The sequence below is a fragment of the Cricetulus griseus genome, chromosome 9 (assembly GCF_003668045.3).
Source record: "Cricetulus griseus strain 17A/GY chromosome 9, alternate assembly CriGri-PICRH-1.0, whole genome shotgun sequence".
NCBI lineage: Eukaryota > Metazoa > Chordata > Mammalia > Rodentia > Cricetidae > Cricetulus > Cricetulus griseus.
In genome coordinates this window covers 22,491,214-22,563,302 of record NC_048602.1, presented here as the reverse complement: position 1 = coordinate 22,563,302, position 72,089 = coordinate 22,491,214, and the positions used below count along the sequence as shown (strand labels likewise).

The following is a 72,089-nucleotide window of genomic DNA, read 5'->3' as shown; positions in this document are numbered from 1 at the left end:
ATGCCTGATGCCATCATCAAACTGATCTTCCTTAACAGGGATTTCCCAGGCCAGAGACAGATGCCATCCACCTAGGCTAGTGGCCCCTCAGGCTTATAATATTGACCACACCAAGAAACACAAGGAGAGCAAGAAGCATTCTACACACTTGACTGCTACAGTTTTAGAGGAAACCAGGTTGTCTTCCTGGACAATAAGAGACTGAAGTGTGCACTTAGAAGTACTTCACTTTCTGATTCTTACAGCTGTGGATGTTGGAAGGAGACAGTCCCTCCCTGAGCCTGGCTCTGATTTGCCCAATTGATGTTTCAAGAGGACCTGAGTAGAGACGGACATCTTAGATTAGATATGCATTCTCTCCTAATGTGAAAATCCTTCCTGCCAAGATCTACTCCCTCTACCTAGGGCACTACCCAAGATCCTCTCTGAGTCAACCTACCAGCAGGCTCTTACCACGGGTCCTATTTTCTAATGAGCTACACTAAACAATTTAAAATTACTATTTCTGCTCTTTCCGCCATCTTTCCGCGCTGTCACCATGATGCGCATGAATGTCCTGGCCGATGCAATGAAGAGCATCAACATTGCTGAGAAGAGAGGCAAACGCCAGGTCCTCATCAGGCCCTGCTCCAAAGTCATAGTTCAGTTCCTAACTGTGATGATGAAGCACGGTTACATTGGTGAATTTGAAATCATCGATGACCACAGGGCTGGGGAAATGGTCGTGAATCTCACAGGCAGGGTGAACAGGTGTGGAGTGATCAGCCCTAGATTTGATGTGCGGCTCAAAGACCTAGAAAAGTGGCAAACAATCTGCTCCGGTCCTGTCAGTTTGGCTTCACTGTACTGACAGCCTCAGCTGGCATCATGGACCATGAAGAAGCAAGATGAAAACACACAGGAGGGAAAATCCTGGGATTCTTTTTCTAGAGATGTAAAACATAAATAAAAAGCCTCCATAGACAAAAATAATTATTATTTCCAAGGTTAGAAATATATATTTACTATTTGGTTTGTCACAAACTCTAACAATGCACTATGATCTAGACAGCCTCCCTCCTTTAAATCTCAAAACAAGTTCAGCATGTAGACATCATGTCACCCATTTTGCAGTGATTCCCATGATGGCAGAAGCATGTTCTAGAGAAAACAGCTCTCTTTTTCAGTTGTTCCCCTTTCTACTATGACACTGACTGATAGAGGGCCAAGAAGACGTTTTTCCCCGTATGCTCAGAATACTTTTCCTATACTAGTGGGTTACTATGCTGGAGACATGTGGACATTCAAAGAAACTACTACATTGGGATTCTTTACAGCCTTTTTAAAAACCATATCTGTCATAGTTTTTCCAGGTCTTGACCATTATCTCAGTTTTCTCAGTGTTACCCCAAAAATGCTGTCTCCCACAGACAACAGGAAGTACTCAAGAAAACATAACACCCACAGTCCCAAGAGGTGGTCTGGGTGGTTTCTGGTCATTTAGTGGGTTATTGATGTTTGTCATCATTTAGGATGCTTGGTTAAAATTGTTCTTTCTCATGGTTAAGGAGGAAACTAAGCAGGCCACAAAAGAAGACAACTGCCAAACTTTGCCAAGACAAGGTAGGACAGTCTTTCAAAATTTATGCTTCACAGAAGAGTTTATCAGATATTTTAGGCTTTCATGCCAAAGATGGATGTCTCAGCATTGAAGAGAAACTTTGGATGACTGTCCAAGGAGACAGCTGTTTATATCATTTCTATAGTTTTGGAAGTTGTGTACTCTGCACTTCCCTGTTTATTCGGATACTATTATATCTTTTTTGGGTCTCTGATGGAGTTGAAGACTAGAAAGTTATAATTACACTTTTCCTTGTTACCAAATCCAAAAAACCATCTCAGAAAAATTGGTAAAGTATATAAGGTTGAGAGACATAAAACCTTAAACTGTTGAACAAAATGGTTTGAGGTATAAAGAAAGCATAGTGTTAGGCTGGTAATCCAAGTTAGGATAGACAGTGAACTAGGTAGAAAACTTGGGACTCACTATGATAGGATAGATAATGGAGTATTTTCTCTGAATTTGGCAAACACAAATAGACTGGGCATTGTGAATGTCATATTTACCTGATAAATGTATATAGTTTTACTAAGTTAGAGTTAAAACCATCCCTTTTTTAGGAAACACTTGACAGCTGTTCTTATTGTATATAGTTTTACTGTGTTGGAGTTAAAACTTATTTATTTAGACAAAAGGGGGAAATGTTGTAGAATAATGTTTTTGTTTACTGTGAATATGTTTCTTTGCCAAGAGGCCTTCTGGTTGATTTAATACAGAGCTGAATGGTGAATAGCTAGGTAGGAAGAAATTATGCAGGAATTCTAGGAAGAGAGAGAGGGGAGAAGAGGGGTAAATCTAGGTGCAAGAGAGATTCCAGAGGACACAGAGAGGAAACAGGAGGTATAAGATGGAAGAGAGGTAAAAAGGCCTGAGGCAAATTGTACATTGATATTTATGGGTTAATTTAAGTTGGAAGAGCTAGTGCGACTAGCGTAACCTATAGGCTGAGTTTTCATAATTAATAAAAATAGCATGCCTGTTATCTCCTACTTATGTTATGCTTCGTCATAACCTAGAGCTATAGATAATTATTACAAATGAAATTCTGCCCAAACAGGAGGAGCTGGCCTGTACAGCACATAGGGGTCTTTCTCTTTCTGTCTTGCCTTCAGTCAAAAAGTTGATTTTAAATTGGATGTTCTGTGCATATTGCATGGGCGGACATTCCCACAATTCACCAGATCTCCTGCTCCAGGCCTTACAATCTTTTGAGGTCACAGTGATGCTAAGAAGCTGAGGAGAATAGCTTCTAACATTCACAAAAGCTTAGAAGACCACATGAGAACAGGGTGCAGAATGTCTGGGGACAAATGTTCTTCTCATTCCTACTTGTAGAAGCATCCCTGAGGCCTATCATTGCTGATAGAATCCACATCAGAAAGGTCAGGCCAGGCAGTGGTCAACCTGGACAATACTTCTGACCATCTGTGTGAGGAACTTTTGATTTGGAGACAAGCGTGGGAGTGGACAAGGGGTTGAAGTCACCATTATCACAAAAAGTACCTGATGAGGAAGTAAGCTTGAAGGACAGAAAGTTCATTTGGACTCATGGTACAGAGGACACCTATACCATGGGCCAGGCTGTTGTTCTAAGGTTGCAGGAAGGATCATATGTTAGGATGCCTGGAAGTAGTAGAGAGAACTACTCAGGCTGGAAGTGAAGCAAACAAACAGTTGAGTAGTTCAAACAAATGCCCCTTTCAATGGCACTCTGTAGCATGGTACCTAAAAGTAACAGAGACTGATGTTGGGGTTCAAGCTTCAAGCTGAATATCAGAAAAGCAACATAACCAGCCACTAGCTCTTACTGCTCTTCCTGGGGCCGGGGGAGGTCTGATCCTGCTGCCTCTCCTCAGCATAGCTGGAGAATCCTGAGACAGAATGTCTTCCCATCTACCCTATGGCTGGAAAATGAATGCCTCCTATCCTCAACGTGCCTGGAGAATGCATGCCTGATACACTGACCTTGCTTCTGTCTTGTAAACCTCCTTATTGCTGGATTTAAAGGCAAGAGATCCCAGGTGCTGAGCTTTTTCTTGAGAGGACTGGATCAATCTTCTGTAGATCTGGGTGGCCTTGGACTCACAGAGATCTGTCTATTTCTTGATCCTGAATCCTAGGATTAAAGGTGTATACCACCACAAGCTAGCTTCTGGCTGCTGGGATTAAAGGTGTTTTCCAGGTTTCTATGGCTTGTGGCTGACTTTGCTTTTTGAATCCTCGGGCAAGCTTTAATACATCATAAATAATGTATCACCACATTAGAACACTAGCACCCCCTAGTGTTCTGACTTTCATTATGTGCCTGTACTCACCAAAGGAAAGAATAGATGTTAAAAGTCTATAATCTATGGTACAAAATGAACATTTAAATTCAGTTGGTCCTCATTAGGGAGACTGCATGGGACACACCTAGGCCCTCTGCATGTGTGTGACACTTTTGTGGCTTACTCTGTTTGTGGGGTCCCTAGGACATGTTTCTGGTGCTTGAGCTGGCGTTTGGGAACCTACTCCCCAGGCTGGGTTGCCTAGCCCAGACTAGATTTAGGGGGAAGATCAAGTCCTGCCTCAACTGGATGCGACATGATTTGCTAATGACAACGGGACTCTTGCATCTTTCTGAATGGATTAGGAGGAGGAGTGGATGGCGGTTAGCGTTAAGGCAGGAACAGGGAAAGGTGGAGAATAGGGAGAGGAAACTGCTGTTGGGATGTAAAATAAATGAAAATTTTTACTTACTACAAAATAAACTAAATTCACTCAGTCTTCTTTGTGATGAGTGCTACTGAGTAGTGTGTGTGTGTGTGTGTGTGTGTGTGTGTGTGTGTGTGTGTGTGCTGAATCAGAGAGTGCTTTAGTTCACCATGGCCATGAACTGTGCATCAGTAACATAAATTTACACGCCATTGATTAGAACCACCAGATACAGTAGCAGAGATGTTCCTAGACCACAAAGTCATTTCACTATTATGACGCGGCAACTATGCTGAAATAGAAGAGTCGTCATCATCTCCCTGGCCTACTTTGGTGTGCATCTGGAAAGTCCCATATTTCCCATGTGTCAGATCCTTGATTTTCAGCATGGCTTAATTGGAAGTTTTTGAAACTCTTTGTGGTTGTCCAAAGGGTTGTTTGAGTTCACAAAGGGGAAGTAATAGGATGATGGTCTCCCACTCTCTGTCTTGCTTTCCAGCTGTTGAAGCTTTCTTTCACAGGTACCGTGATGAAGTTTCTCTTCACAGTTCCAAATGATTGGGCCCAAAAGACCATAGAATGATAGCTTTCCAACTATGATCCTAAAAGCCTTCTTTCTCATGAGGTTTTATTGTTTTCTCTTTCTTTGTCTTGGTTTTTTTTCTCACTGATAGACTATTGCCTAATGCTGGCTCCAGGGTCATGAGATCGGGAGAACTAGCCCTGCCTCACTGACTGCAGCATAGAAGAAAGCAGGCTCTGCACCCCATCTGGGCAGCACACTAGGGCTAGCACTATTGTTGGAGTCAAAGGTGAGCTGGCCCTGAGGACCAGAGAACATCAGAGCTAATTCCCCCATCAGAATGTGCAAGATTAAGGGAAAGATGGCCTCCCTGGTCTGTCCCTTGCTGCCTGCACTAGGCAAGAGAGCTAGCCCCAGGATCATGAGAGTGAGAGAAGTAACCCTAGCCCTCAGCAACCCAGCTACACCACACAGAACAGACTCTGCTCCCAGCCTGGACTTCCCAATAGAGCTGGCACTGTTGCTAGGGATTCATTTCAACGAGTCTTGAGGGTGTAAGAACAGAGGGCCAACCCTGCTTCCCTTCTCATATGTCCCATATAGAAATTAAGAGAGTCCTTAACCCCAGTGGTATGAGTGTTGGTGAGCCAGGTGTGAGGACCTGAGAACAAGATAATTGGCCCTGGCCCTGGCCCTGGCCCTAGCCTTGGCCAAAGGCTGAATTGCCTGAGCTAACCTAGAAAATGCTAAAGAGCTCGTTCATGTAGGGCCTCCCTGATAGGGAAGAAATGAGTAGACAGAGATATCAAATGGCTCTGAGTTGGAAGAAGACAGATGGAGTTAAATTGAATAATTCTGGGCAGGAAGTATCCCCATCAGTGATCACATCTAATTCGGGGGAATATACAAAGGCCACAGGATAGGATGGCAGGGACATGGGTAATGGATACACAGCAGAGCAGATTTGAAATTGAAATGAACCTTTTCAGGAGTTAACAAAATGGCTCAGTGATCACATGTACTGACTTCTCCTGCCAAGTAACCAAGTTCAAGTCCCAGCACCCACTTGGAAATTCACAGCTGTCTGTAGGTCAAGAACCAGGGTACTCAAGTTTCTCTTCTGATTTCATTGTGCACTGTAGGTATTGGTATACAGATGCAGGTAAAATATCTATACACACAAAATAAAATAGGTTGGAATGGACCTTCGCAAAGTAAAACGTCTAGGCACATTTTTCATCTAGTCTTTACACAGAAATTTCTCTTTGGGAAAAGGAATGGAGACAAATAGTCTCATTCAGACAAATGAAAATATTTATTTCTCCAAAGAGACACTGAGCTTTACGAATGAATGAAGGTGAGTCACTGACAGTGCGTTTTGGGGCATAAGCCCATTTTCTATTCTTCCTCTGCCTCTTGACTGTGGATGCAATGTGACCACAAGCTTGCTTACCTAGCCAAATGGATTGTTTCATCCCCTTTAGTAGCTGTAAATCAAAATAAATTCTTCCTTGGTTTGCTTTCTGATAGTATGTCATAGATAATTATAGAACAGCACCATCCTAGTCCATTTAAAAGAAACAGAAACAGCCAACACCACCTCCCATTTTAGAAACAAGGAAATATAGCCCATCTGCACCCATTCTCATTATTTTCTCTGACACTCTAAAATTTGTCTCTTGCAGCTTCAGATCTTACACTAAGTTGCTGGATGGATATTGGATTTATGTATATTCAATGTGACAGGCGGGGACCTGTTTCTACTCATTGGCCTGTATCCCCAGTATTATCTGGTAAATAGATTAGTTTGTATTCTGCAAAAATACATTTGATATCTTGGCCAAAATTTACATGTATATAAGGGGATGAAGTTATTTATCATTGATCTATACAATTCTCTGATCTCTCTGATTGTAAAATGTTGGCTATAGATTCTTATATATCTACCATTTATCATTGAAAAAATTGATATCTGAAGTGCCCCAGGCCCTAAAAGCTCTAAAACCCAGGGCACGTCCTGTTCCACTCCCCCTCCCAACTCAGCCTGAGCAAGGCTACTGGTTCCTGCCTAAAAAATCTACTCCACTCTACTCAATGGTACTTCACCATCTCTACATCCCCTTCTGTGGTTCAGTCCCCAGAAGATGAAAAACCTGCAGGCAGGACATACCACTATTGTCACCACTCACTGGGCTCTGTTCCCTGAGACCCAATCAGTTGCCCAACTCCAACTACCCCAGCACCCTCCCCATAAACATCTCTCCCATGCAGCATCACCAGACAATATTGGCACAAGTTCCACCTACACCAATTGGAAGATAAAGTGCAAGAACAGGCACAGGCACAGGCACAGTCCATACCAGTTGAAAGAACAGACTCCATAGGAAAAAGTAAAGCCCACCCTAGCCAGAAGAACTGAAGGATTCACTGGATTTGGGCACCCAAACCCTCACAGATCTCTGCTGAGACAATAATATTGGACTTGAGGACCAGCCAATCACCAGAATTGTTGGACATTCAGGCCTAAGGTCATTGACAGCAACAAATAATAAAGGAACAAATTACCCATCCATAAAGACAACACAAAAAAACAGCACACTTACCCATAATGATCCCAAACCCAGATGGGTAAATTCAAGTGTAAGAAGGCATTCAACAGCATAAAGGGCATTATGACAGCACCAAAAGCCAGTGGTCCTACAGCAGTAAGAACTGAACACACCAAGGTAGATGAAACAGAAAAGTAGCCTTAAAAGGAATTTATGAAGAAAATAGGGCTCTTAAAGGAAACATTGATAATTCCCTTAAATAAATTGAGGAAAAGAAAAACAAAAAGAGAAGAAATCAATAGATACCTTGAAGATAAATAACTTCATCCCCTTATATACATGTAAATTTTGGCCAAGATATCAAATGTATTTTTGCAGAATACAAACTAATCTATTTACCAGATAATACTGGGGATACAGGCCAATGAGTAGAAACAGGTCCCCGCCTGTCACATTGAATATACATAAATCCAATATCCATCCAGCAACTTAGTGTAAGATCTGAAGGAACAGCCAAGAAGGAACAGTCAAGACTTAACTGAAACACAAGCAATAAAGAAATCACAAACCAAATGAAATCTGGAAGTGAAGAATCTGACTAAGCAAACAGGAACTACAGGTCTACAAGAGCTAGTTCCAGGACAGCCTCCAAAGCCACAGGGAAAACCTGTCCCAAAAAAACAAAAAAAAAATCATCAACATAATAAAAGAGATGGGAATGAGATCTCAGGTGTTGAAGAAATGATAAAGGAAATAGATTCACCAATCAAAGAAAATGTTTAATAGAAAAGATTCATAACACAAGACATCCAGGAAATCTGGGACACCATGAGGAGACCTAAACCTCGAGAAACAGGGAAACAAGAGGGAGAATTTTAACTCAAAGGCACAAAAAGTATATTCAACAAAATCTAGAAGAAAACTTATATAACCTAAAGAATGGCATGCCTATGAAGGTACAAGAACCTTACAGAAAACTAAATAGACTAAATAAAAATTGGAAGCCCCATCAACTTCATATGGAAAATCAAAAAAAAAAAAAAAAACAGAATAGCCAAGTTACTTTACAATCAAGTAACTTCTGGAGGAATCACCATCCCTGGTTTCAAGTTCTGTTACAGAGATATAGTAATAAAAACAGCTTGGATTTGGCATAAAAAATAGACAGGTAGACCAATGGAATCAAATTGAAAGCCCTGATATTAACCCACATACCAAAGAACACCACATTTTTGACAAGCTAAAATTATACAATGGAAAAAGCTAAGCAACTTCAACAAAGGGTGCTGGCATAACTGGATTCTGACATGTAGAAGACTGTAGATAAATCCATATCTGTCACCATGCCCAAAACTTAAGTCCAAAGGGATCAAATAGCTCAACATAAACCCACCTGCACTGAACTTCATAGAAAACAAACACCCATGAATGAATTGGTACAGGAGACTGCCCCCTGAACATATAACATCAGCAGCACAGACACAGAGATTGACAATTAATAAATGGAACCTCCTGAAACTGAGAAGCTTCTGTAAAGCAAAGGACACAGTCAAAAAGACAAAATGGCAGCCCACATAATGGGAAAAGATCTTCACCAACCCCACATCTGACACAGGGCTGACTTCCAAAATACACAAAGAACTCAAGAAGCTAGTCACCAAAACAACAAACGATACAATTAAAAAGTGGGGTACAGAATTAAATAGAGAATTCTCAATAGAGGAATCTAAAATGGCTGAAAGACACATAAGAAAGGGCTCACCACTCTTAGCCATCAGGGAAATGCAAATCAAAACATCTCTGAGATACCATCTCCCTCCTGTCAGATGGGCTAAAATCAAGAACACCAATTACAGTTTATGCTAAATAGGATGTGGAGAAAGAGCAACACTCCAATGCTGGTCAAGGTGCAAACATATACAGCCACTTTAGAAATCAGTATGGTGGTTGCTGGGGAAAATGGGAATCAGTCTACCTCAAGATTCAGCAATTCCACCGTTAGGCATATACCCAAAGGATGCACATTCATACAGCAAGGACATCTGTTCACCTATTTTCATAGAAGCATTATTTCTAACAGCCAGAAACTGGAAGCAACCTAGATACCCCTCAACAGAAAATGGATAAAGAAAAGGCAATGTGTTTACACAATGGAGTACTACTGAGTGGAAAAAACAATGAAATCTTTATTTGCGATGCCTTATATGGCATCCTAGAACCTTTATCCAGTAGCTGATGGAAGCAGAAGCAGACACCCAGCTAAACTCTGAACTGAACTCCTGGAATCCAGTTGCAGAGTGATGAGTAAAAGGGTCAAGACCAGTCTGGTGAAACTCACAGAAACAGCTGACCTGAACAAGGGGACGCTCATAAAACCCAGAGTGATAGCTGGGAAACCAGCATAGGACTGATCCACACCTCTGAATGTTGGTGTCATTTGGGAGGCCTTGGAAATCTATGGGGCCTCTGGTAGTAGATCTGTATTTATCCCTACCATGAAAATTGACTGGGAGCTCATTCCACATAGAGGGATACTCTCTCAGCCTAGACACACAAATGATATGATAGATTTTGAAGATACGGCATGGAAGGCCTCACCCTCCCTGGGGAGCAGAAAGGGAATGGGAAAGGGGTTTAGTTGGGAAGGGAGTAGGGTAAGAGGGGAGGGAGTGGGAACTGGGATTGTCATGTAAAACAAGCTTGTATCTAAATTGAAAAACAACAAAGTAAAAAAAAAAAACGAATCACAGAAACAAAAGCAATATACAGCAAGACAACAGCCAACATCAACTAAATGGGGAGAAACTCAGAATGATGCCACTACAATCAAGAACAAGACAAGGTGGTCCACCCTCCATATCTATTCTTTATAGTACTTGAAGTTCTAGCTAGAGCCATAAGACAACAAAAGGAGATGAAAAGGAAACAAACTGGAAAGGAAGAAGTCAATATTTTACTGCTTGCAGATGATATGACAGTATACAGAGTGGCCCAAATATTCTACCAGGGAACTCCTACAGCTCATAATCACCTTCATAATATAGCAAGTTATAATATTAACTCAAAAGTGTCAGTAGTACTCCTATAATCAAACAATAAAAGGGCATAGAAAGAAATCAAGGAAATATCACCCTTTACAATAGCCACAAATAACATGATATATCTTTGGGTAACACTACAAAACTAGACCTGCATGACAAGAACTTTACAACTTTGAAGGAAGAAATTGAAGAAGACATCAGATACTGGGAAGATCTCACAGGCTCTTGGATAGGTAGGATCAACTTAGCAAAAATGGAAACCTTACCAAAAGCAATCTACAGATTCAAAGCAATAGCCATCAAAATCCTAACACAATTCTTCACAACCTTGAAAGAACAATATTCAACTTCAAATGGAAAAACCAAAAACCCAAGATAGCCCAAACCATGCTTTAAAAATATGGGAGATTCTGGAGGCATCACCATCCCTGACTTCAAGCCCTGCTATATAGAGCTACTGTAATAAAAAACAGCTTGGTATTGGCATAAAAGCACATGTGTGTATCAATGGAATTGAATTGAAGACACCGATACTCTTTCATACACCTGTGAACACCTAATATATTAAGGAAGCCAAAATTGTACAATGGGAAAAAAAAAGAAAGCATCTTCGACAAATGGTACTGGCATAACTGGATGCCAACATGTGGAAGAATGCCAATAAATCCCTATCTATCACCATGCACAAAACTCAAGTCCAAGTGGATTCAAGAACTCAATACAAATCCAGATACATTGAACTTGATAGAAGAGCAGGTGGGAATTAGCCTTGAATTCCTTGTGCAGGGAACCACTTCCTGAATCTAACAACACAGACAATGAGAGCAACTTTCAATAACTACGACCTCCTGTAACTGAGAAGCATCTGTAAGGCAAAGGATAAGGTCAATAAGACAAAATGCCCACCTGCAGAATGGGAAAAGATCGTCATCAACCTCCAATCTGACAGAGGACTGATATCCGACCTATACAAAGAACTCAAGAGACCAGACACCAATATACTAAACAATCCAATTTAAACATTGGGTGTAGATATAAGCAGAGAATTCTCAACAGAAGAAACTAAAATGGCCAAAAGACATTTAAGAAATTGTTCAACACCCCTAGCTATAGGGGAGATGCAACTCAAAATGACTCTGAGATACTTTCTTACACCTATCAGAATGGTTAAGATCAAAAACCGTGATGCCAACGGGAGGGAATGTGGAATTCTGATGCCAGCTTCTGCTGCAGAGGATGTGGAGTAAGGAAAACACTCGACAATTGCTGGTGGGAGTGCAAATTTGTACAACCTCTTTGGAAATCAGTATGGTGGCTTCTCCGAATAATTGCAATCAATCTACTCAAGACCCAGAAACGCCACTCCTGTGAATGTAGCCAAAGCAGGCACAATCACACCATAATGTCATGTGTTCAACTATGTTCATAGCATCATTATTTGTAATAGCCAAAACCTGGAAACAACCTAGATTCCCATCAGCCAAAGAACAGATAAAGAAAATGCGGTATATTTGCACAATAAAGTATTACTCAGAGGTAACAGACAAGGATATCTTGAAGCTTATAGGCAAATGGATGGAACTAAATAAAAATCCTTAGTGAGGTAACTGAGACCCAGAAAGAAAAACATTGTTTGTTCTCACTCATGGGTGGATATTAGATGTAAAGCAAAAGATAACCAGGCTGCAATATACAACCACAGAGAAGACAGGTAAAAGGGGGACCATAAGAGGGACACACATAGGAGACCCCAGGAATGAAAAATAGTTAAGAACTCCTGGGTAAACTAGGAGGGGTAAAAATGGAGGGGATGCTTGATGGGAGCAGGAAAGATCAAGGATTCAGAGTGGGTGAGGGACAGACAGGAGAAGCAATGAAAGAAATGTCTGAATAGAGGGAGCCATTTACAGTTAGACAGAAACCTGGTACTAGAGAAATGCTAAGCAATCCACAAGGATGACCCTTTCTAAGACTACAAGCAACGGTGGAGAGGGTATTAGAGTGGGCCTTACCCTTTAATCAGATCAGTGACTACCCTAATTGTCATCATGGAATCTATGTCCAGTAACTGATGGAAGCAGATGCAGTGAGCCACAGCCAGGCACTGTGCTGAGCTTCTGGAGTTCAAGTGAAGAGAAGGAAGACAGATCCCATGAAGAAGGACTGTCAAGAACATCATGGGGAAAACCACAGAGACAGCTGACCCAAGCTAGAGGGAGCTCACAGACTATGGACTCACAGCTGGAGAACCTGCATGGGACCGAACTAAAACCTCTGAAAGTGGGTGACAGATGTGTGACAGGATCTGTTGGGGGGGGCTGGCAGTGGCACTAGAACCTATGCAAGAGGAATGAGCTGGTATTTTAGAGAACACTCCCTACAGAGGGATACATCGCTCAACCTTGATACAGGGGGGAGGGGCTTGGTCCTGCCTCAACTTGGTATACCAGACGTTGTTGACTCCCCCAGTGAAGGCCTTACACTCTCTGAGGAGTGGGTGGGTGTAGGAAGGGTGGGGGTGGGGAAAGGTGAGTGAGGGGAACTGGGTTGGTAAGTAAAATGAAAAATAATTGTTTAAACAAAAAACACCATGAAAATTGCAGGCAAGTGAATCGGACTAGAAAAACGATGGTGGGAAATAGATTTCATGTGTAAAGTCTAGGAAAACATAACAACCAAAGACTTTCTTGAAGGCCCCGATAAAAGGACAAAGGGGGCTTCAGTTCTATGTCCTTGCCCCAAATCGGACATGAAGCCAGTCTGATGCAGGAACCAGTGTCTCACAGGAGTCTAGGTTGAAGCTTCTGTGGACAAAACACTGCCTCCTGAATTGTAGTCATCTTTTTTTCCTGTTTTCGTTTTGTTTTTTGAGACAGGGTTTCTCTGTGTCTTTGGAGGCTGTCTTGGAACTCACTCTGTAGACCAGGCTGGCCTGGAACTCACAGAGCTCTACATGCCTCTGCCTCCCGAGTACTTAGATTAAAGGTGTGCGCCACCCCTCTCAGTTGGACTGTGGTTATCACTGTAAGGAGTCTGTCTCATATTTCCCATGTACTGTTTCTTAACATTGCCTCACTTTTTTCTCTGCTTAACCTTGTCCCTAACCCACCCACCCGAAACAGTATATAAGATACTGCACTTCTTAATAAGTTTGCTTGGTATAAGCCATCGTCTTATGCAATACTCCTCACCAAGCTATTGCTTTCATCTTCTTTACTTCTTATCCCAGGCCCTCCATTCAACCCATGATGCTCAGGATCTGTATTCAGAACGGTTCCAAATATTCCAGTTTCATGTTACAAATATTACTTACTTCATTATTACTTTTCAGGTTTATTGGGATGTAATTGACACAAAGATACACATATGTGCATATATATACATATATATATATATATATATATATATATTAAGAGTGAAAATCTTTAAAACATTTAGTATGCATCTTCATACATATATATGATAACAATGAATGAAAAAGAGGTCATGAATTTGAAAGAAATGACTAAAGGGAGGAAAGGGAAGAGGAAATGTGGTTATATTAATCTCAAACATAATGAAATACAATAAAGAAAAACACAAAAGTACCATTTTCACTCCTATCGTCTGTCCTCATTTTATCCATTGGTTATTGACAAAGTGTTTGCCTCATTTAAAAATTGAGGGACAATCCTTATCTCTGACTGCAGAATCCAGTGTGTCCCCAAAGTTCTCAGAATCACCTAGAGACTGGTAATGTTTGCACAATGACCTGGGCACCTCAGACAGATCTAGTTTTCTGAAACTCCTGAGTCCTCCCTCCCACACAGAAGGCAGAAATTGGATCTCCATGGACTGGTAGATACCAGAGTAGGTTCTCAGGTGGGACGTTTCTTCCTGGAAGATGGGAGGTCCACCTGGCCCTGTTTTGGTGTCATGATGCACAGCTGGGCATAGGTCACATCATCGAGCCCATCGGATCTAGCAGCCTGGAGTGTGAAAATGTAGAAGATTGATCTTGGGCATTGGGAGCATGGGGGACTAGAGAAGTCAGGACCCACCTGCTCATCAACGGCTTTGACCCCTTTTGTCTTTCTCTCATGTGAGGCCTGTGATTTTTTTGGCTGCAGGGGAGAAGAGGTCATCTCTGCCCTTCTGCGTCTGGAGGGTTTCACCTGGGCATACAGGTCTTTGGAGGGGTCTTCCTCACATGGGCTCTGCAGCAAAGAGACAATGAAACAAAGGGAGTCATCCAGGTTCCAAAAATGCTATCAGCCCTTAGTTCTAAGGTGTGTAAGAATGTTATTTCAATATTTACATCAAACTAAACCATTGCTCAAGGGGTCCTCTAGTATTTCATTGAGTGCCTGTCAGTTTCCTTTCAGCTCTTCTGACACATTATAAGGACACACTGACATTCTCTCCAGTGCTTCCATCTTTTAGAAAGAGAATATCACTGTCACTGAACACTTGGATCCCCCATGTACCATACGAAGATATGCTCATTCATTACAGGCTTGTGTGAGCCTCTCTACTCAGGCTTCACCTCAGAAGGCTTTCTTCTTTTTTCATTTTTATTATCTAAGTAATTTTTAAAATTTATTTTACATAGAGAACTCAGTTTCCCCTCCCTACTCTCCTCATTTCCCCTTACTCCAGACCCCCATCCACCCCTTCCCCGTCCACTCCCCCGCCATATCCATTCAGAAATGGGAAGGCCTCCCAAGGGCTTGAACAAAGCATGTCACACCAAGTTGAGATAGGACCTGGTTATTCCAACTGCATTAAGGCTGGGTAGTTAATCCATCATGGGGAACAGGTTCTTAAAAGCCAAGGACATATCCCCTCTCTCACTACTGGGAGCTTTACAAACCAAGCTACACAACTGCCACATTCATGCAGAGGGCCTAGGTCTGTCCAGTGCAGGTTCTCTAACTACTTGTCAGAGTCTATGAGTTCCCAGGAGATCAGTTCCACTATCTCTGTGGGTTCAACCATCATGGCTTTGGCCCACATGGACTGTACAAGGCCTCCTCCCTTTCTTCAAGAGGAGCCCTGGAGCAGGGCCCAATCAGAAGGCTTCTTTCAAGTTCCCTTAAATTCACACTGACCATCATCTTTGCCTCAATAACCTCAACCCACATCCTCTAATTCACTTCCTTCATACACTTTGCATTGGTCACTCTTAGAGTTTATCTCCATTTAGTCTCCCATTTTGCTTGTCACACTGGGTAAGGAGTACTGTCCCTTGCTATAAATACAGCCTGTACAGAAGAAGCAGGGTTAACAGGGAGATACAGGAGATCGGGAGATGAGTCAAGTAGCAGAGGGTTTGCTATACAAATATGAGCGCCTGAGTTTGATCCCCAGTGCCCACATATAAAAAGGCAAAGCAAGAGTGCACATGCCTAAGTGATGGTGAAGTAGAGAGAGGCACCCAGGACTCAGTGGCAAGAATCCACACAAATAAATAGCACCATGGACACTGAGAGAGCCTTCTTAACTCATCAGAAAAGATGAGTTGGAGAAAAATAGAAAAAGACATGGGATATTGACCCCTGTCTCCTTCCTAAACTTACACAAATGTGCACAAATATTATCAGTACATGGTTCTCTTTTACTTGTGTTTCCTGTTAAGGTACTTGTTAGTTTTATACTTAGAGCTTAAACCCCAAGGCCTCATACTGCTAAAGTAATCACTTTGCCACTGAGATACACTTTCTGACACTCATGTTGTTTTCTGAGCCCCAAGAGGCAATCTAGAGAGCAGAAGAATCTGAAATGTCCAAAAGACACTTAAGGAATTGGTCTACAGCTTTAGCCATCCAAGAAATGCAAATCAAAATAACTGTGAGATACCATTTAACACCTAACGGAATGGCTAAGAACAAAAACACTGATGACAGCTTATTCTGGAGAAAATATGGAAAAAGGGGAGCATGCCCCCATTGGTGGTGGGAATGCAAACATGTACACCTGCTTTGGAAATCAATATTGAGGTTTCTCAGAAAATTGCAAATCCATCTATCTCAAGACCCAGCAATGCTGGGTGGTGGTGGCATACATCTTTAATCCCAGCACTTGGGAGGTAGAGGCAGTCGGATTTCTGTGAGTTCGAGGCCACCCTGGTCTAATGTGGGAGTGCAAGGATAGGCTCCAAAGCTACACAGAAAAACCCTGTTTTGAAAAACCAAAACAAAACAAAAATGACCCAGAAATATCATTAGCAGCATTATTCACAAAAACCAGAATGTGGAAACACCTAGATGTCCCTCAGCCAAAGAATAGATAAAGAAAATGTGGTGCATTTGCACAATGTATTACTGCTCAGAAGTAAAAAACAATGATATCATGAAATTTGCAGGCAAATGAATAGAACTAGTAAAAAAACATCCTGAGTGATGTAATCCAGACCCAAAAGCACAAACATGGCACGTACTCCCTCGTAAGTTGATAATACATGCAAAGCAATGGATAAACAGCCTATAGTCCTCGACACCAGAGAAGCAAGGGATAAAGAAGAACCCTAAGAGAGAAATACATGGATTCCCCCGGGAAAGGGAAATAGACAAGATCTCCTGAGAAAATCGGGAGTGTAGTTGGAAGGAAAAGGGAAGGCAGAAATGGAGGGGGGATGGGAGAGGAGAACATGGGGGATTGGATGATTGGGTTTAAGGAAGGACAGAGAGGGAGAACAAGGAAAGACTTATCTTGGTAGAGGGAGTCATTATGGGACTAACGGAAAACCTGGTACTAGAAATTCCCAGGAATTCAAAAACATGACCCCCCAACAAAGATGCTAAGCATTAGTGGTAGGGGACCTGAACTGGACTTCCCTGGTGTCAGGTTGATGATTTCCTAAATATCCTCATAGAACCTCCATTCAGAAACTGATGGAAGCAGATGCAGAGACCCACAGCTAATCACTAGGCTAAGCTCCCAGAGTCCAGTCAAACAGGGGGCGGGTGATAACCTGAGCAAAGGGGTCAAGTCCACCTTGCAGATAGCCACAGACACAGATAACCTGAGCTAGTGGGAGATCACTGACTCTCCACTGACAACTAGGGAACCACTGAGGACCAGACTGGGCCCTCTGAATGTGGGTGAAAGTTGTGGGGCTTGAGCAATTTGTGAGGCCACTGGCAATGGGATCAGAATTTATCCTTGATACTTGCACTGGCTTTTTGGAGCCCATTCTCTTTGGAAGGATACCTTGCTCAGCCTAAATAGTTACAGGGCAAGAGCCTTGGTCCTGACTCAAAGAGACGTGCCAGACTTCATTAACTTCCCATGGGAAGCCTTAACCTCTCCAAGAATTGGGATGGGGTGTGATGAGGAGGCGGGGAGAGCAGGAGGGGAAAGGCTGTGAGAAGTGGGATTGATATATACGATGAGAAACTATTAAATAAAAAAGAAAAGAAGGAAGCCAAAAGAAAGAGGCATTAGAGAAACAAAAGAAAAGGAATCAGAAAGAAAGGGCTAGGTTCACAAAAGTAACCGAGAAAAAATGAGGGCATAGCATATGGAATATACATGCTTCGAGAAACACTCAGCTGTGAATGATAGAACAGAGAACAGAGATTGTTCCTGCGCTATACTGGATCGTAAGTGCTTAGCACTGTGGATGAACAAGAGTCTCACCAGAACGTCCAGCTCCACGCGGTCTGCAGGCTGTTTGATCTTCACAGCAGCATCTGTCATAACAGAACGTGCAGGTCTTCCCCTGACCACAATGCCAGCCCATCTCACTTCCCCAGACCCCTGCTCCATCCCAAATAAAGAAAGAGAAGGTGTAGGGGACAGGGGGACATAGAGGGGGCTCAGTGTCCCAGATATTTCACCACCCCGTGATGCTGTGACCTCAGGCATATCCCTCCCGGGCCCTCTTCTTCTCACACAAGACTTCTTCCTGGATGGCAGGAGCCGGGTTGGAGCTGGGGAAACAATAAGATGTCAAGTGGCGGTGATGGAAGTCAGACGGCTGTGGTCTATGTTTCCGAGTAGGAGTTACCTATTCTGAAGGCTTTTGTCCCTGGTCACCGAATCTGCAAGGGGTTGCTTGTCAGTCTTTGTCTGGGCTGCAAGAGAGGAAGGAGACTCAGCCAGGAGGGTGGAACCCCCTTCCTAGCACTTTTGGGGAAAGAAAAGACATAAGCAACTCATTGAATATGTGTTAAAATCATCCAGGAGATGGAAAAGTCCGTACAATGCAGGATATCGCACACATTTCCAGACCACATTTTTGTTAAGGTTCTGCAAGCTTTTCTAAACTGAGGAGTCCCAGCTTCGGCTGTCCCTGGCGCTAATGATCTGAGCCCCTGCTTGGATAGCCCACAGTGGGACCCACTGCACCCTGAGACCCAGGCCTTCCATTCCCTACTCACCTCCCTTCCTGTCTTTGGTCTGGTGCCTGCATCTGAGGAGAAGAAAGAGGATGAGGAGAAAGAGCAGTAAGAAGAGCACCACAGAGACCCCGACCACAGCCTTTTGGTGACTTGCGGGTCCTAGAAGAGAGGTGACATCATGAATAAGGAACATTGAACAGAACCTATTGTGTGAGACTGAGGAGATGATCATAGAGACTGGGAGGGTTTGCACTGGGTCTTCTGCATGTGTTATGGTTCTTGTTTGGAGTTTTCTGGGACTTCTGAAAGTGGTAGTGAGGGTGTACCTGACACTTTTGTCGGCTTGCTAGACATTATTTTTCCTAGGGGGTAGCCTCAAGCTGACTCGATATGAGGGCTTCTGCTTCATCTTCCATTATCCTGCTGTGGCATGTCTGATCTTTTGGGGGAGATGGTACAGGGGTCATGGCTCTGGAGGAGATCAAATATGATGGGGGGGCTTAAATGAGTGAGGGATGGGTAAGCAGCAATCTGGATGCATTGTATAAGAGAATAAATAAATAAATAAATAAATAAATAAATAAATAAATAAATAAAAGGCCTACTGTGTCAGTGCCCCATGTTGGGTCTTTGCATTTACAGCCTATGATTCCATGGCTTTGTAGCATGGGACCATCTCTGAACCCTTCCAGTCATAGTCCCAAACCTAAAGCAACCAGAAGAAAGGTGATTGGCTGAGGATTTATCCCAGGATGTCTTTCCTCCTCCATGTTCCCTACACTAGAGCTAACCCTCATGAACTGGAAGGAAAGATCCTTAATGTCCTACCCTATCCCTGTGACATGCCCCTACATAATGCCACCAACACAGTGACAGATGGAGCAGAACCATTGCAGAACAGGATTCTAGAGTCTTCCTCTGTAAGTAGATGAAACACATAAGATCATGATTGAAAGGAACTTAATGTCTGTGTCATGGCTCTCCCATTTATGTTGCAGAAACTGAGAACCACACAAAAGAGGGGCTAGTTATGTCAACTACTCCTGACAAGAATGTGCCAACCACATAACTACCTTATCACCCCTGAGCCCATTCTGCACAAGAGTTCTTGCTTAGACCTCTGTAGTAAAACAACCGACATGCAGAGGTGTTTTTCATGGCTTGACACATTAGATGGGGAAAATCTGTGGAATTGACACATGCTATCATTTTATCTACTTTACCATAGGGACACATCAACAAGATCACACTTTATCAAGGTGTTTCCTTGCAGCCTAGCTTCTGAACTTCAGGGTTTCTGGAGAACATATTGGAAACTCTGCATGACATCCAGTAGCTTGATGACCATCCAAGCTGATCAAGGAATGAAGACTCATGGGGACAGAATGTCTGCATACACTCAGGAACAAACAACCTCCATGGACAGAAAAAACTAAAGTATCTATAGGAATGGATTTTTGGACCCCAGGAAACTGTGGGAAATTTGTTGGAAGAATGATGAGGAGAAAGATGCACAAATTTTCTCAACTCTTCTCAGTCTCCTCGCTGCACTGCAGCCTCTCCAGAACCTCCCAGCTTCCTACCCGGAATCCTCTAGATCCCCTTGAAGAAGGTGAGATGGTTGTTAATTGAGAAATCTCAGCTCCCTTCCTAATCTCTACATAGGTCAATTCCTAGGTCAATTTCCAGGGTTACCCTCTGAGCTTGCAAATGTCTGGGTCACCTCACCTGACACTATGATATCCACTGGGACACTGGAATGTGACAACAGGAAAGGGGATTCTCTTTTAGAACCAAAGCAGATATAGGAGCCTCCAAGGGCCGAGGTCACAGCACTCATGGAGAATTTTGCCTCATGTTGCGGATCTTGAGACTGTGAACTTTGCTGCATGTAGGGATGGGCTTCACCTTCCTTAAACAGAAAGAAAGTGTCCACTGGGCCTGATGACCAACAGAGTAGAGTCACATTCTCTCCTGAGGAAACAGTAGGTCCTGGATGCACTGAGAGATTAAGTGCAACAAGGGGATGTCCTAAAGACAAGAAAATGGGTAAATGAAAGGCTACAGTCATTGCCTTGAGTCCCCCATTCAAAAAATAGTCTCTATACTTTAACAGACTGTCCGTTGTCCCCTCTCGTCTCCCTAGACATATTCCTCCCTGGAGATGCTTATCATCATCTTGATGATAAATCCCAGCTCATATCCCAAATGAACCTCTGCCAAGATGGGTGCCAACTGAATACACTATTTCCTCACCTGTGATCAGGATGTCCAGAGGGTCACTGGGGGCTGACCACTCAGAGGAGTTGCTGTGTGCACCAAGACATCTATAGCGACCACCAATGAAGTAATTCCCAGAGCCTACTGTGAAGTTAGCATGAAAATGTTGATCCTGAGACTGACAGGCAGAGACCTGTGTGAGGTCATGTTCTCCCTCCTTGTACAGAGCAAATCTGTCATAATTTGTCTCAGAGAAACACTTGAGGGTTAAGTTCTCTCCAGGGGCCAGGACAGTTCCTTGTTGGGTCACCAGGTCGGGCTTCCTTGACAACCCTGGAAGGAAGATAGGCATGGAGTCATACAGCTGGTTCTTGCAATCTATTCCATATGCCATCCTAATCTGATAGGGACATGGCCTTTTCCCACTCTGGGCCTTAGAAGTCAAGAGTTCCCTTCATCCATCATGCCCTGTAGCCCTCTGTGAGGCAGAATGACTTATAACAAAGGGTTTCTGGTGTCAAACAGTTGAATGAAAGAGGACACTTCCTCACCTGAGACATGTATCTCCAGGGGGTTACTGGCCTCTGACCACACATATGAGGTATTTGTATAGTATCCATAACATCTGAAGGGCCCATTCATGCTGTATGTCAGAGAGATCATAGGAAACAGAGCTTGGAACTGTCCATTGTTTGTGAACTGTGCCTTTTGGGACCTGGGAAATTTCAGATCTGCCCCAGTCAAAGTGAACCCATCGTATCCTTTGGACGAATTACACTGAAGGCTCACATTCCCACCTGACGTCACCACAGGCCTGGGCAAAGCTGACAGAGTAGGTTTGCCATCATGGACACCTAGGAGAAGAGGAGGCAGCCTTTGAAATAAAACACAGCCCACAATGTCTTCAGCAGATAAGCTGTGGAAACATACCTATGGGGTATTATTTCCCAAGATCAGAGGCAAAAAACTATGAAACAGTGTAATCTCACCTGTCACCACCAGCTCCAGGGTGTCACTGCGCTCCGTCCACCCAGTAGAGCTGTAAGAGTAACAGTTATATCTCCCTGCATTCAGGCTAGACACAGATGGGATAGAGAAATTTGCCTTGTTATTGTGGTCTACTTGGGTCTCTGTGTGGCTGGGTCCTGGGCTTCCCTCTTTATGGATCACATATGTAAGGGCTTGTAGGGTACCCGCACACCAGATGGTAACAGAACTCCCTGAAGAGACCACAGAGCCTGGTTGAGCCCAGATGCTGGGTTTCTGAAGGTTCCCTGGAAGGTTGCAGAAGAAAAACAAGTGCATCTCTTAGGACAGTTGCACATTAAAGGTCACATTTGCAATGACACTTAAGCTGATCTGCAACAGCAGAAGGTTATATAAAGACCTGACTTTTCCCTGACTCATTAGGTCCACTGTGATTATCCACACAGATTTTTGCACCTCTAGACTAGTTATATCACACATTTGGTGAAACTGGTGTCAATAGCACTGTCTCTTGATCACCCTAACACATCAGGTCCTTCCCTGGGATCCTGTGTCTGTTGTAATATCATTCAAAGACAAGGCTGGAGTTTCCTTACCTGAGACCAGGAGCTGTAGGTCATTACTGCTCACTGACCACACCTGGAGGTTCTTCAGGTAATATCCATAGCATGTGAACCTCCACCTCTGGTCAGGGGTCACAGGACCCACTTTGAAATGAGCTCCTGAGAGCCCATGGTTTATGTTCGGTGAGGACGCAGCACTGGAGAATATCTGATCTTCCTTCAGTAGAATGAATCCGTTATACGCCTGTTGTGACACACACTGAAGAGTGACAATCTGTCCTGAGGTCACCAAAGGACTGGTAAGGGTTGACAGTGTGACTTTCCCGGAGTAAACACCTAGAAGAGAAGAGGAAGTCTGTCAAGTGGAAACATGAAGTAAACATTGACAAACTCATCAAGAACACAGGAGGAAATTCCTAGGAACAAAGCATTATCCTCTCAAGATATTCATGAAACCCACATGTGACAGAGGGCTGATTTCCAAAATATACAAAGAACTCAAGTAGCTAGTCACCAAAACACCAAATAATTCAATTAAAAAGTGGGGTACAGAATTAAATAGACAATTCTCAATAGAGGAATCTAAAATGGCTGAAAAACACATAAGAAAGTGTTCAACACTCCCGAGCTAATTGAGAGCATGAGGGTAGGGGAGTGGGTGCTGCCACAATAAGAGCACAAGATGAAGAGTAGAGGAGAAGAAATGGTGGAGCAGATATATTGAGTTGGGGGAAGAATAGAGGAGAGAGAGCAGGATGAGAGATACCATATCAGAGGGAGTCACTATAGGTCCGAGAAGAGATCTGGAACTAGGAAGATCTCCAGAGACCTATAAGGATGACACGATCTGACAGTCTGGGCAGTGGAGGAGAAGTTGGCCTAGAAACCCTTCCCCTAGAATGAGATTGATGACTACTCTCTATGCTATTCTAGAGTCCTCATCCAGTGGCTGATGGAAGCAGAGACAGACATCCACAGAAATACACTGAGCTGAAATCTGGAACTCAGTTGAAGAGAGGGAGGAATGAAGAACGAAGGGGTCTGTACCTGGTTGGAGAAACCCACAGAAACAGTTGGCCTGAAAAAGGGAAAGCATATCGACCCCAGATGCTCTTTGGGAGGACAGTACAGGACTAATCCAGCCCCCTGATCATGGATGCCAATGGGGAGGCCCCTGCACTCCTTGGAGCCTCTGGAGGTGGACTGGCGTTTTGTCCTGGTGGGTGGGAGGGACTTCGAGAGCCCATCCCACTTGAAGGGATTCGCTCTGTCTCTGAACACATGGGGAGGGGCCTAGGCCCAGCACAGGAAGATTTGGTGGACTTGGTGGAGCCCTGGTTGGGGGCCCTACCCTGCCTGGGGAGTGGCGGGTGGATGGGGTGGGGGGTAGGTTGGAGGTGGGGGAGAAGGAATGGGGGTGGGGGGAGGGAGAGGGAGAGGGAAAGTACATGTGAAAATATTAATAATTTAATAAAAAAAAGAAAAAAAAGAATAGAATAAACAACCTGAGATAAGCCATAAAAAAAAAAGAAAGTGTTCAACATCCATAGCCATCAGGGAAATGCAAATCAAAACAACTCTGAGATACCATCTTACTCCTGTCCGAACAGCTTAATTAAAAACACCAATAACAGTTTATACTGTAGAGGATGTGGAGAAAGGGGAACACGCCTCCACTGCTGGTGGGAGTGCCAACTTGTACAGCCATTTTGGAAATCAGTATGGCAGTTTATGAAAATGGCAATCATTCTACCACAAGATCCAGCAATTCCACTCTTAGGCATATAGCCAAAAGAAGCACATTCATACAACAAGGACTTCTGTTAAATTATGTTCATAGCAGCACTATTTGTAATAGCCAGAATCTGGAAGCAGCCTAGATGCCCCTCAACTGAAGAATAGGTAAAGAAAATGTGGTACATTTACACAATGGAGTACTACTCATAGGAAAAAATATACAAACTTGAAATTTGCAGGCAAATGGATGGAACTAGAAGAAACCATCCTGAGTGAGGTAACTCAGTCACAAAAAGACAAACATGGAATGTATTCACTCATATATGGCTTTTAGACATAGAACAATAGATTATCAGCCTACAATCCACACTGGCAGAGAAGCTGGGAAACAATGAGGACCTTAGGAGAGACCTACATGGTTCCCCCAGAGAAGGGGAAAGGGGCAAGGTCTCCTGAGGCAACTGGGAGCATGGTGGGGAGAAGGAACTCGGAGAATGAGAAGGGGAGAAGAGGAGGGGTGAGGAGGACATGAGGGAGCAGGAAGATTGAGTTGGGGAAAGAATAGAGGAGAGTAGAAAAAGATATAACATAATAGAGGGAGCCATTGTAGGTTTAAAGAGAAATCTGGCACTAGATAAATGTCCAGAGGTCTATGAGGAAGACACCAACAAACAATCTAAGCAACAATTGAGAGGCTATCCTAAATGCCCTCCCCTGATAGTGAAATTGACGTCTACCTTACATGCCATTGGAGAGCCTTCATCCAGTAGCTGATGGAAGCAGAAGCAGACACCTACAGCTAATCACTGAGCTGAACTCCTGGAATCCAGTTGCAGAGAGGGAGGACTGATGAGCAGGGGTGTCAATACCAGGTTGGAGAGACCAACAGAAACAGCTGACCTGAACAAGGGGAACTCATGGACCCCAGACTGATAGCTGGGAATCCAGCATAGGACCAACCCAGAACCCCTGAATGTGGGTGTCAGTTAGGAAGCCTGGGAAATCTATTTGGCCTCTGACAGTGGATCAGTATTTATTCCTAGTATACGAATGGACTTTTGGGAATCCATTCCACAAAGAGGGAAACTCTTTCAGCCGAGACACACAGGGAAGGGCCTAGGCCCTGGTGCAAATGATGTGACAGACTTGAAGATTCCCCATGGAAGGCCTCATCCTCCCTGGGGCGCAGACAGGAGATGGGACAGAGGAATTGTGGGACACAGGGGAGGAGGGAAGGGAGAGGGAACTGGGATTGACATGCAAAACAAACTTGTTCCTAAGTTAAAAAAGGAAAAAATTTCAAAAATAATCATCCTCTCACCTGTCACCACCAGTTCTAGTGGGTCACTATGCTGTGACCACCCTGCAGATCCATAAGAGTAACACCTGTATTTCCCTGCATGACGTCTTTGCATGGATGCTATGGAGAACAAGGCCTTGTTACCAGGATGTTTTGGAGTTTGACTACCGAAGGGTGCTGGGCTTCCTTCCTTGTAGAGAAAATATATTTGGGTTTCTTTGGTCCCCTCACACAAGACGGTCACAGCATTCCCCAAGGCAATCAGGGAACCTGGTTCGGCCCACAAGGTGGGTTTTGTAAGATTCCCTGGAAGGAAGTAGATGAGAAGAAATGGAACATTGAACAGTTTCACAGTGAAAGCCAAATGTTCTGCTGCTCTTGTACTTTAGCACTGAATCAAAAGGGACAGCAATGTCATGGGAAGACTCATCACTCTCCTAATCCTTGAGGGTTTCAGAGATCCCATGCCCTCTCCCCATTTTCTGTACCTTGACTCCTGTGTCAATTATCTCAGCCCTGAATCGTCAGACACATCACACACCAGGGCTCCACTGGGAACCTGTGTTCAAGAGAGTGTATTTCCACTGAGTGTCTGAAGCTTCCTCACCTGAGACCAGCAGCTCCAGGGGGTCACTGGCTTCTGACCACACCTGAGGATTACTTGTGTAATAGCCAAAGCATCTGAAAATCCACCTTTGTCTTGAGGTCACTAGATGCACTTGGAACACAGTCAAGAACATTCCAGTGTGTATATCTCTTGAGCTCTGAGAGCTGGAGAATTTCTGACCATCCTTAGTTAAAATGAACCTGTCATAATTCATATTGGAGCTACAAGAGAGGGTCACGGGCTCTCTTAAGTTTACAACAGGGTCCTGCTGGATGGACAAGGTAGGTTTTCTGTAGACTCCTAGAAAAATAAATATACATTATTAAAGGGGCTCATACAGTCTGAATTGTGTCCCATGGCTGTGTGTGGACAAGAGATACTGCTATAGCACTCTTTTCTTGTGAGTGACATCTGGGGCTAAGATTTTGAGTGTCCTCTCACCTGTCATCACCAGCTCTAAGGTGTCACTGCGCTCTGACCATCCAGCAGAGTTATAAGAGTAACAGTGATAGCTTCCTGCCTGCAATCGTGTCAAATATGGAATAATGAGTTTTGCCTTGTTTGGGGCCATTTGGATCTGTTGGCCCCAGGGGTCTCTGTTTCCCTCTTTATATATCACATATATTTGTGTTCCCAAGGTCGCCTCACACCAGATGGTAACAGGACTCCCTGAGGGGATCACCAAGCCTGGCTCAGCCCATATGTTGGGCTTGTGAATGGTTCCTGCAAAGAATTAGAAAGAAAGGAGGTGCATCTGTTAGGGAAATATCACCGAGAAGGTCACAATTGTCATTGACACAGGAGCTGATCTACAATAGCAGAAGGACACATAAAGACCACACTTTCCCTGGCTGCTGGTTTCCACTATTAACATCAACCCTAGTTTTGGCACCTCACGTTCAGCTATATCACACATTCTGTGACATTGAATTCAGTAACCTTGGCTCTCAGTCAACTACCACACATCAGGTCATTGGCTGGAATCTTGTGTCAGTTACAATTACACTCAAATGAAACTCCTGCACTTCTTACCTGAGACCAGGAGCTCTAGGTGGTTACTGGGCACTGACCACAGCTGGGGGGTGCTCCCATAATAACCATAGCATGTGAACCTCCACCTCTGGTTGGCGGTCACAGGACCCACTGTGAACACGGCTCCAAATAGTCTAGAGGACATATTCTGTGAGGGAACTTGACTGGAGAGCTTCTTGCCATCCTTCATTAGAACAAAAGTGTTATTTGGCTCTTGTGACTCACACTGAAGGGTCACATTCCCTCCTGAAGTTACCACAGGGCTGGGAATGGCTGACAGAATGGGGTTGCTGGGATGAACTCCTAGGAGAGAAGAGGAAGCCTGTTATTTGGACTTTTATAAGAAGCATTGTTCCCTTCTCATATTTGAGAAAGGAGGCCCCAGTGAACATATTCCTTTCCTTAAGATAATCCTGGTGTTGGGGGAGGGTTCTGTCACCTGTCACCACCAGCTCCAGGGTGTCACTGTGTTCAGATGTTTCTTTGGAGCTTTTATATCCACACCAATATTGCCCTGCATTGTGCCATTGAACAGATGAGATTGAGAACGTGGCCTTGTTCTCAGTTTTGAGAATGGTTGTTGGTGTCAGGTAATCTTGACTTCCTTCTTTGTAGAAACGATATTCCTTGGCCACCATGGGTGCTTCACAGAAGAATGTCACCTGGTTCCCAGTAGCTACCACATTACTTGGCACTGCCCTGAGTGTAGGTTTAGATAGGGGCCCTGAAAGACACTGACAGTCCATTTCACAGATCTCCCCATCTGATATAAGTACTCAGACCCAGGACCACCCAGAACTTGCCTCAGATACAAGTTCTCAGACCCAGAACAATTCAGGCATCCCCAGCATCAGGCCAAACCTGCTGTTCTCCATCTGCTCTGATCATGAGTTCCCTGTGATCCCCATCATGATGTCCAGTCTGGGGCACCTGAGAAGACACTCACCTGCCAGCACTGGGATCCTGATGTTCAGACTCAGTCCTGCAAGAGAGTTACCTGTGAGTGTTTGCCCTGAAACAGGAGCACGATCTCCACTTCCTGGTGCCTTCTGGACCAGACGAAACATCCTAGTGGCCTGAATCATGGTGTGAGGTGGATTCCCTCTCACACAAGAATTCCTCATCCCCATTTGGTATCTCACCGAGATACAGCAAGACTGTAAGAAAAGAGGTCATGGCATCTTCCAGTTGCCACAAGTTTTCAGATAGTTGGTCTCCTTTCCAAACACACAGAAACAAGACGTGTGTCTTCTGTAGGCTTGTTTCTGCTTCCTGTCATGACGATGTCATATTAGCAGCTGCTGAGAAAGAGGAACTGCTCTAACCAGGCGCCTGACTCTTCTTCCCTATGCTGTGATGGGTTGGGCTCCTAATATGTGGCTTCTATCTCTCTGTGCTTCTTTAGTTTTTGTTTTTGTTTTTCTCTAAGACAGAACCTCTTAAACTTCATGCAGGTCTCAGAATCTTCCTTCTTCTCCCTCAGCTTCCTGTTCTCTGGTATCACAAACCCAAGTCTGGCTGTGGTCTCTTCCTGCTGAACACCTCCACAGTAACCCTCTACACCTGCCTGATTGACCCCAGTCACCAAAGAATGGGACTTAACCCAAAATAAACTTGGTGACTTCCTGAGCCATCTCTTCACTTGAGGCTTTCTGGGGAGGTTGGTCTTTTTCCCTCAGAGCTTCTTCTTTATATACATATATAAATTTTTATTTAAATTAGAAACAATCTTGTTTTACATATCAATCATAGTTCCCTCCCACAGTGACAGAAACAAAGATTCCACGCAAATCAAACTGGGGAACAAATGAACTAATGGAGTGTTCCTTAGAAGTGTGCTGTCAATATTGGGGGGTCTTATTGTTTTTGTTTGTTTGTTTGTTGAGACAGGTTCTCACTATGTTGCTCTAACTGTACTAGAACTGGCTATGTAGAATAGACTAGACCCACCAGCCAGTCTCACACCCAACTGTTGACAACAGTGTGTTCCATTACGCCCAGCAATATTGGAAACTTCTCAGTGGTTATATGTCTGAAAAAAACTTTGCCTGCAACTTTTAACTGCCTATAGCTCTGGTGGAAGAGGAGTAGCTTTAGGAGCATCTATACCGTGAAAGAATAGTAATGGGGGCACTGTTTACAGGTCGTATGTGTGTACCTACTGAAACCTCAACGGGACAAGAGTAATGCCATGCTTGGAGAGCAGTGATCCACAGCAAACAAGATGCAATTGGATGCTGCTGGTAGGATACAGACCAGAAGGGACACACTGAGCACCTTACCCTTCAATTATCCTGGATAAACACAGAGGGATTTGCAGGAAAGTGGGGACGAAGTATGATAGTCTCATGACTCTTGATTTGATTCTATTCTGCTAAATAATCTCCAATAAATTCATCCCCTTTTTCTTAACAATATACATTATTTCTATAGGAACCACCTCTCAGCATTATTTCTTCTTTGGTGTTTCTATTTCATTGTTCAGAATCCTTCTGGTTTTGTGAAGGCTGAATTTGATTTAATGCCTGTCCAATCACGAATGTCCATTCCAACCTAAATGTTGTTGGCATCTCAGCTTTGAGCCTCAGCACCATCCTGATTGCCTAATATCAGCATCATTTTCATAGTATTTATGGGTTCAGGGGTGCTTATGATTTGGACATTCTAGGAATGGTTAACTTTCTGAATGTTTTACAATGTAGTTGGGATACAAGAGGGTTTTGGTCATGCAAATATTATGGTTAAAGGGCCCCTCTCTGCTCTTACGTTTTGCAAACGATTAATACATTATGTCAAAACTGGGAGTGTCATCAAAATCGTGATGGAAAACAGAAGTGAAAACTTCCCCAATCTGAAAGTTCCTAAAACACATAAAGTTCCCTGTTCAAGAAAAGAGGCTAGCACTGTTCAGTTCCTGAACCTACCCTCCTGAAGGATCATTGCAAGCAGACTTTCTCTTCCATGGTGCCTGAGGTAGAGTCAGGGATCCAAGAGTGCTGGTAGAGTGTATCTCTGTGCTCTCTCTGCTGATGGATACTGCAATAGCTCATATTACTGTCTGGAGACAACGTTGGCACTAAAATAGATCAATCCGTACTTGTATCCAAAGACATATTGTCTCAGGTGTAGGTATAACATTTGTTGTGGGATATTTGTACACTGTGTGAAAAAAACTTTGTTGTGATTGATGTAATAAAAACCTGAATAGCCAATATCGAGGCCAGAGGTATAGGTGGGACATCTGGGCAGAGAGAAAACTCTGGGACGAAGGAATCAGAGTCACCAGCCAGATACCAGACACAGAGAAGAAACTGGACCTGCAAGATGGAAAAGAGGTTCTGCCACGGTAGGAAGGAGAGACAGACTAGATGTCTGAGGATAGAGAAAAAGAGCAGGAAAAATCTAAGAATGCAGACCACATCAGAGAAATTCCAGGAGACTCAGAACAAGTGGGAAGAACAGAATATAACAGAGGTAACTGATCCACATGACATGATAGATAAATAAAAAATGGTTAAATTAAGCTATAAGAACCAGTTAGAAAAAAAGCCTACTCTATAGGCCAAGCATTGATAATTAATAAAAGCCTCTGTGTCATTATTTGGAGCTGGCTGACAGGTCAGAGAATGACTCCTTACATCAGAGATCTAATATGGGGGCAAATATTTCCATGTAGGACCTGAAAAAAAAAACCTTTTAAAATTTCCAAACATGAGCCGGGCATTGGTGGCTCACACCTTTAATCCCAGCACTCGGGAGGCAGAGGCAGGTAGATCTCTGTGAGTTTGAGGCCAGCCTGGTCTCCAGAGAGAGTGCCAAGATAGGCTCCAAAGCTACACAGAGAAACCCTGTCTCGAAAAACCAAAAAATAAAATAAAATAAAATTTCCAAACATGAAGCCAGATATAGCTTCCTAGTCCTTCAGTCTCTCAGGTGGCAACTGCCTGCTGGCTTGAGCCAGCTAGCACCATGTGCAGAGCTGCATGGTGATTTTAAAGTTTGTGTGTTTTCCCAACTAAACACTGAGCTGAACCCTGGAACCCAGTTGCAGAGAGGGAGGAGTGATGAGCAAAGGGGTCACGACCATGCTGGAAAAACCACAGAAACAGCTGACCTGAACAAGGAGTTGCTCATGGACCACAAACTGATATCTGGGAAACCAGCATAGGACTGTTCCAGACCCCCTGAAGGAGGAAGTCACTTTAGAGGTCTGGTTAATCTGTGGGGCCTCTGGTAGTGGATCAGTATTTATCCCTAGTATATGAATGGACTCTGGGAGCCCATTCCACATAGAGGGAAACTCTCTCAGCCTAGACACATGGGGGAAGGTCTAGGCCCTGCTCCAAATGATATGACAGACTTTTAAGATCCCCTATGGAAGGCCTCACCCTCGCTAGGGAGCAGAAAGGGAATGGGATGTCGGTGGGGAGCAGGGGAGGAGGGGAGGGTGTGGGAACTGGGATTGACATATAAATGAAGCTTGTTTCTAACTTAAATTTAAAAAGGAAAAGGGGGGAAAGTAAAAAATAAAAATAAAGTTTGTGTGTTTTCCTAACAAAAACCAGACACCAATAAAGACAAATAGCTCAGGTAATCCAGCCTTTCAGAATGCCAGATTGCCTTTAGTGCAGTTTCCTCAAAATCCTGCACTTAGAACAACTTCAAAGTTGCTAACTGAGCAGGTTCAGCCTCACAGACTTCAGATAAGCCAGACGTTTTTCCATCACACCAAGGGTAGACAACAGCTGGCTCTCACAGGCTTGTCAATTACATTAATTTTCTAAGGGTTCCCTAAAGATTCCACATCCCCAGACAACAACAGGATGCAGTCTGGAGAACACAATGCCCATATTTCTTTTTTCCCAGATTTTTTTATTTGAATTAGAAACAAGATTGTTTTACATGACAATCCCAGTTCCCAACTCCCTCCCGTCCTCCCCTACCACCCTCCCCCAACTAAAACCCTACCTATCACATGTCCTTTCTGCTCCCCATGGATGGTGAGGCCTTCCATAGGGTGTCATCAGAGTCTATCGTATCCTTTGGGATAGGGCCTAGGCCCACCCCCATGTGTCTTGGCTCAGGGAGTATTCCTCTATGTGGAATGGACTCCCAAAGTCCACACCTAGGCTAGGGATAAGTACTGAACTACTACAGCAGGTCCCGTAGATTTCCAAGGTTTCCTCACTGAAACCCATGTTCCTGGGGTCTGGATCAGTCCCATGCTGCTATTCCAGCTATCAGTCTGGAGAGCAAGAGCTCCCTGATGTTCAGGTCAGCTGTTTCTGTGGGTTTCACCAGCCTGGTCTGGACCCCTTTGCTCATCACTTGTCCTTCTCTGCATCTGGATTCTAAATCAGTTCAGTGGTTAGTTCTGAGTGTCTGCTTCTACTTCCACCAGCTGCTGGATGAGGGCTATCGGGTGGTATATAAGTCAGTCATCAATCTCATTATCAGGGGAGGGCATTTAAGGTGGCCTCTCCTCTGTTGCTTGGATTGTTAGCTGTTGCCATTTTTGTAGATCTCCAGACATTTCCCTAGTGCCTGATTTCTCTGTAAACCTATTATGGTATCTCCATTCTTGTTATCTTCTATTCCTCACCTGACTCAGCCTTTCTGCTCCCTCATGTCTTCTGCATCCCTCCCCTTCTCTCCTCATTCTCTTAGCTCCCTCCCCCCTCTTCCTTTGCTCCCTAATTTGCTCAGGAGATCTTGACCCTTTCCCCTTCTCCAGGGGACCATGTATGTCTCTCTTAGGGTCCTCCTTGTTTCCTAGCTTCTCTGGCAGTGTGGATTGTAGGCTGGCAATCCCTTACTCTATGTCTAAAATCCACATATGAGTGAGTACATACCATGTTTGTCTTTTTGTGATTGGGTTACCTCGCTCAGAATGGTTTCTTCTAGTTCCATCTATTTTTCTGCAAATTTCAAGATTCCATTGTTTTTTCCTGCTGAGTAGTACTCCATTGTGTAAATGTACCACATTTTCTCTGTCCATTCTTCACTTGAGGGGCATCTAGGTTGCTTCAAGTTTTTGAGTATTACAAATAGTGCTGCTATGAACATTGTTGAACAGATGTCCTTGTTGTATGAATGTGCTTCTTTTGGATATATGCCTAAGAGTGGAATTGCTGGATCTTGTGGTAGACTGATTCCCATTTTCTTAAGGAGTCGCCATACTGATTTCCAAAGTGGCTGTACAAGTTGCAATGCCCATATTTCTAAGAGGCGGTATAAGTGATTTTTGGTCATTCCGTGGTTTAATGATGTTTGTCATCATTTAGACAGTTGGTTGGAAATTGTTCCTACTCATTGTAAGGAAGGAAACTAAGGAGGGAAGGTTGGATTCAAGGATCTCTTTCTGTAAAGAAAAAGGTGGGTATATGCAAATGATAGGATGAAAGGGTAGATTATTGAATCTACTTTTATGCTTTAAAGCAAGTACTAGCCTCAAATATTTGACATTGCTATGTGTTTTTGTAAATTGATACAAATGTAAGGTTATTTTCTTTTACTGTAAATATGTTTCTTAGTCTTCTTTTTTGCCATTTTGATTGAACTATACATTTTCCCCACTCCCCCTTCTTTCCTCCCCTCTCCCCTTCCACCCTGACCTCTGCCCCCCCCCCAGCTACCAATTTACTAAGGAGATCTTGTCTTTTTCTGTTTCTATGTATCCCTTAGAGTCCTCTTTGTTACCTAGGCTCTCTGGGGTTGTGGCCTGGTAGGCTGGCTGTCCTTTGCTTTATGTCTAATATCTACTGATGAGTGAGTACATATCATATTTGTCTTTCGGGCCTGGGTTATCTCACTCAGAATGCCTTTTTCTACTTCCTTCCATTTGCCTGCAAATTTCAAGATGTCATTGGTTTGCTTTTTGCCACTTAGTAGTACTCCACTGTAAAATGTAACACATTTCCTTTATCCATTCTTCAGTTGAGGGGCAGCTATGTTGATTCTAGGTGCCTTTTTTTATAAATTTGTATTTAAATTAGAAAAATTAAATATTTTACATATCAAATCCCAGTTCCCTCTCCATCCCATTCTCCCATGCCCTGCACCTAAAGTCATCCCATCCCCCATCCACTCCCCAGGGAGGGTGAAGCCTTCCATGGGGAATCATAAAAGTCTGTCACATCATTTGGGGCAGGGCCTAGGCCCTCCCCCATGTGTCTAGGCTGAGAGAGTATCCCTCTATGTGGAATGGGCTCCCAAAGTCCATTTGTGCACATGGGATAAATACTGGTTCCACTGCCAGAGGCCCCATAGAGGACTGCTTAGGCCTCCTAACTGACACCCACATTCAGGGGGCCTGCTTTGGTCCTATGCTGGTTCCCCAGCTGTCAGTCTGGGGGCTGTGAGCTCCTACTTGCTCATGTCAGCTGTTTCTGTGGGTTTCCCCAGCATGGTCTTGACCCCTTTGCTCATCACTCCTCACTCTCTACAATTGGATTCCAGGAGTTCTACTCTGTGCTTAGCTGTGGATCTCTGCTTCTGCTTTTATCAGCTATTGGCATTTAAGGTAGTCGTCAATCTCATTATAGGGGATGGGCATTTAAGGTAGCCTCTCCACTATTGCTTATTCTTTGTTGGGGTCATCTTTGCAGATCTCTGGACATGTCCCTAGTGCCAGATTTCTCTTTAAACATATAATGGCTCCCTCTATTAAGCTATCTCTTTTCTTTTTTGCCTCCTTTCTTCCCTGGGCTCAATCTTCCTGATCCCTCATGTTCTCCTCCCCCTCCTCTTCTCCCTTTCTCTTTCTCCCTCCCCCTCCCCTCCTATGCTCCCAATTTGTTCAGGAAGTCTTGTCCATTTCCCCTTCTCCAGGGGACCATGTATGTCTCTCTCAGGGTCCTCCTTGTTTCCTAGCTTCTCTGGAAGGGTGGGTTTTAGGCTGGCAATCCTTTGCTCTATGTCTACTATCCGTATATGAATGAGTACATGCCATGTTTGTCTTTCTATTACTGGGTGTCCTCATTCAGGATGGTTTCTTCTAGTTCCATACATTTTCCTGGGAATGAAATCTTCAAATTCGAGATTTCATTGGTTTTTTTTTTCTGCTGAGTAATATTCCATTGTGTAAATGTACCATATTTTCTTTATCCATTCTTTGGTTAAGGGACATCTAGGTTTGCTCCCAGGTTCTGGCTACTACAAATAATGCTGCTATGAACATAGGTGAACAGATGTTCTTGTTGTATGAACGTGCATTATTTGGGTATATGCCTAAGAGTGGAATTTCTGGATTTTGAGGCAGACTGATTCCCATTTTCTCAGAAATCGCCATAGTGATTTCCAAAGTGACTGTACAAGTTTGCACTCCCGCCAGCAATTGAGGAGTGTTCCCCTTTCTCCAAATCCTCCCCAACATAAACTGTCATTGGTGTTTTTGATTTTAGCCATTCTGACAGGAGCAAGATGGTATCTCGGAGTTGGTTTGATTTGCATTTCCCTGATGGCTAAGGATGTTGAACAATTTCTTATATGCCTTTCAGCCATTTTAGATTCCTCTATTGAGAATTCTCTGTTAAGTTCTGTACCCCAGTTTTTAACTGGATTATTTTGTGTTTTAGTGACTAGCTTCTTGAGTTCTTTGTATATTCCCAAGTTCTTTTTTTCTTTTTTATTTCTTTTTTATTTTAATTAGAAAGAAATTTATTTTACATGTCAATCCCAAGTCCCTCTCCCTCCACTCCTCCCCTGCCCTCCCCAACTAACACCCTACCCATCCCATACCCTTTCTGCTCCCAAGGGAGGGTGAGGCCTTCCATAGGGGGTCTTCAAAGTCTGTCTTATTCTTTGGGATAGGGCCTAGGCCCACCCCCTTGTGTCTAGGCTCAGGGAGTATTCCTCTATGTGGGATGGTTCTTGCTATTATGATGTTTCTATTGATATTATACCTAAGCAACTCATTTAAAAATATAATGTATAATTAAGAAATACATAATCAAGGTTGTAGCCATGTTAAGTACATTTTCAAGGATATGTGTGTGTGTGTGTTTTTAGACAGATTGATTGTCTTCAAACACTTCAGAAATATACAGAATATTGCATTTAAGATGTCTTAATGACCTGAGGCTTTTCATGACTGTGAGGCATGTCTGCTACTGGAAGCACCAATTACTTCATAAAAGGATGATGGGCATCAAAGAACCTACACATATTGGACAAACAGAACACCAAAGAAGGGACATTTGTACACTGTGTGAAGATGTATTGCTATGATTGGTGTAATAAAAACTGGAAGGCTCTACATCTAGGCAGGAGAGATAGTCTGGACTTCCAGGCAAAGAGGGAAGAGGAAATAATGAAGACATGCAGGAGATACCATCAAGATACAGAGCAAACTGGACACACAGAATGGGAAAGGGATAAAAGCCATGTGGCAGAACGTAGATTAATATAAAAATATGTGTTCATTTAAGTCTTATGAGCTAGTGGGACAAGCCTGAGGTACGGTTGAGCTTGCATAACTAATAATAGGTCCCTCTGTGTTATTATTTGTTAGCTGACATCCCAAAGGAAAGTCCAATTACATGATGTTAGCATGAAAGTCACACTGTACACACCCCTGGCAGGAAAGCAGCCAGTAGCTCATATAGATAGTTTAAGGTATTTTCTCCATCTCCTTATTTTATTGACAATAAAATATCAGTCTCAAGCTTCTTTTTCCCCTTCTTTATGTATCAGTTCCCTTTCTGTTTCCTTAACTTGACAGTTGCCACTCTGTCATTACAAAGAATCCTAATTAACTTAGCTGATAATTTGAGAAGATATAGGTTCAACAGCAGGCAACTTCACCTGCTCATCCTCTAATGATGATGCTGTCTGCCGTACCCCAAAATGCTAGAGAAGCTAAAAGGAAATGCCCAGGTACACAAAGGAAAAACTTCATTGCGGGCACTGAATTGTCTACCAATATACTCGAAAAAGAACTCATCAGGATCTCAGGGAGATACAGTAGTAACTTAGAATTTTAATACTCATATGTATATGGTATTTTTAATTTGTACATGACCTTAAAGATCTCTCAAGAATACACACACACACACTTACTTGAAGTCCATATTTCAACATGTGAACCTTAACAGGCAAGCCTGTTATATATAACTATATCTTGGGAGCTATGGACCAACATCCATTCATGATAGTCAGGGAACATATGACAGAAAGAATGAGGAGAGGATCAAAGTTAGGGTTTCTTTACATGAAAAGAAAATAACTAAAAGGCAGCTGAATCACTAAATCCACTGCCAGAATGGTTGATGGATCACAAAAACTAGAATCCTGGAGTGCCTAGATCAACCTGTAGGTAGGTTAGACCTACAAGTCTAACATTTTCAAAGGTAGCACAGCAGTCAAGGTACAGCCACAGCAACATCTCAGGACAGAATTTTTTGTAGTTAATGGCAGAAGTAATAATGGGTAAATAAGAGCTAAAGAAGACCACACTCTTCCTGTGTTGACTAAGGGTGAATAGGACCATGACAAGACAAAGGCCACTGGAGAAGGTGGTTTCTGGAAATGGTGACAATGCATAACTGAGACACTGGAGGAAGTTCACCCCCTTCGTGGCCTGAGCAGTGCTTTAGTTTCCTGTAATTTTGTCTCGCTGACTTCCTCATTTCCATAAAAGACCACCCCTCTTTAGCATCACTCTACATCTAAACGTCACCATTTCTTCATCTTCACTCCTCCTCTCCTGACCACTGGTCCTCATCTGGCACTGCAGATTCTGTTTCAAAATTTCAGGTACCGATGCTCACTGGAGGAATGCTGTTAGTTTCCATTTTTGATGCTTTCAATTTCATTTTCCATTCCAACCACAGTTTTCCCTCCCGCCCCTGACCTCCCTCCCAACCCACAATCCGTGCACTCCTCCCACAGGGTAAGTCCTTCCATGAGGAGTCAGCAAAGCCTGGCACATTAAGTTAAGGCAGGACCAAGCCCCTCCCCCCCTGCATTAAGGCTGAGCATGACATCCCACCATAGGGAACTGGCTCAAAATGCTAGCTCATGAATCAAGGAAAGATCCTGGTCTCACTGTCAGGGCCTCCTCTGATAGACCAAGTTATACAACTCTCTCCCACATGCAGAGGGCCCTGTTCATTCCCAAGGGGGCTCCCACAGCTGTCAGTCTAGAGTTTATGAGTTCCCACAAGTTCAGGTCAGCTTTTTCAGTGTTACCCTCTCATTATCTTGACCTCCATTTCTCATATAGTCCCTCCTCCTTTTCTTCAACTGGATTCCCAGAACTCAGCCTGGTGCATGGTTGTGAATTACTGCATCTGCTCCCATCAGTTATTGGATGCAGTTTCTATGATAACAATTAAGGCAGCCACTAATCTGATAGCAGTGGGAGGCCCGTTCCAGCACTCTCTCTACTATTGCTAAAAGTCTTAGCTGGGGTCACCTCTTTGTATCTTAATAGACAGAGCCACAGTGTGCTTAGGGAGAAACCCCGTTCTAGGGTAACTCCCAAGAATCCACAAAGAGGGCCCCAGCTAAGACTCTTAGCAATAGTAGAGAAGATGCCTGAACTGGCCTACCCCTGTAATCAGATTGATGAATACCCCAACTATCATTGTAGAGTCCTCATCTAGAAATTGATGGAACCAGAAGCAGAGATTCACAACCAAGAACCAGGTCAAGTTATGGGAATCCAGGCTGAGAGAGGGGGGAGGGAATATATGAGCAAGGGAGGCCAAGATCATGATGGAGAAATCCACTGAGACAGCTGAACCAAGCTCACGGAAACTCAAGAACTGTAGGCCTACAATTGCTGAGAGTCCCGGGGACGAATCAAGACCATCTGTAGGTGGGAGACAGTTGTGAAGTTTGGATTAGCTGAGGGTCCCCTGGCATTAGGACCATGATACAAACATGGTACATGAGCTTGCTTTTTGGAACCCACTCCCCATGGTGGGATGCCATGTTCAGTCTTAATGCATGGGAGAGGGGCCTGGCCCTGCCCCAACCTATGGTGTCAGACTTTGTTGACTGCTCATGGGAGTCCTTACCTGTGAGGAGGAGTGGACTGGGAGTGGCCTAACAGGGAGCTGAGGGTGGTTGGAAGGGTGTGGAGGGTGCTGGGAGGAGGGGAGAGAGGGAGAACTGTGGTTGGGATGTAAAGTGAAATAAAAAATTAAAAATGGAAAAAAGCTATTTCTTTATTTGCTCTCCCACTCCGTCCCTCCGTCAACTCAACCATCCTGTTCTCAACCTCGTGTTCTCCTTCCCCATCCCCTCCCTTGTAATGCTCACCTCAGCCCCAGTTTACCCAGAAGATCTTGTCTAATTCCTTTTCCTAGGGTGATCCATACTATCTTCCATTTAAGACAAGGGATAACACAAAACTGTTCAACCTCAGGCAGACCATAAACTTGCTCCTTCCCTAGGATAAAATTATGTTAATGCCCTTTCTTTCAGTGTTACCATGGGAAGACAACAGTCTGGTGACATGGAGGAGTTTTTAAATCTGAGTTTCAATCAGCACAGTAAGAAAAAGTCAGTCGAGTGGGTTAAGGAAAATAAGGGTCAATGAAAAAGTCAATAGAAACATGATACCTTATAATATGATTAAAATAGAATTTTAAAAGACTTGTAATAGAGGCACCCTGAAAAGATGGATAATGCCCAGAAGCAATAGGTTATTAAGCAGGAGTTTCAGAATCAGGTATTTCAGAGTCAGAGCTGTCAGACAAGGAGGACCCAAAGCGTTCCTCTCAACAATACAGGATATTGAACCCAATGTTGGTTTCCTATCAAATAATTAGACCCAAATGATGAAGATATCATACACTTTGATTGTAGAATATGGAGAAAGCTGAAAATCGAGCTGAAATGTCCCTCCTTCTCACTAGCTTCACAAGTTGGAATGTGTTGTGTAGACTTCTAAAGGAGGAAAGTCACCAATGGTCCCACCTAACTGTGAAGCCTGTGTCCTATGCTATCTACCAGGAATGTTCCAGCTGCCTACATCGTGGCATGAGTTAAAGGAACAGCTAACTGCTTTCTTGTGGTATATGAGGTATGTTCAACGGAAGAGTATCTATCCATGGTACTATAATACTCAATCAAAAATCCATACAGGAATCATTATACACCCTACAGAGGAATCTTCTACTCTTATTTTGCTAAATTCACATGGTGTCAAACTACCTTGGTTATATTTATGTGAGCAAATTTGCACTGGTCTCTGTCACGCGTTTCTGTGTGCAGTTGACAATAGTTCATTGATAGTACAAACTTGCAGCTTGTCCAAGCGTGGAGAATAAGTGACCACTGAGTGTTTGACGTAGTCAGCGTATCCATATCCCTCTCTGTGTTGTTCAGGGAACATGAAAGAAGAAAGATGAGAAATTAATTGTGGTGCTATGAAATGCCATCTCCTGAATATAATGTCACATTCTATAATGAACTTATAGCAAGTGTGGTTACCTACACAAGACTGGCATAACCCTGATTTGTCAATGTGTCAGCATTGCTAAAGGAGGGGATCATGGGGCCTCTCCCTGTTACTTTTCCTGTTACTATGATAAAATACTCAGGAAAGTGGGAGAAACTTAAAGGAAAAAGTGTTTCTATAGCTCACAGTTGATCATGGAAGAGAAATCAAGGCAACAGAACCTTGAAGCCCGGAAGGATCATATCCACACACAAGAAGCAACGTAGGATGAATGAATGTATAGCCGTGCTCAGTTCACTTCCTTCATTTTATACCCGGAAGTACCTGTTTGTCCCCAAAATAGTCCTAACCACAGTTAAAAATGGCACTTTCCACGCCAATCACTATATTTTTTTTTAAGAGACAATCGTTTATTCCAATAATAAGTTACGGTCAGACTACACTACATGAATTGCTTTTTGTAGCACAAAAGGTGACCATGACAAAACACTGTGGCTCATAACTATAATCCCAGTACTCAGAACACAGAGGCAGGGGGGAATGGCTGTGAATCCTAGGCTAACTTAGTCTAAATAGTCCTCTCCGGGCAAGTCACAGCTACCTAACAAGGCCCTGTCTTAAAACAAACAAAACAGTGATATTATCCATACAGAGCTGTCTGAGAGTTAAGAGTCCTACCTGGTGTGGTGACATTCCTGAAATCCCCGCACTTGCGAGGCTGACTTCATATAGTCAGCGTGAGTTTCACACTGAGTTTCGGACCAACTTGGGCTCTTGGAGTGAAACTAACTAGCTGGCTGGCTGGCTGACTGACTGACTAAATAGATAAATAAACAAAGAGTGTGGATCTGGAGGATCAACTCAGCAGTACTGATCTCCAGCATGTACTGATCTTCAGATCAGTTCCAGAATCCGCATTATGCTGCTCGCAGCCCTCTGTTCAGCCAGGGATCCAGCCATCTGTTCTGAAATTTGCAGGCCCTGTACTCACAGCACACCAATCACTTTAATCGAGATGAAATACCTCAGAAGTATGTTCAAAGGTTCAGGAGCCATGAAGGGCTCTTGGAGTCCTACCCGGGCTCTCCACACCTCTGTGCTGATGTTATCATCCTAAGTGCCCATGCTCACCATATCCTTCTTGACAGTGTCCCAGCTTTATCTCCACTGGGCCCTGAATCTTCAGAGCCCCAAAGCCACACTCCAGTTTTCAGACAAATAACAGAAACAAGGAGTCATAAAAATGGAGTGTTCCAGCCTTTAATCCCAGCACTCAGGAGGCAGAGGCAGAAGGCAGGTGGATCTCTATGAGATCGAGATCAGCCTGGTCTAAAGACCTAGTTCCAGGACAGCCTCCAAAGCTACAGAGAAACCCTGTCAATGGAGTGTTCACTTTACCTTAATAAAACAACTAGGATTTATAAAATAGTGTCTCCTCTCCACGAATCTCAAATATTCCAATAATGAATTGAACACTAAACAAATATCTTTTCGTGTGAGAATGTAAAGACATATCAGAGTCTGGTGGTGTTCAACTTCCTCACACAGAGCTAGGCAGGGAAGGCAAAAGTTGCCATGTCTGCTATTATCACTGTTCCTTGTGGCTCCCATCATGGAGATGACTGACTTTGGTACATAGGGAGAGGCTGGGACTTTAAAGTATCTATGCAAAGGATTATACACACCTACCATCAAATGTCACAGACTGGGACTTATTTAAGAAAATGGTATTTTCAAAACTGTATCAACCGCATCCCAGATAGTTCCTTTAAACACTGGGCAGCAAGGTTTTATAAATTAATAGAAACCTCACAATAAGTGTATGAGGAATTCCTAAGGTTTTTAAGAGTACAGAATTTGGGACATCATTTATATTCGATTATTTTTGCATTGTGGAACCTGAAATTCTGCTCATTAATTGTTGTTGTTGTTGTTGTTGTTGTTGTTGAGTCAAATTCTATGTTCGTAGTAACAACTAAATCCACAAAAAGCAGATGCTCATATTACAAAACAGGGAATGTGGCAATTTGTAATGCAGGAAAGTTTGACAAGAGACTTGGGAAATCAGAAGATTCAGAGATAAGGACCCAAACCTCACTGATGGAACAACATGTCCCTGATATCATGGTCGGAAAAAGAGAGGAATGAAACGTCTTTTAAAGTCCACAGCACGGTAGAGGATAAGAGCCCTAAAGGGCTTGCGGAAGAGCTCTCCACGCCAACATCTAGATCTTTTCTTGCACCCAAAACACATTGGATTCCCATATATTTTCTCACAAATGATTTCAAATACTGAACATTGAATTTTCTTGTAAAAAAGAAACACAGTGAAGATCCTCAGATTTCCTTCTCAAACATGGTAACAATGCAAGGCTTGTGGCCGTCTCTTCTCTTCACTTCTAAGTTGCATTCAGAGTCCTTCCCCTGCTGTGGCAAACCTCAAACAGCAAAATTCCAAGAACTAGGAGGATCACACCCGATATGCCCATCCTGATGAGGTTCTCCACTCTGTGGTCCTGGGGTTGCAGGGCTGGAAATTGTGGACAAACAGGTCAGGACCAACCAAAACCAGATAACTGGTTTTTGCCGGGCGGTGGTGGCGCACACCTTTAGTCCCAGCACTCCGGAGGCAGAGGCAGGCGGATCTCTGTGAGTTCGAGACCAGCCTGGTCTACAAGAGCGAGTTCCAGGACAGCCTCCAAAGCCACAAAGAAACCCTGTCTTGAAAAGCCAAAAAAAAAAAAAAAAAAAAAAAAAAAAAAAAAAAAGATAACTACTTTTCAACTCTGAGTAGCTCCCTCCTCTGTATACTCTGTATAAAATTTGACCTTCTGCGTCTGTGACCAAACCAGAATTTTCCATACTCACCTGCCGTGGTTTCTGACAGATTTTGTGGCTGGGTGGTGGTCTCCAGCACTCCTGAGAAACAAAGACATGATGGATTTGTGATGTGCTCAAGAGAATGGATTCTTTTTGTCCAATTTCATATTCTTACTTCCTAGAAATGCATATTATTCTCATCACACAACTTTATGAAGATCTGGAATGAACCATTTCCCTGCTACAGCAGGCTTCCTCCTAGGCTTTGCTTGATTTCTTTGGACTTACTGTGCTCTAAGTTCAGAACCTGTGGCCAAGGCACTTCCTTAGAACATAGTATATGTATTCCAGAGAGCTCAGATGGACAAATACGGTTTCCCAGTTCAGAATACAGGCGCCTCCCTATGATCCCATCTCAATCTGGAGCATAGAAACCTGGAGAGTATCTCCTCAAGAAATTGGTTTGCACCGATTCACTGGCTGAGAACTCAAGATCCAGCCACAAAGTCTTTTTCTTGGGGGCCCATGAATATCAGTAGCACAAAATCATTATAATCTGGAGTTCTTTCCCTACACTCACCCCACCAAGTTCCCATGATGCCTCTGTTTAGCAGATCACCCTCTAATCGTTTCATTGTTAGTAACACAAACAATACAACCACTAAGGCATAAAGATATTGTCACGGGGCTCAGCGGTTGAGAGCACTGACTGCTCTTTCAGGGGACCCAGGTTCGATTCCCAGCACCCACAGGGCATCTCACAGCTGTCTGTGACCCCAATCCCAGGGGACCTGACACCCATGGCAGAACACCAATGTACATAAAATAAAAATAAACAAAATTTTGAAAGGATACACTCACAGTATCCAAGAATGTAGATATGTTCTACTAAGTGCGTAACATAAATCATCAAAGAATAGCCCAGTAATGAGCATGTAAATGTGTGTTATTTGTACCCATGTCTAGAGAGTCTATGGACTCTAGATTAGAAAGCAATACTGCCGTGTTCTTAAACCAGTGTGAGTTCCAATTTCATTCTAAGTGATTTTCTTCTACCCACAGGCAATTTAGCTCTGTCCCCTCATCAAGGAAGCGTCTTTTTCCACAGGTGAGGAAATTTATAGAAATCTTCAGCTGGAGAGGGGGGAGGAAGCTACGAGAATGAGAAGGGAAGAAGAGGAAGGATGCAGAGGTCATGAGGGAGCAGAAAGGTTGAGTCAGGGGAAGATTAGAAGAAAGGGTGTGTGATACGTAGGGTTTTAGTTGGGGGTGTAGGGGAGGACGGGAGGGAGAGGGAACTGGGATTGGCGTGTAAAGCAATCTTGTTTCTAATTCAAATAAAAAAATCTGAAAAGAAAAAAACAAACAAAGAAATAATAATTTTAAAAAAAGAAAAGAAATCTTCAGCTGGTCAAAACATAAGTAAGTGTGTTTGCTGTGCCCAGTCCAAATGGATACTTCTCTAACACAAAGCATAAATAGAAAATATAGGGAACATTGAGGAATTAAGACAGAAAATATGTAAGAGCCAGAAGAGCAAGTTATCTGCTACACAATAGAGAGACTTCTAGACAAGACAGGGAAGCGACACCGAGGAAATTCCAAAAGTATGAATGCCTAAAGAAGACCAACATAAAGACCACCTGGACTCCCTTGTACATCCTGGGATCAGATCAGACGAACAAGATCAGATATCGACCAGTGGACGACAGGAAGTGGGGATAAATGACGTGGTGAATCTGTGATGTCTTCAGATGAAATTGTTTGGAGACAAGGGAAGAAAATGGAAGATAAAAAAAAACTCAAGCTAGGCTGTAGGATGTGCATATATGTGTTTGTGTATGAGTGTGTGTGTGTGTGTGAGTATGTGTGAGTGTGTGTGTGTGAGTGTGTGTGAGTGTGTGTGTGAGTGTGTCTGTGTGTGTGTGAGTGTGTGTGTGAGTGTGTGTGTGAGTGTGTGTGTGTGTGAGTGTGTGTGTGAGTGTGTGAGTGTGTGTGTGTGTGTGTGTGTGTGTGAGTGTGTGTGAGTGTGAGTGTGTGTGAGTGTGTGTGTGTGTGAGTGTGTGTGAGTGTGTGAGTGTGTGTGAGTGTGTGTGAGTGTGTGTGTGTGTGTGTGTATGAGTGTGTGAGTGTGTGAGTGTGTGTGTGTATGAGTGTGTGTGTGTGAGTGTGTGTGTGTGAGTGTGTGTGTGTGTGAGTGTGTGTGAGTGTGTGTGTGAGTGTGTATGTGAGTGTGTGTGAATGTGTGTGAGTGTGTGTGTGTGAGTGTGTGTGTGTGAGTGTGTGTGTGTGAGACAATAACTAAAATTCAGAGACCAAATTTAACAGTGCTTGAAAAAATGCAAAAAGAGTGAGAGGAGAAAGAGAAAGGCTAGAAATAATATAAATACAATACTCATATATGAAATCATAAAATAAATTAAATTTATATACGTTTATGTGCATTTGTATAACCATATAATTTTATAGGTGTATTTATGTAATTGTAAAAACATGTGAACATAACTCAATAGAACTATACATGTACATGCATAAGTTTACATGCTACCGTGCAATTTTAGATGTATTTATTTTACAGAAAAAAAACTATTGGTGAAAGAATATTGTAAAAAGCTGGCTGCAAGTGGAGATCAATATATGAAACCAAATAAAATTTAGTTGAAGAGAGGGAGGAATGAAGAGCGAAGGGGTCTGTACCAGGTTGGAGAAACCCACAGGAACAATTGGCCTGAACAAGGGAGAGCACATCGACCCCAGATGCTGTCTGGGAGGCCAGTACAAGACTGATCCAGACCCCTGAACATGGATGTCAATAAGGAGGCCTCTGCACTCCAGGGAGCCTCTGGTGGTGGATTAGTATTTTTCCCTGGTGCAAGAAGGGACTTTGAGAGCCCATCCCATGTGAAGGGTTACACTCTGGCCCTGGACACATGGGGAAGATTTGGTGCACTTTGCAGAGCCCCCGTTGAGGGCCCTACCCTGCCTGGGGAGTGGTGGGTGGATGGAGTGGGGGGTGGGCTGGGGGTGGGGGAGGAGGGATAGGGGTGAGGGGAGGGAGAGGGAGAAGGGACTTGAAACAAGCTTGTTCCCTATCTAGAACTAATAAATAAATAAATAAATAAATAAATAAATAAATAAATAAAGCCAGAAAAAAATAAAAAATAAAAAAATAGATGAAAAACAGAAAGATAAATAGCATGCTTTCTCTCCTATGAGGATCTATCTGGATTTACAAGTATATAAAATCACATATAATGCACAGAACATACAGCAATCATATACATACGTGTCCATCTATTACATGAGTATATGGAGATCATTGAGCTGATCCCTGAGTAGCAAAAGGAACACTGGAGTTGTTTCTGTCTTCTAGACATGCAGTGTTTCACTCTCACTGCCCTCTTTCAGTTTCTGTATCCTGGGTCCTATTGTCTTCATGCTCTGTGTCAACAGGATTGAGAGTCCTGGATCCCTAGGTATTTTGTCGGAAGTAATATCTTTCAATACACAAGTTGGGCTTCCTCACCTGAGACCCGGAGCTCTAAAGGATCGCTGGGTTCTGACCACACCTGGGGTGTGTTCAAGTAATAGCCATAGCATCTGAATGTCCTTCTCTGTCTGGAGTTCACAGGACCCTCAGAGAACAGAGCCCGGAAATTGCTATCGGAGTATATGTACTGTGAGTCTAGTGTCCAAGAGAACTTCTGTGGTTCTTCTTTAGTCAGAGAAAACCCATCATATCCAATCTGCGAGGCACACTGGAGGGTCACATTCCCTCCTAACCTCACCACTGGGCTGGGCAGGGCTGACAGATTGGGTTTGCTGTAGAATCCTAGAAAAGAAGATGGCATCCCATTAAATGAGCCAGCTCCTCTGGATTTACCCTCCAGAGTTGGAATGTGCAAAGGACATCCCAGGGAAGATAACGCTCCTGAAGATAGGACCTTGGAATGGAGGCACTGTGTTGTCACTTACCTGTCACTATCAAGTCCAGAAAGTCACTGCGCTCTGACCAGCCAACACGGGTCATATAGTAACAGCGGTATCTCCCTGCATGGTTCTCAAGAACGGATGGGAAGAAGAACTCGGTCTTGTGCCCAGGCTCCATGGGACTCTGTCTTTGCCAGGGATCTGGACTTCCCTCCTTATAGAGATAGTATTCCTGGGCTCTTGAAGTCCCCTCACATGAGATGGTCAGCTGCATGCCCCTGGTCATCACAGAACTTGGATGAGCTCTGAGTGTGGGCTTGCCGATAATTTCTGCAAGGAAATCAGCATCTTGACTGCAAGGCATTGGCACGCTCTGCTCTCACCCCTCAGCCCCAAGAACCTCTGAGGATGACGCAGAAGTAGTTCACACCTGTTGCTCTCCTTCCCACCCTGTCCAGGATTGGGTCCTGGTCCCCAGGAGAAGAAAGATCCTGAGTCACACTCACCTGCTGGTACATGAGTCGTGGGAACCAGGCTCAGCCCTAGAAAAGAATGCTGTCAGTTTTGCCCCTGAAATCAGAGCAGACCCTCCCCTCCCAGGAGGTTCCTCCATGCCTTGGGTGGACTGATGGCCCGGGGTATAGCTATGAGGCGTGTTCCCCACCACCAACAGACTGCAGTATCCCTTCCCACAATTTATCTCACCAAGACAGAGCAGGGCTATGGAGGCAATAGTCATGGCATCACCTTCCAGAGGCTACAACAGTGCTTAGCCGCAGGGCCAGAGTGTCTGGCTTATGGACAAGCAAAACCAGGTGTGGCCTTGGGAGGCCAAGTACTCCCCATCACGTGATGGCCATTTCTTCAATACCACAGGAAAGGGAAGTACACTCCCAGGCAATTGGCTCTCATTTCCCCAGTTCTATACTGGTGTTGGCTCCAGACTCTCTAGTACTTTTTTTTTTTTTTAACAGAGATGGTGTCTACCCCAACCTCACTTATGACTGCCTTATCCGAATCACACTGAGGACCAGAACATGGCGGCATGGTCGCTTCCTTTGCTGTTCTCACCCGGGTGAGTCTGGTTGAAGGCTTACTTTATCCCCTCTCAGAGCCTCCTCACTGGACCTCCCTCACTCTTTCACCCTCTCCATCCATACAGCATTATGGGATGCTCAGCCTGGCCAATCATCCCCCAAGCCCTGGAGATGCTTGGAAGGTTGATGCTACAAGGAAGACACAAAGCACCAGAGCATCTTTGAAGACCTGACTGCAAGCTCACATGGAGCTTCCACTTTAGAGATGAGCCCAGGGAGCCTCAGAGATGGTACACGCAAACATGACCGCTCTCCTGCTTCTTACTTTTCTGCACTAAATAAAATTATTCCTGAAGTTCCCTCACTGTGTAAAATGTTATTGCTTGTTTTTATGCATTTTGTCTGGGTGTATGTAATGCTCACAGACATCAGAAAGAAGGGTCCTGAGATTGAAGTCACAGGTATGAAACACAGTGTGAGTGCTAGGACTCAATACAGGTCCCTTAGAAGAGCAGCCGGTACCCTAAACCACTAAGTCATCTCTCCAGCCCCTCTATCTGTCTTTTAATATCTATCATATGTCACTGTCTGGAATCACAGGCATTCTCTACCGTGCCTAACTGGAGTTTGTTTTGATTGCCACGTGTCCTTCCCTTGTCTTGAAACGATTTTATCTGAAGAGATTGCTGATTCACCAAGTGTTTTGTCTCCACGTCCTGTCATCCACCAGTTGCTATGTGATCTGTGATGCCAGGATGGGAGGTCGAGCGAATGACAGGTGTCAAGGTGTTGGAGCAAAGAAAACCCTTTAAGGACAATTTTCAAACATCCAACAGGTGTAGAAAGAGGGTGTCTAGCCGGGCGTTGGTGGCGCACGCCTTTAATCTCAGCACTTGGGAGGCAGAGGCAGGCGGATCTCTGTGAGTTCGAGACCAGCCTGGTCTCCACATCGAGTGCCAGGATAGGTTCCAAAGCTACACAGAGAAACCCTGTCACAGAGAAAGAAAGAGAGAGAGAGAGAGAGAGAGAGAGAGAGAGAGAGAGAGAGAGGATGTCTAATGTCATGCCATCCATCACTTTTCTTTCTTTTTTCCTGGAATTCTAGAGGCAAATGAAGTCTTGACTAATCCCATTTTAGAGACAAAGGGAAACATAAAACAATTGCAATAATTCAAATAACACCCTTAGGCACAAACAAGGTAGAACACTAAAATGCTTAGACGAAACTTCCTTAAGCAAAGGTTGAAAGGTCAGAAGTCAGAGATTGTTATGTAGGATTGATGTATTTCCCTTTTCCCCAGGCCTTGGCAGACAACTCTAGTTGTAGATCGTCATTATAGTATAGAGCTCAGTAACTGATCACTTCTCCCGGAGCCCAAAGCTCTGTTACAAGAATGTGTCGATTTCTTCTTTGTCATGGGGTTGTAAATATCATCATGGCAATTTTCCAGAATATCCCTGAGGACTTATTGACTAAAGTAGAGCTCAGATTATTCATTCTAAAAAAAAACTCTGAAATAAGTCAGAACAACTAAGTATGACTGAAATGAACTGAATTCAACTGAAATGAAATGAACTGAACTAAACTGAAAGGCACATTTGAATCAGAGGTCACTTGAGTTGTGAAAGAGAACAAAACAGAACAGAAAGTGCTTTCAAAGCAGAGGCCAAACAATCTGCAGTCCAGGCACAAAACCATGTTAATAGAGTAATTCCATTTTTTGAGAGACCGAGATGAAGAAATAAAAGGATAATCACTGTGCTGGTTTAAATGATAATTTCCCCCATGGGCTCACATATTTAAACACTTGGTCTCTATGGGGTTGAACTGTTTGGGAAAGATAAGGAGGCACAGCTTTGTTGGACAAGGCATGTCACTGGGAGTAGGCTTTGAAATTTCAAAAACTTCATGTCATTCCAATGTTCTCGCTCTTATTCCTGCTTGCAGGTCCCACCACCGTGCTTTTGCCTTTCAACAATCTGAAACCCTAAGCCAAATTAAAAGTTTTCTTGTCTATGCTGCCTTGATCATGGAGTTTAGTTATGGTGATAGAAAAATAAATACAATTGCTAAGATGTTTCATATATTTGATGCAAGTTTTCTGTAGCTAGGTGAGGAATATCCTAGCTTACCTCACCAAAGAAACAGGGTACTCGGGTCGTTAAATCTAGATAGCACATTAGTCTAGGAAAGTGAGTGTCTCAATGTTTAATAATGAGATAGTCAAAAAACATTACTGGCAGTTGAGGATCAACTACCTGAAGATCCGGGGGTGGGGGGAGGGGACCTATAAATCTGGTGGCAATGGAATAAAAGGATGATGATGAGGGCCTGGAACTCTGGGTTACTATGGCTATCATGAGCCAGCACATTCAGTTCCCTATGGAATTGATTCAGGGGAGGGTTACATACACATTTGAACTGTCTTTTATAGATAGTCATCCTCTCTGGTTTCAAAACTGTTACTGGAGTGGATGGCAGAGACAACTTACGTTACTTTATACTACTTTTAGCTCTTTCATTTCACTAAACTCTGCTTTCATGAATATCTGATTCTGTCCAGTTCCCCATTCCCTTTCTAGGAAGACTGATTATGACCAAGTTCAGCACCATCTTAAGATTTGAATACCCAATGATCAAAATCTATCTCCAGAGGGAAATTATAACTTCTTTGACTCAAATAGAAAACTGAGTAGCTCATTCGACCTGATATACAGACCATCCTAGAAGGCCATCATTATAAAGTCCAAATTCAACTCAGGGATCCTTATAAATTCCCTCATATAGTAATAATATCTCATTAGGAAGCCAGGAAGGAATTATTTTTTTTCCAACAGCCCAACTGCTAAGATATGGACCACCACCTGTATCCCATCAGTTCCAAAACTCGCAAGAGAATACTGAGTAACTCAAGACTTCAAAGTGTCTAAGGAAGCCCTGGTTTCTACACATCCCCTAGTGACACTCTACATACTCTTTTTACAAAATTTCTTATTTTAGGGGTGGGGATTGAGTGTCTTGTTTTTATTGGTGTAATAGTTACTATCATCATCATAATTACCATTATTTGAAGACTTAGTATATATGTACATTTTTATTCATTTAATGTACCAACTAGAGTTCCTCCTCCTGACCCTTCTTCCCCCAACCCACCCCACCTCAGAAGGAGTAAGGCCTCCCATGGGGAACAAATAAAACCTGGCAGCAAGACCAAAACCCTCCTCCCTGCATCAAGGCTAATCAAGGCATCCCACCAAAACAAATGGGCTCCAAAAAACTAGCTCATGAACCAAGGATAGATCTGTGTCCCACTGCCAGGGCCCTCAAACAGACCAAGCTACAGAACTGTTGCCCACAGGCAGAGGGCCTAGTTCAGTCCCATGCAGAATGGCCAGCTGTGAATTCGAGGGAGCATGTGTCAGCTGTCTCTGTGGATTTCCCCATCAGCATCTTGACCTCCTTTGTTCATGTAATCCTTCCTCCCTCTCTTCCACTAGACTCCCAGAGCTTGGCCTGGTGCTTGCCTACGGATCTCTGCATCTGCTTCCATCAGTTACTGCATTGAGGTTCCAAAAAGACAGGATGTACACCAATCTGATTAAAGGGGAAGGCCGGGGCCCAGGATGATGTGGTAGACTTTGGGGACCCCGTTTTGAGGGCCTTACCCTGCCTGGGGAGTGGAGGGGGGATGGCTAGGGGCAGGTGGGACGTTGGGGGGGAGGGGAGGGAGAGGGAGAAGGGATTGACGTGTGAAGCAAGCTTGTTCCTAATTTGAACTAATAAAATTTAAAAAATTAAAAAATTAAATAAAATGAAAAGGAGAAGGCCAGTTCAGGCACCCTCTCTACTATTTCTAGGGGTATTAGCTGGGGTCATCCTTGTGGATTCCTGGGAATTTCCCTGGCAACAGGTTTCTCCCTAACACCATAATAGGCCCCTCTATCAAGATGCCTCTTTCACCAGGCGTTTGTGGCACACACCTTTAATCCCAGCACTCGGAGGCAGAGGCAGGAGGATCTCTGTGAGTTCAAGGCCAGCCTGGTCTCCAGAGCGAGTGCCAGGATAGGCTCCAAAGCTACACAGAGAAACCCTGTCTCGAAAAAACAAACAAACAAAAAAATGTCTCTTTCATTGTTCCCCCACTCTGTTCCTACCCCAAATTAAACATCAAGTTCCCTCATGTTCTCATCCCCCATGCCCTCCCCTCTACTTCCTCAGGCCCTCAGAACATTGAGGATTTAAGAAAATTCCCTGTCTAAATGAAAAAGACACACACGATCTAAGAGTCATGCTCTTTATTTCCAGCTCTTGTTCTCAAGTTCTAATTCTGTAGCTCTCATTGTCTCATTCAAATTCTTTCTTGCTTCTTTGTTCACCTAGCTTATACCTACATAGTCAATAACAAGCTTCTTTTAATAAAAAACAGTTTACAGAAACTTCTTCTCAGGCTCACAATGGATTCCTTGAGTAAACTGTAAGGCGCAGAGCCATTTACCATGGCAACACACAGGTGTTTGGCATTTTCCCAGGCAGTGGCATTGAAGGCATTCCAAACTTAAAAATACATTTTCTTATCCTGCATGCAGCCCCTGAGAACAAGGAAGGAAGCTTGTACGTTTTTTATCCATGGCTGTGAAGTAAGACCTTCCTCTGTAGCCCTGAATATCAAGGCTGTGAGGCCAGACCATCTTTTGTAGCATTGGCTATCTGTGAAACTTTGCCCACATAAAGCTGTTTCTCTCTGGCCTTGATTAATTGGGTATTCCTATTGTTCTCTACATACATTTTGGAACTTAAACATAAACAGTCAGCTGAGCCAACAATTTTGTATCAAAAACTAAGGTTAGAAGTTAGTTTGAGAGACCCACAGCTAAGCACTGAGTCAAACTCCTGGAATCCAGTCATAGAGAGGGAAGAGTGATGAGCAAAGGGGTCAAGACCATGCTGAGGAAACCCACAGAAACAGCTGACCTGAACAAGTAGGAGCTCACATACCCCAGTCAGACAGCTGGGGAACCAGCAAAGGACCAAACCGGGCCCCCTGAATGTGGGTGTCAGTTAGGAGGCCTGGGTAAGCTATGGGACCTCTGATGGCGGAACTAGTTTTTATCCCTAGTGCAAGAATGGGCTCTGGGAGCCCATTCCCAATGGAGAGATATTCTCCTAGGCCCTGCCCCAAATGATATGACAGACTTCATTGATTTCTCCATGGAGGGCCTCACTCTAGCTGGGGAGTGGATGGGGATGAGATGGGGAGGTCGGTGGGGGGGCATGGGAGGATGGGAGGGAGAGGGAATTGGGATTGATATGTAAAATAAGATTGTTTCTAATTTTAATAAAAAAAAAGAAGTTAGTGATAGTGTTAATTGCTAAGGAATTTAGTAGGGAGTGACTGCTGGTCTCTGTTATCAGCCAGGCCTGGCTACAGAAACTGCCATACAAGTTTTAGGCTGCTTTTATGCCTGCAAGACTTTGATTCAACAAGCCAGACACCTGTACCTCTGTATAATCTATTAAAGTCTAACTTGTGCTCCTTTTGCAGAGATATTTGGTCTACTCTGAGTTTGCTCTTGAGGTCTTGACTCAACTAATTGGATGTGGCTTGTCTTAAAACTGAGAAGAAATTGTTTTCTTCATGCCAGTTTGAGCCAATGATGAAAAAAAAACAAAAAACAAAAAACAGGGCGTAAGTGAAACAATAGATCTGGTTATGAAGCACACCCTAGTATATTTCTGTTCACCAAAATCATACACTTTTTTTTTTTTTTTTTGGTTTTTCGAGACAGGGTTTTTCTATGTAGCTTTGGAGCCTATCCTGGCATTCGCTCTGGAGACCAGGCTGGCCTCGAACTCACAGAGATCCGCCTGCCTCTGCCTCCCAACAAAATCAAACACTTAATGAGAGGTACATCTGCCTGACTGTCCACAGATGTATGTACCCATAAGACTGAGATGTAATCGTGAGACTACATTTACAAGTTATGTGAAAATGCACAGTTACGGGGAGATTCCACAGCTGTTTTTGCACATGAGAATTTACAGATAGAAGCAACTGGTTTCCAGAATCAGTGGTCCCATAAGCGTTGCGTGGACAGGGTTCACTGCATCAGAGAATTACGCATCTGATGGGGTGACATCAGAATTCCCAATTCCCGTCTGCTGCATTAGTAGCATGGCCCACAACAGCTCACAATGAGGCGTTTACGCTCACAAAATGATATTCGCTGGTTTCCCTTAAGATGCAGAGGGAGCACTTATCAATGCTCCAGTAACAGTGATGGCGATGGTATCCTTTGTTTCAGTGTTAGAGCGAAGGTCAGCCAGTTCAACGACATGGAAGACTTCAATCCGTCATTCCAGTTCCTCAAAAGAGAAACCAAAAGACAACATCCAAGGTGTTGGGAATGACTCACTGACGTCACGTATCTGTTGATCCCCTACAAAGGGGACATGAAAAGCAACAGTGGATCCGGAGACTAAAGGGAGATGATCACAAAGACTTACAGAAAGTGAGAATACTGGGCGCTCGGGGATGGCTAAACTCAGGAAGTTATCAGTCTCTAGTCTGGACACCGCCTCATCATCCCCAAGAGTACCACATGCAAATTTCACACTGACTCCCATTGTACACTCACCTCAGATTGTCCTCTCTGCCTCTGATCATCTGTCTAGCCTGGGTGTATCACAGGAATCTCTTTACCCAATAAGTGACACTTTGCGTTCCACCCTTAACTTGGAGCACATTTCAAAACCCACCCCATATTTTAACCTGTAACCGTGTTTTGTTGCGTGAGATCATATTTTTCTTGCTTCGTATCAACACTTCGGCGGTTTTTGAGAGTGGGTAAACCAACGTGTCAAACGGGGGCCAAACAGACCTGTCCCCTGAGACTCAGGAACACACGTGTGGCCCCACCGCATTCCATGCAACTCACTGTGAGAACCACGCAGGGATGGGCAGAGGCTGAAACTTCCGCAATGGCAACTTCCTCTTCTCTGTTCCCTTGCACAGAATTGGCTAATGTGTATAAGAGCAGAGCTTGGCTTCCCTCCCCCGCCCTCGCAACACCACCTGCAGCAAGTGGGGAAGTTGGTTCAGCCCTTTACCAGCTGCAACACTCAAGATAGCAGGCCCTACAGCTCGCCTGGGCAGCACTGGATGGCAGGGGGAGGCCGCAGTGGATCTGGCCCCACCCCTCATCTGCCATACGGTGGTGTGGTCGAGGGACAGATGCCACCCCTCCCTGCCTGTGGCACTGCCTGTGACCTTGAGGTCTTGAGAGAGGAGAGCTGCCTCTGCTCCTCACCAGCTGTAGCACTCAGAAGAGTGGACCCTGCGACTCCCATTAGCAACACTGTTAGATATGGCTCGGTTGGTGTTGAGTAGGTGAGCCAGCCCTGAAGGCACGAAAGCTCGAGAACCGGCCCCACCCCATGCTTCTTGCTGTTTGCGGTGAACGAGTCAGGAGAGACCACCCTGGTGGTGAGGACCGGGGAGATCTGGCTGGTTGACCAACCCTGCAACCACCCTGGCCCCAAACCACGCCATCTCCAGCATCCACCCCATCTGTGGTTCTGCTGGAGTGCATGGAGGGAGTGGTCCTGCAGGGACAAAGCTTCAGACTCTCCACAACACGGAGCAACAACGGGATAAGCAAGAGGAGTCCCGGTGAGGGCCAAATATGCAGAGTGTAGCAGAAACCAGAGGCCTCAACCTCAACCAGATAAACGTCTCTCTGCAATGAACATTGCAAGCAAAGATATATGAACTAAATGGTGCACAGTGTGGCTCACTCATTCACACCGCAGCTTCCACAATGAGACTTTTCTTTTTTGATTTTTTTTCTCTTCTCTTTTTATTTTCTCTTAAAATTTATTTTATTTGTGGGGGAGGTTGCAAAGACAGACAGTGGTTATGGACTGATGGTTAGATAAAGGGGACCAAGATACATGATGTGAAATTCACAAAGAATAAATTAAAAGTTTTAAGAACAATAGAGAGAGTGGAGAATCTGGTGCTTTCCAGGATCCCGGCTATCTCTGCCCCATCAATCTATCCCTTTGTCTCTTGGTTTACATTGTGTGCTTCCTTCCCATCTCTCAAGGCAGTCTCTGGGTTACTGAGAAATGTCAGAGGTGGGTACATTTAGAATGATCTTATTTGCTCCCTGAGACAAAAACAATGAGTTTCCTCCTTCCCCACACATTGGGTTTCTTCAGCACATGTTCTGACCATATAGTGGGTGAGAAAGACCACGATGTCTGGACTGGTTGGGTCCTGTGTGGCATCCTGTTGCATCAACCCTGCTTGTTCAAAACTCTGTGATTCACAGAGGCTATGAGAATTCATGGTTATGGATCATGAGATGTCTCCTTCTTCCACAGGATCAAAGTATGAGGCCTCAAGCCTCTTAAGAAGTCAGGACAGGATCAGGGAGATCTTTCCATGGAGGAGAGTGCCTGCAAGGTGCACACAAGCCTGCCCATTTGGGAAAGATCGGGCCAAATTCTAGAAGGAAGCCCAAGTAGATAACCGGGCTCTCCCATCCTAAAAATAATACATCTAACATAACCTATGTGAGGCCATCATCATCTAACACCAAATTTGGACAAACACATTATAAGAAAACAAAATAATGCCAGGTGGTGTCGATGCATGCTTTTAACACCAGCACTCAGGAGGCAGAGGCTAGTAGGTCTCTGTGACTTCAAGTCCAGTCTGGTCTACCAGGCTATTCCAGGACAGACAGACAGAACTACATAGAGAAAGCCTGTATCAAAACCAAAAGCATAAAACTGTACATGAATATCTCCTACAATCATAAATACAAAGTTCTCGATAATTATCACTCATGCACCACATAACAAAATTCTAGTAAATGACAGATCACATGTAAGACGGCGATCCCATAGGAGCACATGCCCTGTAAAACTATATCCATGTCCTTTCTATGATGTTTCAATGATGAAAAATATTCCTTAATATGCCTTTATCAAAGCATATTCTATTGATAGTCATATAAATTTAATACAATGCTGTGGAAAAAGGTTAATACATCATGAACAAGCAAGATTTACCCTGGTGGGGCTGGAGAGATGGCTCAGAGGTTAAGAGCACCGACTGCTCTTCCAAAGGTCCTGAGTTCAATTCCCAGCAACCACATGGCGGCTCACAACCATCTGTTATGAGATCTGGTGCCCTCTTCTGGTGTGCAGATGGACATGGAAGCAGAATGTTGTATGCATAATAAATAAATAAAATCTTTAAAAAAAATGATTTAGCCTGGTATGTAAACCTTGTTCAACAACCCAAAAGCCAATCAGTATCACCCATCTAGGCAACACGGTAAAAGTGTAAATAAACCTAATAAAGGTAAGAAGGGAGATAAAGAAATAATATTTGCCAATGCCCCAAATCTCTTAATGATGAACACTTGCCGTAAACTTAATATAGAGAACTCTGTCCATTTAATAAGATCATATTAAAGCAAACTAAAATTAACATCATATTTGGTGGTGAGAAATGGGAGATTTCACAGTAAGTTGGGAAGAACACAGCAATGCCAAGTCTCTCCAGGAGAATTCAGGCTTATACTTGAAGTCCCAGCTAATGAAGCAAGACCAGGAAATGAAGGTTCACACATATAAAGGAAGATCTACAACTGTCATTTTTGCTTGTTGCATGACAGTCTATGTGGAAAATCTGAATTACTTTGAAAAGTAACTTTGTAGAATTAAGCTCTGATTATTTTTCATATTTTATTTAATGTTTTTGGTTTGTATGTGTATGGATGTTTTGCCTGCATGAATGTTCAAACCCACGGGGGCCAGAAGATGTCAGATTCTCTAGAACTAGAGTTGTAAGGTGCCATGTGGATCGAATGGAAATTGAATCAGACTCCTCTGGAGGAGCAGACAGTGCTCTTAACCAATTAGCCATTTCTCCAGTCCCCAAAGCAGTGACTATATCAAAATTATTCAAGGTTTATTTACTATATGTCAATTGCTTTTGCAGTTGGCAGCAACTGGCAGTTGAATTTGATTGAAAGTATATCAAGAGCATGTATCATTTCCAAACTTCTCACACATGGTTTTATATGTATATTATAAAGTTTGCAATGAAGAAATTATATTATATATAGCAATCAGCAAATATCACATATCAGAAGTTGCTTAGAAAATGATATTTACACAGCCAGGTGAACAGTACCCCACCAGAGAACTCTTTCAAATACCAGTGCATGAATGGCTGGAAAGTCTTTAGATTTTAGGTGAAACAGTGAGCGTGTAGTGAAGATTGAAGGATTTGTGGGTCCCAGGGTGTGTTACAGGACTTGATGTTTTGTTCAGTTATTTTTCTTTCTAGAATCTGATTCGTTTGCTCACAGTTATTGTTATTGAGCCAAATACCTTGTTCTCGCTAGAAAAGACAGAATCTCAAAGTGCAATGAGGGATGGGATGATTTATAATTAAGGGAAATGTTACATTACAAGGAGAAAAATTAAAAATGCATGAAGGTAGAGAACCCAATCAAGCTTTAGGACAGGATTTTTCCCTTGTAGTGAGAAGAGAGGAGGCATCACTCGCCAAACACCACAACATGGTAAAGAGAAATTTAATCTGCGAGGTAAAAGCTCTTTACCCCAACACTCAGGTGTATGTAGACTGAGGTTTGTCTATTCCCCCTTCCTGCAGCCACTTCTTTTTTAATTTTTATTTGAATTAGAAACAAGATTGTTTTACATTGTTTTACGTGTCAATCCCAGTTCACACTCCCTCCCCTCCTCCCCTACCACCCCCTCCTCAACTAATATCCTACCTACCCCATATCCTTTCTGCTCCCCAGGGAGGGTGAGGCCTTCCATAGGGGAGTCTATCTTATCCTTTGGAATAGGGCCTAGGCCCACCCCCATGTGTCTTGGCTCAGGGAGTATCCCTGTATGCAGATTGGGCTCCCAAAGTCCACACCTACCTCCAGCCACTTCTAAATAATCACTCAGAAACTTGTATTAATGATTAACGCTTGACCAATAGCTCAGGCTTATTACTAGCAAACTCTTAAATTAACCCATATTTTTATATATGATTTGCTGCATGGCTCAAAGCTTGTTCCTTCATTTTCTACACCGTGTCCTGCTTGTTCTGTGCCCGGCTGGCATCTCTCTCAACTCCACCTCACCTCATCTGAGTTCTCAGTTTGATTGTTCCATCTAAACTTATCCTGCCTGGCTATTGGTCAGACAGCTTTTATTATTAAAAATGAGAATAATACATATTCACAGTGTACAGAAAGATTAACCCACAGTACCCAGACTTCTCCCTGAACCCAAAACATATTTGCTCCCAGAAGAATACTGAAAACAGCTTCCAACATAAACCCCAGATTTTCTTACAGAAACCCTTCGAATCCTCAGATGTATTTTTCAGAATCTGCCACCCAGAAGGGTGCTGTTGTCTCTTCTGTTTATCTCCCAGGTGTAAATGAAATCCGTCTCTGGCTGTGCCAAGCCTTTAGCAGCAGAATCCCAAAAACCAGGGGGACCAAGCCAACCATGAACATCCGGATGAGGTTGTCCACTGAATGATTCTGGGATTGTGAGGCTGGAAAATGTACATAAACAGGTCAGGGCACACCAAAGGCACTCCCAGATAAGTGGATATCCACCCTCAACCTGACTCCACTGGAGAAAGAAAACATGATTCTCTGCATCCATCCCTTAATGAAGAACTATCAGTACTCACCTATCTTGACTTCTGATGAGTTGGTCATCTCAGATGCTCCTGATAAACAAGGAAAAGAGGTAGGATATATGAAGTACTTAAGAGACCTGAGCCTTCCTCATGGGCTTTGTCTCAATTTCTGTCAGTAGCCACATCAGAGGAGCAGCGGGTGGCAATCAATGTTCAGGTTTCATCCCACCAGAAGAAAAACTCTCTGATGGGTATGTCTCTCTTAAACAAGGCTTGCAAGAATATAGGTGCCAGAATGTATTTTGCTTCTGCTTGACCCTGCATGCTTGCTGATACAATGTACATGGTAGGGGAGTCCCCCACTACCTGTATTGTAGTGTGTCTATCTCATGAAAATATCTTGGTCTACTGGGCATCTATTCTCTGGATTGTCAAAAAAGGTAACTCCTTAAGATGTATTGTCCATTTGATATCAAAAATGTTAGCTTATCAACAGAGTAGAATCTACCTTAAATGCCCTCCCCTGATAATGAGATTGATGGATGACTTATATGCCATCCTATAGCCTTCATCCAGCAGCTGGTGGAAGTAGAAACAGACACCCACAACTAATCACTGAACTGAACTGCAATCCAGTTGCAGAGAAAGACGAGTGATGAGCAAAGGGGTCCAGACCAGGCTGGTGAAACCCACACAAACAGCTGACCTGAACAACTGGGAGCTCTTGGTCCCCAGAATGATAGCTGGGATACCATCATGGGACTGATCCAGACCCCAGGAACATGGATTTCAGTGAGGAAACCTCAGAAATCTGTGGGGCCTCCTGTCGTAGATCAGTACGTATCCCTATCATAGGAATGGACCTTGGAAGCCCATTCTACATAGAGGAATACTCCCTGAGCCAAGACACACGGGGGTGGGCGTAGGCCCTATCCCAAAGGATATGATAAACTCTGATGACCCCAATGGAAGGCCTCATCCTCCCTGGGGAGCAGAAAGGGTATGGGATAGGTAGGGTTTTAGTTGGGGGGGGGTGACAGAGGAGGATGGGAGGGACAAGGGAACTTGGATTGACATGCAAAACAATCTTGTTTCTAATTTAAATTAAAAATGTTAAAAAAAATTTAAATGTCAACTTATACAGAGTTTTGATGACTAAAAACGAATACAAAGAAATGCTACATATACCCAAAAGATGCACATTCATATCACAAAGACATCTGTTCAACTATGTTCATAGCAGCATTGTTTGTAATAGCCAGAACCTGGAAACAACCTAGATGCCCCTCAATGAACGAATGAATAAAGAAAATGTGGTACATTTACACAATGGAGTACTACTCAGCAGAAAAAAAAAAATGACATCTTGAAATTTGCAGGCAAATGGATGGAACTAGAAGAAACCATCCTGAGTGCGGTAACCCAGACACAGAAAGTCAAACATGGTCTGTACTCACTCATAAGTGGATTATACGTAGAGCAAAGGATTACCAGCCTACACCACAACCCCAGAGAAGCTAGGAAACAAGGAGGACCCTAAGAGAGACATACATGGTCCCCTGGAGAAGGGGAAAGGGACAAGATCTCCTAAGAAAATTGGGAGCGCAGGGGGAGGGGAGGAAAAATAGAAGGAAGAGGAGGAGAGAATGGGGGGAGGAGAACATGAGGGAGCAGGAAGATCAAGGGGAGGGAAGAATAGAGAAAGAGCAAGAAAAGAGAAACCTTAACAGAGGGAGCCATTGTAGGTGTAAAGAGAAATCTGGCACTAGGGAAATGTCAAGTGATCTACAAGGATGACACCAACTAAGAATCTAAGCAATAGTGGAGAGGTTACCTTAAATGTCCTCCCCCTATAATAAGATTAATGACAACCTTAAATGCTGCCATAGAGCCTTCATCCAGTAGCTGATGGAAGCAGAAAAAGAGATCCTCAGATTAGCACTGAGTCAAACTCCTGTAATCAGTTGTAGTGAGGGGCAAAGGGGTCAACCACAGAAGCATCTGACCTGAGCAAGCGGGAGCTCAAAACTCTCAGTCTGCTGCTGTCTGGGAGGCCAGTACGGGGCTGATCCAGACCCCTGAACATGGATGTCAATAAGGAGGCCTCTGCACTCCAGGGAGCCCCTGGTAGTGGATTAGTATTTCCCCCTGGTGTAAGAAGGGACTTTGAGAGCCCATCCCACGTGAAGGGTTACACTCTGGCCCTGGACACATGGGGAAGGGCCCAGGACCAGCACAGGATGGTGTGGACTTTGCAGAGCCCCTGTTGAGGGCCCTACCCTGCCTGGGGAGTGGAGGGTGGATGGAGTGGGGGGTAGGTCGGGGGTGGGGGATGATGGGTGAGGGTGAGGGGAGGGAGAGGGAGAAGGGATTGACATGTGAAACAAGCTTGTTCTTAATTTGAACTAATAAAATTTTTTTAAAAAAAAAAAAGATCTCAGTCTGACATCTGGGGAACCAGCATAGGACTGAACCAGACTCCCTGAAAGTCGGTGTCAGTTAGGAAGCCTGGGCTATGTATGGCGCCTCTGACATTGGAACCAGTATTTGTCCCTAGTGCACAAATAGGCTTTGGGAGCCCATTCCCTATGGAGAAATACTCTCTCAGCCTAGATAAATGGGGGTGGGGCCAGGCCCTGCACCAAATCATAGACTTCAATGATCCCCCATGGAAGGCTCCACCCTTCCTGGGGAGTGGATGGGGGTTGGTGGGGGGGGCATGAGAGGGAGAGGGAACTGAGATTGGTATGCAAAATAAGATTGTTTTTAATATAAATAAAAATTTATTTTAAAAAAATGCGGCACTAGTCAGGTATCGTAAATTCCCCCTAGAAGCTGCTTCTGATCACAGCTCGAATTAATGATTCCTGGGAGCCAGAGGGGCTCAAATTCCTTTAATCGCACTGCTGAAGTACCACTAGCTGATATAAAGCTTCAAAGGACCTTAAGATTAGACCAGAGGCCTTGCTAGTGGTTTTTAGATAGACATCTCCAATTTTTAATTCACTAGCGCACACAACTGCATTGTCTGGCTAGGTTGTAAATACAAAGACAGCCCAATTATTGCTAGTTGGCAAGTGATTAAGTCCTTGCATACATTCCTGACCTCAATTTGTGAAAATAAATTCTGAATAGTCAAGGCTACAGAAGATAGTTTGACTCTGTAGCCCCAAATGAGGGCTACGGGTGTGTATTACCTGAGAGATTCTGTTAGGGTGTTTAAACAGTAGGGGCAAAGGGAACAGGGGACCACTGAGGAAGAACAACATGAGAGAACAAGATGAGGCAATAAAGGAATTAAACCATGAAGAGATTGAGCTCCCAATCCACACAGAGGGATACTCTCTAGGCCCTGTTCCAAATGATATGACAGAATTTGACGATCCCCATGGAAGGTCTCACCCTCCCTGGGGAGCAAAAGGGGGATGGGATAGGGGCTGGTGGGGAGTATGGGAGGAGGGGAGGGAGGGGAAACTGGGATTGACATATAAAAGAAACTTGTTTTGAATTTTAAATAAATAAAATAGACCATGAAGAGGATATGTGTGTTTCCTTTCCTAAAATCCCTCAGATAGAGTAAGTCTTAGCTTTGCTAAGCTGTGGACTTTTCCTTTGAGCACTGTCTGCAGCCTGGAAGCTGATTCTTCATGAGCTGCCATATTTTCCTTTATTACTTGCATGATTTTCTCATCCCATAATTTCTTGAAGATCCTTTCCCTGCTATAGCAGCGTTCCCACTGGTTGTCTCCATGAATTCGACAGCTGCAGTGCTCCCTTTTTGGTCAGAACATTAATTTGAGTTGCTTTGGAAGAAAATTTCTCTGACTCCTAAAAGCTAAGGATGAAAAAATAGTATTCCCACTTCAGAATTAATGAATCAGCCTTTCATCTCTGTGCAGTATGGAATATAGGGTGATCAAAGTCAATCTCCCTTAAGATGACCTTTAACTGAGTCACCAGCAGAGGACGCAGGATCCAGGGGTGAAGGCTGCTCCTCAGATGGTCCTGAAGTCAGGAGATCAAAGGAGTACCAGTATGAGATTTTGTCTCCTTTATCATCCAGAGCTAATTCCAATGGTCCTTCCTAATCTATTCAGCATCTCATCAATCAAAATATACACAGTGCAACTCACAAAGGTACACAGATACCTTACAACATAAACACACACACACACACACACACACACACACACACATTGATGTATTCTAGTTAGGAGTGATATATGTCTAGAGACTGGAAAAATAATAAACATGTAAAAACATGTTAACTGGATATCTTGATAAGAATGGATTGTAATAATAAATATATTTAAGTATAATATATACATATAATTACCAATGTATATGCATATGCTTATAATATGCTATATATAAAATTAAAGATATTAGCATTTGAAGCAGGAAAATGATTGAAGAAACACTGCTTGCAGGACATAGGTGCAACTACAGATCATTATATTAAGCCAGGTAAATCAGACTCAGAAGCATGAATACCACAAAATACATTTTGTCTCACTTCTAGGTCTTACACAGACATGCATGAATTCATGCACACGATAGCTCCTATGCCTTACTAAAGAAGAATACTTTTGCAGAAGATGGAGGTCAATATACAGATCCAAAACCATTCAAAATGCAGAGAAGAGAAAACGAGTGTCAAACACTAATTCATCTACAACACAACCTTACAAGAAGGCTGAAGGAAAAATCACAAGGAAAAAAGTCAAAATGATTATGTAGAGCCAGATGACCCAGGATGCCTGCTGTGATCTTATGTCTTCTAGATATGACAAGGTAGCTGCACCCATGATATATCAACAATATGGCTGCCTAAACATGACCTGAATGATGCCAATACCAGTTGGCACGCCAATGGGGATGGGGAAATTTCACAAGGACCCATCCCTAGATGAAGAATTATAGGTAGCCAATGGCTTCGAAGAGAAAGAATCAGTTTTCTACAGGGAAGACTGTCCCAATAGATGACTCAATCCCAAGTGGTCAGTCCTGCTGGGTAGTGGTGGCGCACACCTTTAATCCCAGAACTCAGGAGGCAGAGGCAGGCGGATCTCTGTGATTTTGAGGCTAGCCTGGTCTACAGAGTGCCAGAACAGGCTCCAAAACTACACAGAGAAACCCTGTCTCACCCACAGCTAAACCTTGAACTGAACTGAACTGAAATCCAGATGCAGAGAAGGACTGATGAGCAAAGGGGTCCACACCAGGCTGGTGAAACCCACAGACACAGCTGACCTGAACAGGGGAAAACTCTTGGTCTCCAGACTGATACCTGGGAAACCAGCATGGGACCGATCCAGACCCCCCTGAACGTGGTGGGTGTCAGTGAGGAGACCTCAGAAATCTATGGGGCCTTTTGTAGTGGATCAGTACTTATCGCTACCCTGGGAATGGACTTTAGGAGCCCATCCCACATGGAGGGATACTCCCTGAGCCTAGACACAAGGAGGTTGGCCTAGGCCCTATCCTAAAGAACATGACAGACTTTGAGGACCCCCTATGGAAGGCCTCACCTTCTCTGGGGAGTAGAAAGGGTGTGGGATAGGGAGGGAGTTAGTTGGGGGGGGCAAGAAAGGGGGTAGAGAAAGGGACCTGAGATTGACATGTAAAATAATTTTCTTTCTAATAAAAAAGGGGGGGAACCTTGTCTTGAAAAAGAAAAAAGACCAAGTGGTCAGTCCTAAAGCAAATGCCCATGGGAGTGAAAAAGAATCGACCCAGTAAGGTGTGTGTGTGTGTGTGTGTGTGTGTGTGTGTGTGTGTGTGTGTATGATAAAAAAAAAAGACCTTGAGTTCGGGAAGAATATGAGGACTTGGGGGAGGGAGACTGAGATGGAAGGGTGTAAATGATTGAAACACCATATTCATCTATGGAATTCTCAATTTCAAAAATTAAATTGAAGGTCATATCCGTGAGGATAGAGAGATGATTCAGCAGCTAAGCGCACTGGCTGTTCTTTCAGAGAATCCAGGTTTGGTTCCCAGCAGGCAACAGAAGCTCAAAACCATTTGTGGCTGCAGTCCCAGAGGGTCTGAAGCCTCCCTCTGGCTTCCAGTCGCATTGCATGTAAGTTGCTGACAGTCAGACATGCAGCCAAAACACCAATACACATAAAATAGTAAAACAAGAGGCTACAAATGAATGTGAGTTGTGTGTTTGTGTGTATGAAAGTAGATACGAATACATCGAGGGAATGCCTCAGAATAGAGGGACCGTGAACAAGGTGAAGCTACCTGATACCCTTGGATGAAAACATCTTTCTAAAACGTGTCATATTCAAGAATGGATAGATGCCAATAAAAATTTTGGAAGCAGTAAAAATTTTACAACATCATTCACGGATATGACTTTTATCAGTGAATCAAAAAAAATGAAAGGCCATTGAAATAGAAATAACCTAGATACATATGAAATAAGATAACCTAGAGAAACTAAATGTTTTCTTTTGTATGCTTCATCATTTAGACAATACAAGGCTCCCAAAGCCTCATTTGGAAATAAAGTCCTTGGTCTTTATTTCCGTTCTCCCTTAAACATATGAAAAATTACAAATATATGGGGTATACTATTAATTATCTATTTAAAATATCTTGAACAGAAATATTTGTTGTTAAGAAAATCTTTTGGGGGGATGCAGGGGATTGAGACATGCCTTTTCTGCGTAGCTTTGGGGCCTGTCTTGGCATTCGCTCTGTAGACCAGGCTGGCCTTGAACTCACAGAGATCCGCCTGCCTCTACCTCCTGAGTGCTGGGATTAAAGGCATGCACCACCAACACCCAGCAAGAAAAACTTTTAATCTCTAAGTGATACATAAATACCATGTGATTATCTGAAAATAGTAGATTTACTTTCTTTTGAGATCAAACCTTAAATGATCAAATCTATAAGAACGTGATCATTTATAAATCTCCAGAGGGAGAAACAACACACAAGAATGACAAAGAAAGACAGAGTAGAAGCACCCAGGGAGTCATTGCAATGATAGCCTCCATCTCCCAAGAGTGGATATCCCTCCGGCTGGTCCTCCTTAGGCCCTCTCATTTCCAACCAGGCTAAGAGATCTCCTGGAGTGAGACTCTGAGTTCAGAAGTGTTGGTCAGTGCTCCCTCACTTGAGACTGTAAGCATCATGGGTCACTAGTGAGTATTGTACTATATGGAGAAATCCTTGAGACCCATGACCTATGCAGGTCTAGAGTTCACAACGCTCAAGAGAATTCTGTCTAGTTGGGCTGAGCTGTGGTTTTGGTTCTTGGACATGGGAGAGCTTTTGAATATAAGGAAAAAGTCAGTCAGGCTCCAAGATGAGCACAGCAATGTCATTTGATTTTCTGATGACAGAGTTGAGAAAGGAGGCTCTCCAAACTCCTGGAATCCAGTTGCAGAGAGAGAGAGGAGGGAGGAGCAAAGGGGTCAAGTCCATGCTGGAGAAACCCACAGAAACGGCAAGTGGAGCTCACAGACCCCCAGTCTAACAGCTAGGGAACCAGCATAGGACTGAACACGGGTGTCACTTAGGAGGCCTGGGCAGTCTATGGAGCCTCTGGTAGTGGAACCAGTATTTATCCCTAGTGCACAAATGGACTTCGGGAGCCCATTTCCCATGGAGGGATACTCTCTCAGCCTAGATACACGAGAGAGGGCCTAAGCCCTGACCCAAATGACTTGACAGACTTTGATGATCCCTCATGGAAGGCCTCACTCTAGCTGAGGAGTGGGTGGGGGATGGGATGGGGGTCGGGGGCAGGGGAGGATGGCAGGGAGAGGGAACTGGGATTGATATGTAAAATAAGATTGACTCTAATTTAAATTCTAAAAAGAAAGAAAGAAAGAAGGTTCCCCTGGAAGGAAGAAGGACGGAGGAATGGGGCATTGTTTGCCCTTGTTCTGCCCTGAGATTAAACCATGGCTGAAATATAAAGATTTTTGTCTCTGTCTATTTACTTTCTCTGGCCTTTTCTTTTCACTCCCTTTCTCCATCTCTCCATCCCTTATCACAGCTCTTTGGCTCTCACCGCAGAATGTGTGCTAGATTTGGGTCACCGGTTGGACCCAAACCTGCCATCAAGAAGTCCAGTGTGTCACTGGGGTTGGCAACTTGGGGAAAAGGCCATGTGAGCCTGAGTTTCTGTAACAGCCCCTATTGGGCAACTAAGAGGTTGCAGGGAAATCAACCTAAGTGATAACAGCATGAGGCTGGCAGACAGGGCACTGGGAGAAGTCACATCCCACAAGGAATGCAAGGTCAGGTTCCCACAGGAGAGAGTGATTCCTAGCCAGCTCTTGGGGAACGAGACCTGGGGATCGGGCTGGTTCCTGCCAAATAGTCTGCCAACACCCATCATGCCCCAGAAGTGTTAATGAACTACACACTCCGGAAGTCTGAGTCGGGAGCCGGAAGTACCACTTAGAGAACCATTCCCTTTGACAGCAGAGCTCCTGGCATATAATTCAGGGTCTCAATAAATGATTGAGTCATTGATGGAACTGCCTCACCTGATACTTGTATTTCCAGGGGGTCACTGGGCATGGACCGCTTCTTTGGATCTCTTTTGTAGTAGCCGTAACATCTGAATGTCCCCCTGTTGCTGGGGGTCATCGGACCCACGGAAAACATGGCTTGCAAATGCCCAGTGAAAATGTACTTTGAGTCTAGGGTTCTGGAGAACATGGGGTCTCCTTCCTTGGTCAAAATAAACCCATCATATTTCTGCCATGAGATACATTGAAGGGTCACAAAATCCCCTGAGTTCACAACAGGGCTGTCCAGGGCTGACAATCGAGGTTTGCTGTAGGGGTCTCCTAGGAGAGATGGAGAGAGTATGTTAGTGGACTTACAGTCTCACGGTGATGAGCTGTGAAGGGGGAACACTCTTTTTCTTTTTCTAAAGATAGTTTTTGTGCCATCACTGTGTTCTGATAAACTTTCATGGTTTTCATAATAACAGCACATAGCATCAATGATACTACTCAACAGAAGAGTTCAGTCTTGTTCCCAGCCTCCAGTGGACTCTGTTTGCCCTAGAGATCCGAGCTTCTGTTTTTATATAGATGGTACCTGTGGGCCCTCCGTGTCTCCTCACATTAGACAGCCCCCATTCAGGAGCACAAAGCCTGGCTGAGCCCTGGGGGTAGGTTGGGAATGGATCCTTACAAGTAAATCGGAGGCTCGGTGCTAGACCCACCCCCTGAAGACTCACTTCACTGTTCAGTCTCAGCACTCTCCTGGTTCCCGAAGAATTAGTTCACTTTTGCTGTTGTTCATTCCACGGCTCAGCCTTTAGCCTGCCCCTGCTTCCGAGTGAGATGTAAAGATCCAAGACAGAAGAGAACACTCACCTGCCAGCGCTGGAGAGCTGAACCCCACAGTCAGTCCTGAAAGAGAGGTCCCTGTGAGTTTATCCCTCACTGAGCAGACCCTTCTATCCATAGAGACTCCGGAGTCCCCTGTGTTAGGACAAAGCGCGAGGGGGACCTTGGCAGATTCCATGGCAGGAGAGGGTGACCGAGACGGAGGGAGAAACATGCCAGGCAGACAGAGCTTAAGTGAGAAGTTTTATTAGAAAGGGAAGGGGGGAGAGAAAAGAGGTAAAGAGACAGAGACATAGAGAGAGCACAGAAGAGAAGAGAGACAGGGAAAGTCCTGTCTGCCCCAGGGGAACTGCAGGGAAAGTGAGGAGCAGGAAAAGAGAGAGCTAAGTGGGCAGGGATCTTTCTTTTAGAGGGGTCCTTTGCACCTGTATGCAGACTATGCAATCCAGGGCTGACCAGGGTACTGCCAAAGTGCATTCTGCCAGGTAGCAGGGGCAAGCCAGCATAGTGCCTGAATCCTTACACCCTGGGCTTTCCAGAAATCCAGTCAGTGCTGGGCTATGAGGCCAAGCCTCTCTAAAATAAGAGTGTCTCCTACCCATCTTCATACCTTACCCAGACACAGCACGGCTGTGGAAGTGAAGATCATGGTATCTCTTCCCAGTAGCTCCAACCGTGCTTAGGAACTGACAATACAGAGAAGGTGTTTGGGTCTTTGGGGCTGAGCACTTCCCATCAGTTTGTTGAAAGGTCAGCATCCGCACAGAAAGGGGAAGTGAGAGCAGCGGGGTCTCGGTCTCCCTGCTAATTTGACTTGGACAAACTCCAAAGGCTGCAGGCAATTCTCACAGAAATGTCACCTCCCCCAGTACAACTCGCATCTACCTGATGTGTCCTCAATGCAGTGAGGGGCAAAAGACAGCAGATGACAGAACTGGTGGCTCCCTTCCTTGACTGGCCCCTTCCAGTTGAGGAGGGCTGTGAGCAGGTCCTTCCTTTCACGGCTGCGGCTGCGGCTGCACCGTGTGGTTCCCCTCAGGCTCTCCACGTATTTGTGTGCACACGGCTGTGAGGTTTTCACCATGGACATTCAGCTAACCAGCCTGGGAGACTTCATAAATATCCAGGTTGGTGGTGAAGGGCAGATATCAACAGCAGAAAAACAGTGAGCTCCTGACTCTTGTCACATGAACTTACTTTTATCCTGGGGATGGGCAGAGGAGAGAACACTCGGCGATGGCAGAGGAAACACAGCTGTTCTTGGTAAATGGAGGTTTTCCTGCCACCTGCCAGTCCCCAAATAACCACTCAGGAGCTTAACATTAATTATAATTATTTGGCCGATGAACCTGGCGTTTTACTAACTAGCGCTCACAATTAAATTAAACTACTTCTGTTATTCTATATTTTACCACGAAGCTTGTGGGTTGGTTTTCCCACATCTGGCTTCCCCGGTGGCTACCTGGCATCTTCCTGACTCCACCCCCTGTCCCTCCCTGTCTCTGTTTGGATTTCCCACCTGGCTCTATTCTGACTGGCCATTGGCCAAATCAGCTTTATTCGTCAACCAATAAAAAGCAACACATATTCGCAGCATATAGCCGGACATCCCTCATCCGTTCTCTTGCTTCTGGGTGTGGGTTTCCTCTGAAGAGCAGCCCCTGCATGGAATGCCCTCTTAGCTTCATCATCTGCTTCCATGTCTATGGAACAGCCTTCAGAGTTGTCCTTGCTTCCTCGCTGTCTGAGTTTGGGGGTGGGGGGGGCAAAATTCTTCTTGATGGGGTCAGGACTGATATCTCTTTAACGCCCATGTGTCATTCACTTCCCAGGCCAGTTGGAACACTATGGAAACCACTGTGAGCACTTCTTTCCTTAGATTGTCCATGCTATTATGGTGTCTTAGATATTCAGAAGATCAACCATCACTGATTCCCAGCCCAGGGTACAACACGTGTTGGGAACATGAGATATTCTCACTGTTGTATGATGTAGGTGCCAACTGATTTTGTGTATTACAAAGTTGTGAAATATTTAGATCGTTGCTCTCTGCTTGGGGTGAGTGTGGGGCCTGGTCAGGCCCCACTCCCACCCCCCTTGCTCTCCTTGGAACCTCCTGTGTCAGCTCCACATGTAATGGACCCACCCCGGGACACTGGACCATACGGAGCCTGGCCTCATTGTACTCTTGGCCCCGCTATGCCCTCTGCTTGAGATGAGTGTGAGGCCCACTCAGGCCCAAATTTTCCCTCCCCCATATTGGCTCGGTGGGTAGTGGACCTGCACCAATAGGGCGGACCATCCAGAGACTTCCCACATTGCAGTTTTACCCCCCCCCATGCCCTCCACTTGAGGTGAGTGTGGGTCTGCTCAGGTCAAATTCCCCCCATCCTCTCCTTGGAACTTCCTGGGTCAGCTCCATGAGTAGTGGACCCATCCCAGCACACGAGACCATCCTGAGCCTGCCCTCATACTAGTCGTGGTCCCCTATACCCTCTGCTTGAGAAGTCCAAGAGAGCTCAGTCCATCTAGAGCTGCTGACATCGAAGTCTTGACCCACCTACACCCACCGAGAGACGAGAAGAGAGAGAGGGACCCCATCTGCACCCACTGGAAGAAGGGATGGTAAGACAAAAGTATGATAAGACATTCAACAATAGAAAGACCAATATGACACCACCAGAATCTA

General features: G+C 44.0%; 2 protein-coding genes and 1 pseudogene across 2 annotated transcripts; 1 reads left to right on the top strand and 2 right to left on the bottom strand.

The window, feature by feature from the left end:
• Nucleotides 1–529: 529 nt before the first annotated feature.
• On the top strand, nt 530–935 carry LOC100772966 (annotated as a pseudogene).
• Nucleotides 936–14,264: 13,329 nt separating this feature from the next.
• On the bottom strand, nt 14,265–28,262 carry LOC100750515 (leukocyte immunoglobulin-like receptor subfamily B member 3). The gene is made up of 11 exons (XM_035449167.1): nt 28,124–28,262; nt 27,178–27,480; nt 26,587–26,868; nt 26,146–26,445; nt 25,560–25,844; nt 21,503–21,805; nt 20,988–21,284; nt 20,460–20,672; nt 18,771–18,890; nt 18,028–18,320; nt 14,265–14,603 (listed from the first exon to the last, which is right to left on the bottom strand). Exons 1-11 carry the CDS (start codon nt 28,260–28,262, stop codon nt 14,265–14,267), a joined length of 2,874 nt encoding a protein of 957 aa, XP_035305058.1.
• Nucleotides 28,263–42,925: 14,663 nt separating this feature from the next.
• LOC103163500 (leukocyte immunoglobulin-like receptor subfamily A member 5) lies at nt 42,926–48,377 on the bottom strand. The gene is made up of 6 exons (XM_035449166.1): nt 48,363–48,377; nt 48,044–48,095; nt 47,384–47,668; nt 46,935–47,240; nt 43,457–43,507; nt 42,926–43,026 (listed from the first exon to the last, which is right to left on the bottom strand). Exons 1-6 carry the CDS (start codon nt 48,375–48,377, stop codon nt 42,926–42,928), a joined length of 810 nt encoding a protein of 269 aa, XP_035305057.1.
• Nucleotides 48,378–72,089: the final 23,712 nt, after the last annotated feature.

What these genes read in the sequence shown, in the direction of transcription:
- LOC103163500 (XM_035449166.1), bottom strand. An exon ending in TCTGGACTTGATAGTGACAG is followed by an intron (nt 47,241 to 47,383) that starts GTAAGTGACAAC and finishes CTTCTTTTCTAG; the next exon opens with GATTCTACAGCAAACCCAAT. An exon ending in TCTGTCAGAAACCACGGCAG is followed by an intron (nt 43,027 to 43,456) that starts GTGAGTATGGAA and finishes TTGCTGTTTGAG; the next exon opens with GTTTGCCACAGCAGGGGAAG.
- LOC100750515 (XM_035449167.1), bottom strand. Translation starts at nt 28,262, where the DNA reads ATGATTCAGGCCACTAGGATGTTTCGTCTGGTCCAGAAGGCACCAGGA. An exon ending in CCTAGAGCTCCTGGTCTCAG is followed by an intron (nt 26,869 to 27,177) that starts GTAAGAAGTGCA and finishes AATTCTTTGCAG; the next exon opens with GAACCATTCACAAGCCCAAC. An exon ending in AGTGGATATCATAGTGTCAG is followed by an intron (nt 18,891 to 20,459) that starts GTGAGGTGACCC and finishes CCTCTCTTCTAG; the next exon opens with GACCCGCAAGTCACCAAAAG.